At 40.7% G+C, this 60,948-nt stretch overlaps 1 protein-coding gene across 6 annotated transcripts; it reads left to right on the forward strand.

Moving 5' to 3' along the window:
* Nucleotides 1–30,985: 30,985 nt before the first annotated feature.
* On the forward strand, nt 30,986–57,703 carry LOC118976376 (zinc finger protein 420). Of its 6 annotated transcripts, XM_037030840.1 has the most exons (6): nt 30,986–31,303; nt 32,730–32,781; nt 36,699–36,787; nt 40,779–40,905; nt 54,559–55,034; nt 55,203–57,703. In XM_037030840.1, the coding sequence occupies exons 3-6, from the start codon at nt 36,779–36,781 to the stop codon at nt 56,472–56,474; spliced, it is 1,884 nt and encodes a 627-aa protein (XP_036886735.1). In that variant the 5' UTR covers nt 30,986–31,303; nt 32,730–32,781; nt 36,699–36,778; the 3' UTR covers nt 56,475–57,703. The 6 variants fall into 6 exon arrangements, with proteins under 6 accessions (XP_036886735.1, XP_036886731.1, XP_036886732.1 ...); XM_037030836.1 differs by having other exon boundaries at nt 54,559–57,703; XM_037030837.1 differs by having other exon boundaries at nt 32,733–32,781; nt 54,559–57,703.
* Nucleotides 57,704–60,948: the final 3,245 nt, after the last annotated feature.

The following is a 60,948-nucleotide window of genomic DNA, read 5'->3' on the forward strand; positions in this document are numbered from 1 at the left end:
GCAGCCTATGCCTTCCCTGCTGAGGGCTGGCTTGTCCCAGCCCCACTACCAGGTCCCCGGGGTCCAGCAGGGGCTGAGGAAGAAGCCCAGAGCCCCTTCTAGGTGAGAAACCTGGGCAGGGCAGCCTCTTTCTCACACAGGAGACAGCTGAGGCTGCCGGGGAATGGCATTAGGGCTCAGCTAAGGGCACTGGGTCCCATCCGGCCTATGCAGCTCTGTGGCCACATCAGAGCTCTGCTCCTTCCCACATTCTTCCAGATGACCAGCAGGGCCTCTTTTCAAGGCAGTGTGTTATTACAAAGTGGTTAGAATTGTCATTAAAAAACTTCTCCTAACAGGAATCTAAACAACAAAACGAACAAGCAAGCAAACTGTAACCAAAGACACTGAAATGCAGAACGTGGTGATGGGTCCAGAGGGGAGAGGGGAGGGAATCACAGGGGAGAAGGGGAGGGACTCACATGAACAAGTATAAAGGACACATGGACAATAACTAAGGTGGGGGGCGGAGATGGGAGGGAGGTGGGGATCACTGGGGGGCGGGCGCAGGTCTGGGAATAGAGGAAAGAAAACTGTACTTGAACAAGAGTTAAATAAATTTTTTAAAAAAACTTCTCAATAAAGTGTGTAGTGTTTTATTCCCATGAGTGGGGCCAATTCAGTGATAATACGTTACACATCAACTTGACCATAACGTGACTTCTCCAACATACATACGTGTCCTCAGAAATTACAATAAATGTGTTATATGTGGGGAATGGGAATTCAGTTACACTAGGATGAAAAAATACTCAAATTAGGCTTCTGGCCAAGATGGAGGTGTAGGTAGGTACATCTTGTCTCCTCACACAACCAAAAGGAATACAAAAACAAATTTAAAATGAAACATGACCAGAACTGCAGGAAAACTGCACTGTATGGAAATCTGACAACCAAGGAGTGAAAGAAGAAACATTCATCCAGACGAGTATGAGGGGCTGAGATGGGAAGCCGGGCGTGGGGCGGAAGGAATGGCTCCTAGGCAGTCATTTTAAGGTATTTTGAAAACAATGTGCAGTGATTTGTTCCTTCATTCCTTAGAGATTTCAGCACTATAATGAGCAGTCGTGTCACAGGTGGGCACAGGTAACCAGGTTCTTGGTGATCACGGACAAAGATTTGAACCAAACACACAGAGTTTATAGCATAAAGAGAGAGAGCAGATTTGTTAAGCGGCAGTACACTCCACAGAACATGGAGTGGGCCAACTCTGAGCAGAGATTTACCTGAGGGGCTGGAGGGATTCTGTTTGCATAGGGAAGTTCCTTTCTGGCTAGTTTTGGTGGGCTTTTATTGAGCATGTACAAGAAGCTGTACTACTTCACGTCAACTGGAGGTCCAGCATCTACTTGTAGCAACAGTGGAGAACTTGTAATGGGCCACAGAGATCACTAGTTAGCAAGATGTCATCAATGTAACAGAACAGGTGCACTTCTGTGGAATGGAACAGGGGGTGGCCCCTTAGCCAGGTCGTCTGCCACAAGCCTGTGACAGATGGGAGGGCTGTGCAAGTACCCTGGAGGGAGTACTGTAAAGGTCTATTGTCAGCCCTCTCAGGTGAAGGCAAACCTATCTTGACATTCCAGAGCAACGATAATGGAGAAAAAGGCATTTACTAGATCAGCAACAAAGTGTTAAGTTCCCAGTTCATTAGTTAACCAGCCCATCAGGTTACCACAGAGGGGACCACTGCATGAATTGGAGGAACAGCCTCATTGAGCTCCTGGTAATCTGGCTTATCATTCTCCCTGTGCCATCTGGCTTCCTCAGCGACCACACGAGGCCGTTAAAGGGACTGTGAGCAGCCCTAATTGTCCCCACCATTTCCAACTCTCCTCAGTTACCACAATTTCCTCATGTCCTCTGGGCAACTGATGTTATTTCACCCCTGTTACCTGTCCTGGGCATGGCAACCCTATGGGAAGATGCTCCCCTCGGAATGGCTGTTACCTCTCCAACCCTCAGGTCAAACCCCTCTGTGGTTGTGTGTACCCACAGCCTTTGGAGCACATCAGTAGCCAGGAGATGCTCAGGAATGGGGGCAACATGAACAGCGTCCTCGAAGTGGGGCAAATGCTTCCTGCCCAGAGCCAGCCTTACAGCCTGCACCCTCACACTCTGTCCTCCGTCACGCTGAGTAGAGGTCACAGGCCCTGGAAAGCACTCAGGGGGTCCATGTAGGAGGGTACATTCAGCTCCTGTCCACTAGGGCCAAAACCTGCGGGACATTTGTAGGGGACCAATGGCTAGCCAGTTCAACATGTGGCGTCCGGTGCCTGGCCTTTCCCTGTAGATGGGTTCCTCAGCCTGCCCCCTGTTCAAACGTCCAGAGGATATCTGCTCTCTCTTCTCAGGAGGTTGACACAGAGAGGTGTCTTCTGGCCACACTGGGTGGGCGTCTCACTTCACGTCCCCAGTCTTCTTCCTCACCACCTTCTTCTTCTGGGGCTGCAGGGAGTGTGGGTCAGCTCACAGCTGCTTCCAGAGCTCTCACAGGTTGGAGTTTGGGTTCCTATCAATCTTAGTCCCATCTACTCCCGCCCCTTAAGGACCTGACCACATCTGCGTTCTGCTCACCCACGTGGGAGTGCCGTTTTGACCGAGAAACAGAGGGACTTCAAGATACTGCTGAGCTGCTTTGTGCTGGCAGCAAGACTGCTTCACCCAGACTCGCCATAACCGTGGTGACATCATTAATACGACAGTGGACAGACGGGGCTAAGATTGCCGGGAGCGATATGAGAGAGGCAGGAGGAGCGTGCTGCTGGAGACACCCTGCATCCCTGCTGTGACAATCCATTATCAGGGCCCTGGGTATGGGGTTGAACACAGCCTGACGCATGCCCAACTCCTGCAAGATTTGCACTAAGTCCTCAAAGGACAGCCACTTGCTCACAGTGTCTGGCACAGCTTCCGCATTTGCCCAGACTGTAGGAACAGCTGCCATGACCCACTGCACTAGCAAATGTGAGCCCCGCACCCTCAGGTACCGCCCGCTAGTCTGCAGCCCTTGGAGCAGAGACGGTCGAGTCATGACGGAAGCTAACTTGTCCTTCTCATTACCAGTGCACGTGATGCTGTCCGCCCCTACATCCCACAGGGTTGAAAGCCGCAGTGCTCAGGGCTCCCCGGGTCGCTGGTGAAGCTGATGCGTGAGATCGACCAGTTAGGCCTGTGTGTAAGGATGATGGGTGGTGTGTTCTCCTATCTGAGCAGGACCAGTCGTATCTCCCTTGGGCGCCAGGGGCTGCGGGGACTACATTTTCTGTAACGCCCCTGAGTGGGCCTTCTGGGAACGTGGTTCCTCATTGCTGTCCTTTTCCGCTTCCCACACCTCCACTATGTGCCGAGGTCCAGCCGCAGCCCATCTAAGGGTCCTCAGGTGAGAGTAGTGAACTACACAGCTCAAAGGCAGGTGAAGCACTGTTCCGTTTATTGCAAGTACAAGCTGATTTTTTATATTTTCATTTTTGGCATAGGTTAACATTTACAGGTGTACAGCATGATCAGTTAAGCAGAAAAAATCAATACAAAGATAACCCGGAAAATATGAAAGTTCCCATAGTTTCAGTTATGATAAACAAAAGTTACTTTGACCAGGAAAACCATTAATCAGACAATTTGAAATAGTTCTATGCATACAGTTTAAATGTCTTATTGTTTATTAAAGTTCTCAGAAATTGTCATTGGCAACAGGTACGCTAGACCAAGCAGAGGTTAGGAAATACACTATAAGCCTTTGTAATATCTAACTTAACTATCTATCTTACTGTCTAAAATGTTTTTTGTATACTGAGGACTCTGACTCCTTGGTAGTTGTTTCTAAGTGCTTAGTTTGTAATAGCTAACCAGCTTCTTCTGTTTTTATGCCTGTCTAATTCTAATTGATATATATTCCTATTCAAGGTAAAGGAGGGGCTGTTACTCCAACAAGTCTTTGACAAACAGGGACTATTTTCTAAAGGGGTTTTTGCTATTCTATGAGGCAGTTCTGTGGGAATACATATTTTTCCCTGAACTGTTCTTTCTTGGGTGGCTTTCACAGGAACAAATAAGTAAAGTACGATGCCTTAATTCAGCCAGGGTGATATTGCTTAGGACTTGAGCCAACTGTTGTTTTTTCTCTGAGAGTGGTCATCAATTCTAGGAGATTCCAAATTATCAGAAGTGTAAAGGTTAGAATACTAAGAAACAGTAAGAATAAAAGCAACACTATATATCCATTAATGCCACATCCGTCCTGCTGGAAAACGCTTCTGTGAAGCCGTCATCTCCAAGTCATGACTGTGTCAACCAACATGGCTAGAAAATGCTTCTGTGAAGCCTTTGTCCCCAAGCGGTGACTGTGTCAGCCGACCTGGTTAGCACTGGACGCGGCAACTATGGCGGCTTGTCACTGCTCCGCGGCTCGGAGCTCTTCCTCTTGGTGCTGATTCTGGCTTCCAGGGCTTCTCCTCTCCCTCGAGTTCACAATGCAGCACTTTGCTGCATGGCAAAGTGCACTCTCCGTCTCAGCTTGCAAAGTTGAAAGAAACACCCAGCCCATGGTCGCATAGCCACGCGGACACTGGGCTTTTCCTGGCCCTCCAGGATCACCTGCAGGGCCTTCTCTGTTGTCTGGTCATCCCCTGGGTGGGGTCCATGATGCCAGGAGGTGACCCGCCGCCCATCAGGCCCCCCTCCGGGGAGCCTGCTACTGGCTGCTTCAGGTTCATGCCACACGGCAAGAACTCCTGCTACCACCTGACAGCTCCAGTTGTCTGGCAGCCTTTCAAGGCCAGGGAGGTTCCCTTGGGATGTGGGCGGGTGGAAGAAAGTGTGTGGAGCTGTGGGAATGCCATGCATGCCTTTATTCCCTGGTGGGGTGATCCACACACAACTCAAGCCATGTGTCACACAGGGAGAAGCCCCATGTCCCTTAAATACTAAATGTATGCAAAGCCAGCAGGGTGCCAAAACCTTATGTAACACGGCGTGATTTTTGCACGTTGGCCCAACAAGGTTATGGGAATATCATTTATTGGACTCAGTTTCAAGGCTGTGGGAACCCTGCTTATCTTAGTTACCCAGACATCGGGGTGAGGGAGCCACACTGACTCCCTTTATCCTCCAGTACTGTTAGTGTGGTCAGTGACACAGGCAGTGAAAGAATTCCCAAAGGGAAAAAAGTGTAGAGAATAGTTTTTATTCACCCCCCAAGGAAAGAGGAGGAGGTCATGGTGTGGAGATGGACTCCAGCACTGAAGGGTGGGAGCTTTGAGCTTCTGTTGGATTGTAATTGGATTAAGGAAGGGTGGGAGGTTGCTGTTGTGTGGCCCCTGGGCTGTTGCGGCCTTGTAGCCTGGAGGCTGCACTTTGTTCCAATGGTATCTTCCACCTGTGGCTGTAAGGAGAGGTCAGTTCTGTTCTCACTTTCAAGTCCTGGGGACCTCAACTCAGAAGAGTAAAATGGCATTCATGTTTAACAAGGTCGTAGGCCTGCTAGGTAAATACTGTACCCATAGCAAAGGGTGTTGACTTTATCCTTCACTTCCCCCTCTTGTTTTAGAATGGATTTATTCCTTTTTTCCCTAAGATTTCATTTATTTGTTTTTTAGAGAGAGGGGAAGGGAAGAAGAGAGAGAAACATCAATGTGTGGTTGCTTCTTACGCCCCCTACTGGCGACCTGGCCTGCAACCCAGGCATGTGCCATCACTAGAAATCAAACTGGTAACCCTTTGGTTCACTGGCCCATGCTCAATCCACTAAGCTACACCAGCCAAGGCTAAAATGGATTTGTTCTTAATGAACTGGCCCAGTTCTGCTGCTGGGGAATATGGTCAGAGGTCTCTTCTTTTGTAACTACTTCAGGCAGGCTAGGGATATAGAGCTGTCCCTGACTGTGGTTCCAGGTATGGGTCATTGGGGAGAAGAGGATGGAATTGGACACTCCAGCCAAGAGCAAGAGCCATGGCTGGAGGCCATTTGTGGTGGGACTCTTTGAGAGCCTGAGGCTCTGTTGAATGAAGGATATGAGATATTTGAGGAGACATGGACTAAAAACAAGAATAAAAAATAGGCTGCTATAGGTCCTAGGAAGGGAAGTAGAACACAAGACCAGATATAGGCTTTAAAATCCCCCAAAGAGAGAGGCAGAACAGTAGGTGAATTCTGCATGGCTGACACTGCATCAGGAGTTCCCAATAATTCCAAGTCAAAGGATGGAAGAAAAAAAGGAAACATGAGCTCGGGAGGAAACTAGGACTTTTGTGGGTGACAACTGGACAGTGTGATTTCCAGTGAAACACAATTTCCCCTCCTAAAATCATCCTCATTTTATTACAGGGACTGCTGGAGTCCAGTTTCAGTTTGGCCTGATTATTCACATAACACAACAAGCATAGTAATTGATCATTGCAGGCTCTTTCCAATTTGCTTTGCTGGAATTTTACAAGGAACTTCAGATTGAGCTTCAGTCAGTCTCTCAGGGCCAAGAAGCCAAGCCACACAGCTGCCCTTTGGGTTTGCCTGAAATACCTACTAGTTTGAGTGGATTCCTCAAGTCCTTGACATTCCTCCAAATGTCTTGAGGTTCTTTCCCTGCCATCTTTCAGGAAAGCACCCTTCATTCCTTACCTGGAAAGACTGCCATGAATCATGTGACCAAGCAAGGCACCAGGTCATTTCTCCAAGGGGCTCTTATTGGCTTCGAAAGTCAACCTTAATTCCTCTTAAGGCTTTCTGGTGACATCCAGACATGACTCTTGATTATAACGTTCCAGAGATAAAGCCGTATTTGGAAACTGGTGCTATTATAGAAAGAACAGATTCTTATTGGTTTTACCCAAACAGTCTTTAAGGGTTGCCAAATTCTGGAGGCATCACGTAGGGGGAAAAATACAAATGTTTCAATATTGCTCATGAGGTATAATTTACAGATTGGTTTAGGGACAGAGCTAACAGTACACAAGGTGACTGACTGGAAGTGTGCACGGAGCACAGAAACAGTGTGTGAATTTCCAGTGTGTGAGTTACCAAGACCCAGAGTCCTGCTTGATGTCCTCGCAGGAAACCACCTGTTTGGGCTTGTCCACTGTCATTTATAGGACACGTGTTACACGTGTTCCTGTGTGCACTGGATTTTAAATCTCTGAACGTTCTTTGGTGGGGTAGTTTGAAATTTCCAGAAAATCTATTTTAATACAAATATATGTATACCAATAAAATAGTTATTATTATTCTCTTTGGCCACGTGTCTTGTGTTATTTTGCACATATTACATTGCCTAATAAGTTGAAAAACTTCTTTTTTTGTGAGGAAAGAACAAATTTTTGAGGTATTTCAGGGGCCCATCGGAATAACTGAGTCATTTCTCAGTTTTTGAAATTTAAACTTTGGGAAAGGTGTCATATTTAACCAAAAGATTACACATAAACTTTCTGTAAAACAACACATTTTGGGTAATAATCCAAAGGCATTAATCAAAGTTAAAACTGGTTTTAATATGAAGTATTTTGTCCAAACTACAGGATCCTGTATAATTTATAGTAGTATTTAATTTCCTGTTTTAATTTTTTTACTTTTCGTTGTTGTCCAAGAACCGTTGTCTCCATTTTCACCCCTCCATGCCCTCTGTCCTACTCATCCTCTCCGTCCTCCCTTGAACCTACCTCCCGGGGCTTTGTCCGTGTGTCCTTCATACATGTTCCCTGATGGCCCTTCCCCTGTCGTCCCCTATCGTCCCTCTCCCTCATCCTCTCTGCTTTAGACCAATAAAACATTACCCCCTACTTATGCCACCCGGAGGCAGAAAGGCACAACATGTAACACAGAGACAAATGTATATCACATAAAGACAGCACACATGAAGACCGAAGACATAAAGACGTACACACATACTTTGAATAACTCATTTTTGTGGAGAAAGTATAAAATTTATTTTATTTGCTTTTGACTGGGAAAGGGACGGAAGGTCCCAAATGCAAAGCCAGGAGTGTTGAAACTCTCAACCAAAGCTTTAAGGCTGTTAATGAGTGGTGGGAGGAGTCTCGCCTCCCAGGAGTTTAGCAGCAGGGAAGAGCCTGGGAGCGGCTGCTTTGGCCCCTGAAAAGTCGGAAACCTGGTATCAGAAACATAGTGAATGAAGAGTAGCCCGTGAACCGGCGAGGACACTGCTCCTCGCGATGTGGCGAAGGCAGAGGCGGAAAGAAAGCCTAGAAAGCTCGAATCTGCACGCTGGTGAAAAGCCCCCAAGCAGAGGAGCTGCAGCCACAGCCCTCCACGATTGTAGTGAGCGATTGGGGGGTGGGGGGAGTGGGAGCGGGTGGGGGAGAAACTGAGTTCCCTGAGGGCCTGCCCAGTAATAACACAGAGAATAAATCACAGCAGCCTGTGGCGCCCGGGGGATCCCCTTCCTTCTCCTGCCCCACACAGACAAGGAGGACAGTGCGGAAAGCGACCAGGCGCGGGGACCGCAGCCCGGGAAGCTCTGCGCCCAGCGCGCGGAGGAGGAGAGGTGGGGTCCCCGGGGCCGAATGGCCCGCGCTGCTGCGCCTGCTGCCCAGGCCTCACGGGCGGAGAGGGGCGCTGTGGGGCGTTCCAGGACCGGCTGCCGCAGTGAGGGCGACGGCGCTCGGCCTGCGGGTGGCCGGACTCCTGGCGCAGGCGACGGTTCCCGCTCCGTGCGCGCGGCGTTGGACAGCGTGGAGCTCTGGTTCCTGGTGGCCGACGTGAGCGGACCTGGGACTCCGGATGCGGGCTCTAACCCCACACCTGGCCATGCTGTTGATTTAGCCCATGGCCTTGACACCATGGGCGCCGCTAGAGCTGGTGGTGCGATCGACCGGGAGGCCTCGAGAAAGCAGGCTGGAGCTGGCACAGGATGGCGAATCGGGCACCGGCGCCCGGAAAGCGCGGGCAGGGAGCGGCCGCCACAGCGAAGCGGGCGGTGCAGGAGCGCGGAGGCGCAGAGCCCTTGTCGCAGAAAAGGCGGCAGCGGGCGGGAAGCCTTCGGCTACTTGGCTCCTACACGTTTGCAATTTAGGGGTGGATAGAATCATGTGCACTGTTCCCTGCTGCTCCCTCAAGTGGAGCCTGCGCCCAGTTCCTTCTGCATCCCCCCTGCAGGGGACCGCTGCTCCGGAGGAGGGGCCAGAGGGCCAACGCAGGGCGGACTCCGCAGTGGAGCCGCGGACGCAGCAGCACTGCAGCCGTAGTTGCAGGGGAACCCGTGGCCCATCAGCGTGGCCCCAGAAAAAGGCGGGCACGGCGGCGAGGCGACCCAAGGGGTTGCAGCGGCGGCGGTGCCAGCAGCCAGCGCCCACATGGGCGGCCCCAGCTGGGTGAATGCAGGAGACGTGCTAGACGCAGGTGGCGCGAGCCTGAACGCGCTGGCAGAAAAGGCAGCGTAGCCGCGGGAGAAGCCGGAGCCTGCGGCGAGTGCAGGTCTCCAGGCACCGGTCCTGCTTGTGCAAGCTCCTGGTGCCCGCACACCGGTGTCTGGAGCAGACCTAAATTATCCGTCAAAAACCTGAGGGCGGGACCCGAAAAGGCTCGTCCTGTGTGTTTCTTAAAGGGCCATATGGCAACCTCCCAAGAAGAGGGAGGAAATATCCTTTGAAAATTTAAATAGGGAAAGGGGCCAAGAAACCCATCTACAGGGTACGGGCGGGGACTAGAAGGGGGACTGTCCCCCATGAGTATACTGTTTAGGTGTTCCCCATTCCTGAGTGTATCCCGGGTCCCTTGTGGGGACCTGTTAAGGCTCTTTGCGGTGATATGCTGAGCATCCCCCCTGTTCAGTTGCCATCCCCATGGAGGGTGATGGCAGTTAAGCAGACACTGTCTGGCTTACTACTAGAATAGGTCTGGGTAGCCAGTGAACAGAACCGTGTGCTTCTGGCTCGTGGCAGCAAACGAAGCACTGCCCCTGACTGTTTGCACAGATAGTTGGGTGGTGTACCAAGGGCTAACTGTATGGCATGCAAATAAACACGCGGTTATGCATAGCACATTACTGTGTAATATATCCTGCGAGCTGCAGCTGCCACCCCTATGCCGAGGGGTTGGACAAAACGCTCATGGACTGTGCTCCAGAATCTAAATGAGAGGAGTCGGACGGGATCCCGGCCCAGCCTGGGTAGAAGCGCTGCCCCACGGGACTGCTGCTCCATTCAGCCGCAGGTGCAGACTAAGGGTGCTTTGCTGAGACAGGGCACGGGAAAACAGGGACATACTGTCTTGCCTGCACCTGAGGGTCTGGAGTGAGAGCAAACAGCCACTTGGACATGGCCTTGGAGAGTAAAAGCCCTCCCTCCTGCCCCCACCCCCACCCCCACCCACACATTGGGTGGCCGTTGTTNAGAATCTAAATGAGAGGAGGCGGACGGGGGCCCCGCCCAGCCTGGGTGGAAGCGCTGCCCCACGGGACTGCTGCTCCATTCAGCTGCAGGTGCAGACTAAGGGTGCTTTGCTGAGACAGGGCACGGGAAAACAGGGACATACTGTCTTGCCTGCACCTGAGGGTCTGGAGTGAGAGCAAACAGCCACTTGGACATGGCCTTGGAGAGTAAAAGCCCTCCCTCCTGCCCCCACCCCCACCCCCACCCACACATTGGGTGGCCGTTGTTGCCCCTTAGAGAAAAACCTGCAAACAGTGCCCTGGGTGACTGAGACATGGCCCCCAGATATACCTGGGTCAGCAGAACACCAAATGCTTCGTCATGGCACCTTTGTGATAACCCTTTGGCCCATATGCTTCTGTCTTATGCTTCCATCCCAGCCCACCCCCCCCAGTGCTCCCCTCCTCCCTCCCATTTCCACCCTCCACCTTAGTTATTGTCCATGTGTCCTTTATACTTGTTCATGTGAATCCTTCCCCTTTTCCCCTGTGATTCTCTCCACTCTCCCCTCTGGTCCTTGTCAGCCTGTTCTGTATTTCAGTGTCTTCAGTCATATTTTGCTTGCTTCTTTGTTTTGTTGTTTAGATTCCTGTTAAAGGTGAGATCACATGGTATTTGTCTTTCACCGCCTAGTTTATTTCACTAAGCATAATGCTTTCCAGTTCCATCCATGCTGTTGCAAAGGGTAGGAGCTCCTTCTTTCTTCCTGCTGCATAGAATTCCATTGTGTAAATGTACCATAGTTTTTTTTATCCATTCATTTATCGATGGGCATCTAGGTTGCTTCCAACTCTTGGCTATTGTAAATTGTGCTGTTATGAACATTGGGGTGCATAGGTTCTTTTGGATTGGTGTTTCAGGGTTATTAGGATATACTCCTAGCAGTGGGATTGCTGGGTCAAAAGGCATGTTCATTTTTAGTTTTCTTAGAAAATTCCGTATTGTTTTTCATAGTGGTTGTACCAGTCTGCAATTCCACCAACAGTGCACTAGGGTCCCCTTTTCCCCACAACACCTCCAACATTTGTTGTTTGTTTCTTTGTTTATGATAGCCATTGTGACTGTTGTAAGGTGGTATCTCATTGTGGTTTTAATTTGCATCTCTCTGATAGCTAGTGATATCAAGCATCTTTTCATGTGTCTCTGGATCCTCTGTATGTCCTCCTTGGAGAAATGTCTGTTCAGGTCCTTTGCCCATTTTTTAATTGGGTTGCTTGTCTTCTTAGAGTGGAGTCGAGTAAGTTCTTTGTATATTTTGGAGACTTAACCTTTGTCTGAGGTATCATTAGCAAATATGTTTTCCCAAACAGTTGGTTCTCTTTTTTTCTTAATGCTATCTTCTTTAGCTGTGCAGAAGCTTTTTATTTTGATGAGATAAAATATGTTTTATGAGATGCCATTTGTTTATTCTTTCCTTTATATTCCTTGCTCTAGGGGACATATCAGTAAAAATGTTGCTGCATGAAATATCTGAGATTTCCCTGCCAATGTTCTCCTCTAGGACTTTAATGGTTTCACAGCTTATATTTAAATCTTTTATCCACCTTGAATTTATTTTGGTGTATGGTGTAAGTTGGTGCTCAAGTTTCATTTTTTTGCACATATCTGTCCAGTTCTCCCAGCACCATTTGTTGAAGAGGCTATCTTTACTACATTTTATGTTACTGCCCCTTTGTCGAATATTAATTGACTGTAGAGATTTGGGTTTATTTCTGGGCTCTCTGTTCTATTCCGTTGGTCTGTGGGCCTGTTTTTATGCCAGTACCAGGCTGTTTTGATTACAGTGGCCTTGTAATACAGTTTGATATCAGGTATTGTGATCCCTCCTACTTTGTTCTTCTTTCTCAAAATTGTGGCTGCTATTCGGGGTCTTTTATGGTTCCATATAAATTTTTGAAGTGTTTGTTCTATGTCTGTGAAATATGTCATTGCTACTTTAATAGGTATTGCATTGAATCTGTAAATTGCTTTGGATAATATGGACATTTTGATGATGTTAATTCTTCCAATTTATGAACGCGGTATATGTTTCCATTTGTTTGTGTCCTCTTTGATTTCTTTCTTCAGTGTTGTGTGGTTTTCTGAATACAGGTCTTTTACCTCCTTGGTTAGGTTTATTTCCAGATATTTTATTTTTCTTCTTGCTATATGGGATTCTTCTTGCAAATGGGATTTTTTCTTGGTTTCTGCTTCTGCATTTTATTGTTGGTATACAAACATACTTTTGATTTCTGGATATTGACTTTGTAACCCGCCCGCTCTTTTGCCAAATTCATTTATTAGGTCGAGCAGTTTTTTGGTAGAGGCTATGGGATTTTCCAGGTACACTATCATGTCATCTGCAAATAATGACAGTTTTGTTTCCTCCTTTCCAATCTGGATGCCTTTTACTTCTTTTTCTTGCCTGATTGGTGAGGCTAAAACTTCCAATACTATATTGAATAGAAGAGGTGAAAGTGGACAACCTTGTCTTGTTCCTTATCTTACTGGAAAAGCTTTTAGTTTTTGCCCATTGAGTATGATGTTGGCTGTAGGTCTTTCATATATGGCCTTTATTATATTGAGGAATGTTCCCTCTATTCCCATTTTGCTGAGTGCCTTTATCATAAATGGATGTTGTACCTTATCAAAAGCTTTTTCTGCATCTGTTGATATGATCATGTGGTTTTTGTCTTTCCTTTTGTTTATGTGATGTATTGCATTTACTGATTTGGGAATATTGAACCATCCTTGCATCCCTGGAATGAATTCCACTTGATCATGGTGTATGATCTTTTTAATGTATTGTTGGATGCAATTTGCCAATATTTTATTGAGGATTTTAGCGTCTATGTTCATCAGCGATATTGGCCTGAGATTTTCTTTCTTTGTTGTGTCTCTATCTGGTTTTGGAATTAGGATGATGCTGGCTTCATAAAAAGAGTTTGGGAGTTTTCCATCATTTTGGATTTTTTGGAGTGGTCTGTGAAGAATAGGGGTTAGGTCTTCCTTAAAAGCTTTGTAGAATTCTCCTGTGAAACCATCTGGTCCAGGGCTTTTGTGTGATGGGAGTTGTTTGATTACTGCTTTAATTTCATCTGCTGTTATTGGTCTGTTCAGGTTTTCTGTTTCTTTTTTGTTGAGTTTTGGAAGATTATATTTTTCTAGAAATTTGTCCATTTCACCTAGGTTTTCAAATTTCCTGGCATACAGTTCTTCATAGTAATTTCTTACAATCTCTTTTATTTCTGTGGTATCAGTTGTAATCTCTCCTCTTTCATTTCTGATTGTGTTTATTTGGGTCCTCTCTCTTTTTTTCTTGATGAGCCTGCTTAAAGGCTTGTCTATTTTGTTTATCTTTTCAAAAACCCAACTTCTGGATTCATTGATACCAAAATGTAGCTTAATGCTTGCATATGGATGGGGGTTGGCATTGAAAATAACTCCTGTAAGGGTGTAAATTTATTTGGGAGGGTGATGAATAATGAATATATTTTGTTTGGAACACATTGTGAATATACTAAATCCCACTGCTTTGTATACTTAAATGTGTAAATTTTGTTGCATGTTAATTTTTTGCATGTAAATTATATCTCATAAAATCAAACATAATCTATTATCTCAATGTTGAATTCAGAAAATAGTGTAAAAATAGTTTTGATCTACTGACCATGGCCTACAAGGTGTTGAAGATACTAGTTCCAGTCTCCATTGTAGTAATAAAAGAAAGACACAATGATAATACCAATGGTAACAGCAAGAAGGCAGAATTGGGACAGATACGTTTTTAGGTCACACTTGAAGGTCTTCACATATTTGTATGGTTTCCATCCTATGTAATTTGTCATGACCACAAAGTTGTACATTTTTTATAAAGCTGATCACACTCAATATATTTCTAAGTTTTCTTATTAGTATAAATTCTGTTATGTTGCATGAGGATTAAAGTTTGGATAAGCCTTTCCATACAACTGGTTGATTTCTGTCAAAGATGTATATTCTGATATCAAGTGACATGTGAGCCCTAGTTATGAGCTTTGGCACTGTAGGGTAAGCGGAGGCAATCTGGCTTCCTCACCCAGGCCTCCGGATAGCTAAGGGGACCAGTGTCCCCACAGCCTTGGAGGCACCTGGTAACTGGTGTTCTCATAGCCTTGAGACTGGGTCTGATAAACTGTTCCCATAATATAAAGGGGGCTCACATGCACAGAATTGTGTTGTGTTATGTAATGTTCTGGCAGTTTTCCAGCTTTGTTCCCCTAACACTGAAACAGGTAGGGACTTCCTGCTGGGGGCGATGATGAGAGACATGCAAGGGAACAGGTGCCACGATGGGTGCCATGCTGGGGAGCAAGGGCTGTGACATGAGACATGCAGATAGACGCACAGCTTGCTGTGGGAGTGGCCTGCCCACCCATGAATAAAGGCATGCCAGACATCTCAATGGCTCTGTGAACACTTTTCCATCTGCACGAATACCAGGGACCTGCCTGACCTTGAAGGTTGCAACACAGCCACATACATGAGTTTTGATTGGCGTCTCTCCATAATGGAGTCTCTGATAGCAAGACTTGAACACCTGCATAAGTTTCATCTCAGTCATATTTGTAAGTCTTTCCCACTTGAATTTGTTGATCTACAAAGCTTGAGCTCTGAATAAAAACATTGCCACATAAGTTAGGTGTATAATGTTTTTATTCAGTATGTATTTTTTGATTCTCAGTTAGACTCACAAATATTCTATAATAAAAGCTTTGTCACAAACACTGCAATTGGGAAATTTCTCTTCAGTGTGGATTTTCTTACCTTTAGTAATATTGGAACTCTGTCTAAATGTTTTACCACACTCACTATATTTTAAAGTTTTTTTCTACTGTATGGATTCTCCTATGACTCCAAAGTTGAAAATGTCTGAAAAAAAGCTTTATGTAATTTCTTACATTTATAAGGGTTTTCACCAGTATGAATTTCCTGATGGTTCATAAAGCATTCATGTTCAGTAAGAGCCTTACCACACACATAACACTTGTGTGGTTTCTCTCTAGTATATGTTTTCTGATGCCTAGTAAGGTTTGCAAATTAGATCAAAGTCTAGCCACATTCATTATATTTGTAAGTTTTCTCTCCAGCACAGATTCTTGATGAAAAACTTGAATCCACTACACACTGCCACACCATTACATTTATATGGTCTCTCTCCATGGTGGACTTTCTCATGTGCAGTAAGGTGTGAGCACCGATAAAAGGCTTTGCTGCACACTCATTATGTTTGTAAGGTCTCTGTCTAGAAGGAATTGTCTCACCGTTCTGAGTATTGAGTATTTTCTAAAAGACATCCCATGGTCATTACATCTGTAAGATTTTCTCCTGGCATGTCTTCCCTTATACTGTGCAGGTAACAAAAAATATTTTTAAATTTCCCTATATTTACCAAAAATGGCTTTGATGTCAGGAGGAATATTCTGAAGGGGTGAAACCAGGAACCATGGATGACAGACTTCTCAGCGTGATTGCAGTCACTAATTCTCTCCTCACTTTAAAACATCTGCAGTTCAATAGGGTGCTCCTGCACTCTGTATCCATAATCTGTTTTTTAAACACTTTATATACTCATTTCCTGCATCTCTCAGGCTATTTTTTGGTTTTAACCAATTCCTCATAAATGGCTTGAGGTATGTAAATATTGGTATGTATTGTTTTTTGCCAAAACACTCCATTTTTGAAAAAAATAACTGAAGATTTATTATGTTGATCTTTCATTGAACTATTGCTATAGTTCAAAGTCATTCCTGAGTAGTTCTTGTGTCGTATTGCCACGCACTCCCAAACTAATGCATATTTATCCCATCTTTCTTAAGATCAAAATCCTTGGTGCCATGTGTTTGTTTTCAAAATCAATGGGTTGTATAATTCTTCTTCATTCATGTCCACTCTAGGTACATAGTTTTTATCTTTTGTTTTCCTTTTTCATTTGTCATGATATTGTATTATTTCCTCTTTGTCAATTGTTGTTTAAGTACAGTTGACTCCATTTTCACCCCACAACTCCCTGCCCCACTCCAGCCATCCCTGCCTCCCACCTTTGATCCTATCCCCCTTTGGCTTTCTCTTTGGGTCCTTTGTACATGTTCCTTGATGACTCTTTCCCCCTTTTCCCCCTTATCCGCTCCCACCACTCTCTGGTTACTGTCAGTTTCTTTTTTTTTCTTCCTAACATTTTTTAAAATTTTAATTGTTGTTCAAGTATGGTTTTCTGTACTTGTAAAAGTGCTCTTGTACTTTTACTTCCATCCCAGCTCATCCCCCAAGCCCTCCCCATCTCCCTCTTGTTCCCACCCCCCTCCTTGTTTTTGTCCGTGTGTCCTTTATACTTGTTCCTGTAAACCCTTCCCCTTTTACCCTGAAATTCCCTCCCCTCTCCCTTCTGGTCACTGTTAGCCTGTTCTCTATTTCTGTGTCTTTGGTTCTATTTTGCTTATTTGTTTGTTTTGTTGATTAGGTTCCTGTTAAAGGTGAGATCATATGGTATTTGTCTTTCATCGCCTGGCTTATTTTGCTTAGCATAATGCTTTTCACTTTGTTCTTTTTTAGAAAATACATTTTATTGATTATGCTATTATAGTTGTCCCATTTCTCCCACTTCATTCCCCTCCACTCTGCACACCTCTCCCACCACATTCCCCCTTTAGTTCATGTTTATGTGTCATAAGTTCTTTAGCTTCTACATTTCCCATACTATTCTTGCCCTCCCCCTATTTTCTACCTACCATCCATGCTACTTATTCTCTGTACCTTCTCCCCCTCTCTCCTCCTCCCACTCCCCTGTTGCTAACCCTCCATGTGGTCTCCATTTCTGTGGTTCTGTTCCTGTTCTAGTTGTTTGCTTAGTTTGTTTCTGTTTTTGTTTCAGGTGTGGTTGCTAATAACTATTAGTTTCCTGTCCCTTCACTGTTCATATTTTTTTATATTCTTTTTCTTAGGTAAGTTCCTTTAACATTTCATGTAATAAGGGCTTGGTGATGATGAACTTGAACTTGACCTTATCTGAGAAGCACTTTATCTGCCCTTCTATTCTAAATAAAAGCTTTTCTGGATAGAACAATCTTGGATGTAGGTTCTTGCCTCTCATGACTTGGAATACTTCTTTCCAGCCCCTTCTTGCCTGTAAGGCCTCTTTTGAGAAATCAGCTGACAGTCTGATGGGAACTCCTTTGTAAGTGACTGTCTTCTTATCTCTTGCTGCTTCTAGAATTCTCTCCTTCATTTAAATCTTGGCTAATGTAATTATGATGTGCCTGGGTGTGTTCCTCCTTGGGTCCACCTTGTTGGGACTCTCTGAGCTTCCTGGACTTCCCTGGAAGTCTCTTTCCTTTGCCAGATTGGGGAAGTTCTCCTTCATTATTTGTTCAGATAACTTTTCCACTTGTTTCTCTTCCTCTTCCCCTTCTGGTACCCCTACGATTCAGGTGTCAGAAGGTTTAAGGATGTCCTGGAGGTTCCTAAGCTTCTCCTCATTTTTTTGAATTCTTGTTTCTTCATTCCTTTCTGTTTGGTTGTTTTTCTTCCTTCTGGTCAACTCCATTGGTCTGAGTCCCAGTTTTATTTCCATCACTATTGGTTCTGTGTGAATTTTCCTTTATTTCATTTAGTGTAGCCTTCATTTTTTCATTTAATTTGTGACCAAATTCAACCAGTTCTGTGAGCATCTTGATCACCAGTGCTTTGAACTGTGCATCTGATAGGTTTGGCTATCTCTTGGTCACTTAAAAGCTTTGGGGCTTTGATTTGTTCTTCTGTTTCAGCCATAATTTTTTTGTCTGGTTGCACCTGTTATGTGTGAGGAGTGGAGCCTTAGGTGCTCACCAACTGGGGCAACTCCCCTGTCTGAGTTCAAAACACATTTAAATGTTTTGTAAAATCCCTCATGAAACCATCTGGCCCAGGACTTCTGGGTTCCGTGAGATTTCGGTTACTGCTTCAATTTCAGTCTGTTCAGGCTTTCTGCTTCTTTTTCATTTAGTTTTGGAAGATTGTATTTTTCTAGAAATCCATTGATTTCACCTAGGTTTTCAAATTTCTTGGCATATAGTTCTTCATAGTAACCTCTTACAATCCATTGTATTTCTGTGGTATCAGTTGTAATCTCTCCTCTTTCATTTCTGATTGTGTTTATTTGGGTCCTCTCTCTTCTTTTCCTGATGAGTCTGCTTAAAGGCTTGTTGATTTTGTTTATTTGAGGCTTTATTTCCTGGTGCTGGGACCCTGGGTTACATGGTCTGTCTCACTCCCCAATTTCACATGGTTTATCTGCACACAAATGTGGGACTGCCTGGTCAGCCAGCTGCCTTGCAGGCAGTGCCTTACTTCACCATCACCACCTCACTGGGTCTGCCCATTGCCACCCTGCGCCTGGGGTCTGCCAGCTTTTGCCTGCGTGGCCAGGGTCCACCTGCTGCCATCTTGCGTGCCCAGGGTGCCTTGCACGCCCGAGATGCTTTGTGCTCCCAGTGCCACCACTTTTTGTGCTGCATCTCCTCTCTGCTCAGCCACCCGACTTCGCCCTGCCTACCGGTCTGGATGAATGTGTCTATTTTAACTCCTTAGTTGCCTGATTTCCATACAATTCAATTTTTTTGTCAGTTCTGGTTGTTATTTTGTTTCTAATTTGTTGTCCTTATTTTGGTTGTGAGAGGAGGCACAGTGTGTCTATCTATGCCTCCATCTTGGCTGGAAGTCCCAGCCATTCACAGTTTTGATATAGAACATTAATAATCAACATGCATAGCTGTCACTTATATATGACTGAGTATATTTTAAGATTCATTTTTGTTCATTTAAAATTTAAAATCTTAAAAACCCAAGTTTATTGGGTGCATATCATTCCATTGCATCTGTACCACATATTACTTAATTATGTCTTTTTTCAGGATATATATTTAAAAACATCATCTCAAATATTCTCCTCAGAAAGTGGCTCATTCCAGGTCTGGGATAGGGAGTGTACAAAGTGTCCAGAATATGTTTCAAAAAGAAAGAAAGTGCTCAAAGACAAATGGGAATACAGGAGCCAGTCTGAGAGGTGAATTTCAGAAATACAAAAAATGATGATAACAGAGCTTCCAGCCAAGATGGAGGCATAGGTAGATAGTCTTTACTTCCTCCACAACCAAAAGAAGGACAGCCAATTTAAAAACAAAAATCAATCAGAACGGCCAGAAAATCGAACTGTATGAAAGTCCAACAACCAAGGACGTAAAGAAGATACATTCATCCGGACTGGTAGGAGGGTAGGGACAGGCAGCCAAGGCAGAGAGGACGTGCAGCAAGGTGGGGACTGGTGGACTCGGGTGGGGGAGGCAGTGTGTGGCTGACCAGCAGTCCCACATTTGCATGCAGAATAATTGGGAAGAACAACTGGGGAGCAGGACAGATCGTGCAACCCAGGGTTCCATCGTGGGGGAAATAAAGCCTCAAAAACTCCAGCTGTAAAAATCTGTGGGGGTTGCGGCAGTGAGAGANGGAGGGTAGGGACAGGCAGCCAAGGCAGAGAGGACGTGCAGCAAGGTGGGGACTGGTGGACTCGGGTTGGGGAGGCAGTGGGTGGCTGACCAGCAGTCCCACATTTGCATGCAGAATAATTGGGAAGAACAACTGGGGAGCAGGACGGATCGTGCAACCCAGGGTTCCATTGTGGGGGAAATAAAGCCTCAAAAACTCCAGCTGTAAAAATCTGTGGGGGTTGCGGCAGTGAGAGAACTCCCAGTCTTACAGGAGAGTCTGTTGGAGGGACACATGGGGTCCTAGAACACAAATGTTCCCACCTGGGAATTACTAGAAAGGCAGAATTTGCTTGTAGGTATCAAGAGAAGTGATGGAAAGTGGGGTGAGCCCAGCAATGGCCATTGTTCCCTCTCTGACCCCTCTCCCCCACACAGAGCCACAACACAGCAAAGCGGGTTGCCCCGCCCTGGCAAATATTTAAGGCTCTGCCCCCTTGCAACATAACAGGTGTACTAAAAGAAAGAAATGTAGCCCAAATGAAAGAACATATCAAACTCCAGAAAGAGAACTAAGTGATGAGGAGATAGCCAACATACAAGGGGGCCCCAATTAGGTTAGCTGCTGACTTCTCAATGGAAACACACCAAGCAAGAAGACAATGGCAAGAAATATTCCAAGTATTAAGAACCAGAGGCCTACAACCAAGGCTACTTTACCCAAGGCTTTACCCAAGGCTCTCAATCAAGATAGAAGGCCAAATAAAGAGCTTCCAAGACAAAAAAAAAAGGTTAAAAAAATACACCTACACCAACCCAGCTCTGCAAGAGATGCTAAAGGGACTGCTCTACGGAAAGAAAGGAAAAGAGAGAGACAGAGAGGAACACAGGAACAAAAATGGCAATGAATAAGTACTTATCAATAATAACCATAAATGTAAATGGATTAAATGCTCCAATCAAAAGTCATAGAATAGCTGAATGGATAAGAAAGCATGACGTGCACATGTGCTGCCTACAAGAGATCTACCTCAGGACAAAAGACCTACACAGATGGAAAGTGAAGAACTGGAAACAAATTTTCCAAGCAAACGAACAGGAAAAAAAAAAAGCCAGGGTAGCAATACTCATATCAGACAAAATACACTTAAAAAAAAAGGGCCATAAAGAGAAACCCAGAAGGTCACTTCATAATACTCAAGGGAAGAATCCATCAAGAAGACATAAACCTTGTAAATATATATGCACCCAACATAGGAGTGCATATATATAACCCAAATATATAACGAAAATCTTAGGGGACCTCAAGAAAGATATTGACAGCAACACAATTATAGTAGGGGATTTTAACACTCCACTGTCAAAAATGGACAGATCTGCCAAACAAAATATCAACAAAGATATTGTGGCACTGAACAATGTCCTAGATTAAATAGACTTAACTGATATATAGAGCCCTTCATCCCAAAGAAGCTAAATACACATTCTTTTCAAATGTACATGGAACATTTTCAAAGATAGACCACATGATAGGACACAAAATAAGCCTCAACAAAGTCAATAAAATTGAAATCATACCAAGCATTTCTCCAACTACAAGGGACTGAAAATAGAAACCAACCCCACGGGGCTGGTTTTTCTTTTTTCTTTTTGGAAAAAAACTAAAACACTCAAAATCATGGACATTGGATAGCATGCTATTAAACAATGAATGGGTTAAGAAAGAAATTAGGGAAGAAATCAAAAAGTTTCTGGAAACAAATGAAAATGAACTCACAACAACCCAAAACTTATGGGACACAGAGAAGGCAGTCCTGAGAGGGAAGTTCATAGCAATACAGGCTTATCTGAAAAAGATAGAAACATTTCAAACAAAAACCTAACCCTACGCCTACAAGAACTCAAGGAACAACAACAAAGATAGCCCAGAGCAAGTAGAAGAAAGGAAATAACCAAGATCGGAGCAGAATTAAATGACATAGAGACTAAAAGCAGAATTCTAAGGATCAATGAATCCAGGAGCTGGGTTTTTGAAAAGATAAACAAAATAGACAAGCCATTAAGCAGGCTCATCAAGAAAAAAAGAGGACCCAAATAAACACAATCAGAAATGAAAGAGAGATTACAACTGACACCACAGAAATACATTGTAAGAAATACAATGTAAGAAATACAATTTCTTACATTATAAGACATTACTATGAAGAATTGTACATCAAGAAATTTGAAAACCTAGGTGAAATGGACAAATTTCTAGAAAAATACAATCTTCCAAAACTCAATGAAGAAGCAGAAAGCCTGAACAGACCTAAAACAGCAGATAAAATTGAAGCAGTAATAAAAAAAAACCCCAACACACAAAAGGCCTGGACCAGATGGTTTCACAGGAGAATTCTACAAAGCATTTAAAGAAGAGGTAACTCCTGTACTTCACAAACTATTCCAAAAAACCCAAAATGATGAAAGACTCCCAAACTCTTTTTATGAAGCCAGCATCATCCTAATTCCAAAATCAGATAGAGACACAACAAAGAAAGAAAATCTCAGGCCAATATCACTGATGAACATAGACTCCACAATTCTCAAGAAAATACTGGCAAACTGCATCCAACAATAACAATACATTAAAAAGATCATACGCCATGACCAGGTGGGATTCATCCCAGGGGTGCAAGGATGGTTCAAAATTCGCAAATCAGTAAATGTAATACATCACATAAAAAAAAGCAAAGACAAAAACCACATGATCATATCAATAGATGTGGAAAAAGCTTTTGATAAGGTACAATAGCCATTTATGATAAAGGCACTCAGCAAAGTGGGAATAGAGGGAGCATTCCTCAATATAATAAAGGCCATATATGACCTACAGCCAACATCATACTCAATGGACAAAATCTAAAATCTTTTCCACTAAGATCAGGAACAAGACAAGGTTGTCCACTTTCACCACTTCTACTCAATATAGTATTGCAAGTTTTAGCCACAGTGATCAGACAGGAAAAGGAAATAAAAGGCATCCAGATTTGAAAGGAGGACACAAAACTGTCACTGTTTGCAGATGACATGATAGTGTACATGGAAAATCCTATAGACTCCACCAAAAACCTGCTCAACCTAATAAATGAATTTGGCAAAACAACGGGTTACAAAGTCAATATCCAGAAATATCCAGAAATCAAAGGCATTTTTGTATACCAACAATGAAACAGCAGAAGCAGAAATCAAGAAAAAAAATCCCATTTGATATAGCAAGAAGAAAAATAAAATATCTGGAAATAAACCTAACCAAGGAGGTAAAAGACCTGTATTCAGAAAACCACACAACACTGAAGAAAGAAATCTAGGAAGACACAAACAAATGGAAACATATACCGTGTTCATGGATTGGAAGAATTAACATAATCAAAGTGTCCATACTACCCAAAGCAATTTACACATTCAATGCAATACCTATTAAAGTACCAATGGCATATTTCACAGACATAGGACAAACACTTCAAAAATTTATATGGAACCATAAATAACCCCAAATAGCTGCAGCAATTTCAAGAAAGAAGAGCAAAGTAGGAGGGATCACAATACCTAATACCAAACTGTATTACAAGGCCAATGTAATCAAAACAGCCTGGTACTGGCATAAAAACAGGCCCATAGACCAATGGAACAGAACAGAGAGCCCAGAAATAAACCCAAATCTCTACAGTCAATTAATATTCGACAAAGGGGACAGTAACATAAAATGGAGTAAAAATAGGCTCTTCAACAAATGGTGCTGGGAGAACTGGACAGGTACGTGCAAAAAAATGAAACTTGAGCACCAACTTACACCATACACCAAAATAAATTCAAGGTGGATAAAAGATTTAAATATAAGTTGTGACACCATGAAAGTCCTAGAGGAGAACATAGGCATGAAAATCTCAGATATTTCATGCAGCAAAATTTTTACTGATATGTCTCCTAGAGCAAGGGACATAAAGGAAAGAATAAACAAATGGGATCTCATCAAAATAAAAAGCTTCTTCACCATTAAAGAAAACAGTATTAAAACATAAAAAGAACCAACTTTGTGGGAAAACATATTTGCCACGGTTTAATCTCCAAAATATACGAAGAACTTACACGACTCCACTCTAAGAAGACAAGCAACCCATGTAAAAAATGCACAAAGGGGTCTTCCAGTCAAGTTGGAGGCATAGGTGGAAACACTGTGCCTCCTTCCACAACAAAATTAAGGACAACAAAGATTTAGAAACAGAAACACAACCAGAATAGATAGAAAATTGAATTGTATTGAAGTATGACAACCATTTAACCAGACTGGTAGGAGGGCTGGAGTTAGTAGCCAGCAGAGAGGGGTCGTGGCAGGAAAAGGTGGTGGCTGCCAGACCAGGGAGCGCAGGTTGCACAGGGCTGACCACAGTAACGCATTTGTGAGCAGATAAACAAGGCAAAAACAGGCAGTGAGACAGACTGTGCAACCCAGGGCTCCAGTGACGGAAAATAAAGGATAAAAGCACCGATTGAAAAGGTGCCAGGAGAAACTCCTAGCCTCACAAGAGAATTCATTGGAGAGACCCACAGGGCCCTAGAATATACACAAGCCCACCCACCTGGGAACCAGCATCAGAAGGGCCCAATTTGCTTGTGGGAAGTGGCAAAGGGGACCGAAATCTGAGAAAGCAGAGCAAGCACCATTGTTCCCTCTCTGACCCCGCCCCCACATACAGTGTCACAACCCAGCCACTGGGTTGCCCCATCCTGGTGAACACCAGGCTCTGCCCTGCATATATAACAGGTGTGACCTGACCAAAAACTATGGCTCAAACAGAAGAACAAATCAAAGCCACAGAGTCAATACTTTTAAGCAACCAAGAGATAGCCAACCTATCAGATACACAGTTCAAAACACTGGTGATTAGGATGCTCACAGAACTGGTTGAATTTGGTCACAAATTAGATGAAAAAATGAAGGCTACTCTAAGTGAAATGAAGGGAAATGCACAGGGAACCAATAGTGATGGAAAGGAAACTGGGACTCAAATCAATGGAGTGGACCAGAAGGAAGAAAGAAACAACCAAACAGAAAAGAATGAAGAAACAAGAATTCACAAAAAAATGAGAAGAGGCTTAGGAACTTCCAGGATATCTTTAAATGTTCCAACATCTGAATATAGGGGTACCAGAAGGGGAAGAGGAACAGCCACAAGTGGAAAACTTATTTGAACAAATAATAAAGAACTTCCCCAATCTGGCAAAGGAAATCGACTTCCAGGAAATCCAGGAAGCTCAGAGAGTCCTAAAGAAGGTGGTCCCAAGGTGGAACACACCAACGCACATCATAATTACATTACCCAAGATTAAAATTAAGGAGAGAATCCTAGAAACAGCAAGAGATAAGGGGACAGTCACCTATAAAGGAGTTCCCATCAGACTGTCAGCTGATTTCTCAAAAGAGACCTTACAGGCAAGAAGGGGCTGGAAAGAAGTATTCCAAGTCATGAAAGGGAAGGACCTACATCCAAGATTGCTCTATCCAGCAAAGTTTTCATTTAGAATGGAAGGGCAGATAAAGCACTTCTCAGATAAGGTCAAATTCAAGGAGTTCATCGTCTCCAAGCCCTTATTTTATGAAATGTTAAAGGGACTCACCTAAGAAAAAGAAGATGAAAAATAGGAACAATGTGGGACAGGAAACTAACAGTTATTAACAACCATTCCTAAAACAAAAAGAAACTAAGCAAACCACTAGAACAGGAACAGAAACACAGAAATGGAGATCCTGTGGAGGGTTAGCAACAAGGAAGTGGAAGGAGGAGAAGCGGAGAGAATGTCCAGAGAATAAGTAGCATAGAGGGTTGGGAGAAAATAGACGGGGAGGCAAGAGTAGTGTGGGAAATATAGAAGCTAAAGAACTTATGACACATGGACATGAATTAAAGAGGGGAAATGGTGGGAGGGGGTGTACAAGGTGGAGGAGAATGAAGGGGGGAATGGGAGAAATGCAACAGGAGAATCAATAAAATACATTATAAAAAATAAAATAAAATAAATGGGCAAAGGACTTGAACAGACAGTTCTTCAAGGAGGACATACAGAGGATCCAGGGACACATGAAAAGATGCTGAATATCACTAGCTATCAAAGAGATGCAAATTATAACCACAATGAGATACCATTTCACACCAATCAGAGTGGCTATCATAAAGCAATAAATAATGACAAGTGTTGGAGAGGCTGTGGAGAAAAGGGAACCCTAGTGCACTGTGGGTGGGATTGCAGACTGGTGCAACCACTATGGAAAACAGTATGGAATTTCCTCAGAAAACTAAAAATGGGTCTGCCTTTTGACCCAGCAATTCCACTGCTAGGATTATATCCTAAGAACCCTGAAACACCAATCCAAAAGAACCTATGCACCCCAATGTTCATAGCAGCACAATTTACAATGGCCAAGTGTTGGAAGCAACCTAGGTGCCCATTAATAAATGAATGGATCAAAAAACTGGTATATTTACATGATGGAATACTATGCAGCAGGGAGAAAGAAGGAGCTCCTCCCCTTTGCAACAGCATGGATCTAACTGGAAAGCATTATGCTGAGTGAAATAAGCCAGGCTGTGAAAGATAAATACCATATGATCTCACCTTTACCCGCAACCTAAACAACAAAATGGATAAATAAACAGAATATAAACAAAGACATTGATATAGAGAACAGGCTGACAGTGACCTGAGGGGAGAGGGGAGGGAATTTCAGGGGAAAGGGTTTGCAGGAATGAGAATGAAGGACATATGGAGAAAAAGTAGGAGGGGGGTGGAAACAGGAGGGGGGTGGGGAACACTGGGCCAGTGGACTGGGATGAGAGTAAAAGACAGAGCACTGTACTCGAACAACAATTAAAATTAAAAATAAAATAAAAAATAAAATAAAACAGTTGCTAAATCAAATAAAAAATATTTACACGGAATTAAAAAATCACCATTGCAACCCCTAATTTAACAATTTATTTAAGCCAGGATCATCAATGGATGCTGAAATGATTAGGTAAAAGGTTTTATATACCATGACCTGAAAATATCTCCATCAGATTACTTCTTTTTTTAAAGTTATTTATTTACTCATTTATTTTTAGAGAGAGGGGAAGGAAGAGCAAAACACAGGGAGAGAAATTTCAATGTGTGGTTGCCTCTCACTTGCCCCTCACTGGGGGCCTGGCCTGCAACCCAGGCATGTGCCCTGACTCTTTGGTTCACAGGCCAGCACTCAATCCACTAAGCCACACCAGCCAGGGCATGATTACTTCTTGATTAACAATGAACAAAGGTAACTTTTACCATGGAGTAATCAGGTGCACACATTACTTGAACCAAAGTGAACAAATTTAGCATCATTAGAAATGGATCGAACCTAAATTACGTGCTTCTTGATGTGATACAGTAAGAACACACCACCACCCATACATAGTATTCCTGCCAAATACATTTGAAGTTAACCTAGTCATGACACCACAAATGAATCCAGAATATTAGACATTTTACACGATAAACATTCTAGACTCCTCAACTCTTCAAAACTGACATTATGAAACACAAGTAAGGGGAAACTCTACAACCAAGCGTGTCCAACCTTTGGCATCTCTGAGCCACCCTGGATGAAGAAGAGTTGTTTTGGGCCACACATTGAATATACAAACACTAATGAAAAGTGATAAGCAAGAAAAGGTTTTCAGTAAGTTTATGATTTTGTGTTGGACCACATTCATAGCCATTGGCCCATTGGACACCCCTGCTACATTAAAGAAACTAAAAATATGTGCCCTCTCTCCACCACCTGAGGAAACAGTGAGAAGTGGTCATTTACAAATCAGGAAGGGGCTCTCACCAAGCATCACATTTGCTTGTATCAAATCTATCTTAGAACCAAATCAATCTTGGACTTTCCAGCCTCCAGAACTGTGAGAAACAGATGTTTGTTTTTGATGGTGGTGGTTGTTGTTTTAAAAGACAAATCCATCCAATGTAATATGTGACTTTGACTTTTGGATCTTTTTTTTTTTTTAGATTTTATTTATTTATCTTTAGAGGGGAAGGGAAGGAGAGAGGGAGAGAAACATCAATGTATGGTTGCCTCTCGTGCGTTCCCTCTCGGAAACCGGGAACTGGCCTGCAACCTAGGCATGTGCCCTGACTGGGAATCGAACTGCGATCGTGTGGTTCGCAGGCCCGCGCTCAATCCACTGAGCTACACCAGCCAGGGCCTTTTGGATCATTTTTTAAAACTGACATATAGGACCTTTGGGGAACAATTGAGGCAATTTAAATATGGATTATATAGCAGATGACACTACAAATCAATGTTAAGTTTCTTACGTGTATTCAAGATATTGAGATTATATAAGAAAACCACCTTGTTCTTAGAGATGCAAATGAAAATATTTAGTGGTAAAGTACATGATGTCTGCTCATATATGTTTACACAAATGTTGAGCAAAAAACAAAAATATATAGATAGTTATAGGCAGCAATTAAGCAAATGGTGTAAAATGTTAAAAACTGGTGACTGTAAATGAGGGACATACAGAACACATCAGTTTTTAGTTTTCCTGTAGCTTTCTTTAATTGTTGTTCAGTCCTATAGTACCCATTTTCCCCCATTACTCTTCCCTGCCCTATCCAGCCCCCGCTTCCACATTCAATCCTCCCCGCCTCAACCCTATTGCCTTTGTCCATGGGTCCTTTTTCCTGTAGTTTTAAAATTTTTCAAAATAAAAACTTAGGAAAAAATAACTATAAAAATGCCAGAGTACCTCCAATACTTTCCCAGAATGCCTGACTCATATGTACTGATGTAAATTCAGTCTTTCGGAAGAAAATGAAAAGTATTTGCCAGGATCGATAAAGCCTCAAAGAAAATGATCTGGTACTGGGAAAGAGAACATACTTACCAATACTGTTCACAGGCAGCCACTACCACAAGGCGGGATCCAGTTGATGGGCTCAAAAGATAGCTAATCCTTCAAGGTTTGAAAGGTCAAAATGGGTCATAAAGACATAAATCTGCAATTGCCGGTTGATAAAAATGGCACCTGAGATCTATGAAAAACTATCACCTGAATATTCCTTTTCTCTACAGTCTTTGTAAGGGGCATGTTTTTTTTTTTAAATTTTGTCTGCTTCTACAGAGCTTAGGTCCCATGCCTCCCTTTCTTGCTCCAATATCTTAAAAGTCTCCATCTTCTTCAGAATTTTTAAAATTTAAATTAAAAAAATGAGTAATTTATTTTCCCCATAAAGAAAGAAAAAGAGATTATCAGTAATGCTTAAAGTCCCCTTTGTCACTTCTCCCTCCTCTCTTCCCACCACCAAAAATACCATTGACAAAAGTTTGGTGTGTTTCCTTCCATAAAATATATACTGTATTTTTATATTAAATATATCACAATATATACTAAGAAGTCCTCAGCCCCTGCAGTCCATATTTATAATGGGAATTAGAACCTTTTTGGGAACCTGATAAAATTGCCCATACTTTTGCTAGAAAAATTTACATTATATCTACACATACAAATATCACAAGTTTAATATACAATAAGAAGCCCATCCAAATGGGATCTGTTCATCTTAGGTTAACAATTCCTGTTTTTCACTTTTTAAACAATAGTTTCCTTTTTCTTCCGAGCTTTCATCAGAACTCTTCAAAAGCCAAGAGATGACCCAAGATCACACAAACAGATGTGTCTTCAAGTCAATGCATGCTAAGTTGAAATCAGAATTTATCACCTCTAAAATAAAATATCCCACATCTAAATCTCTCATGCATACTCTAGTCTTACTCCCCTGTGACACTTTGACCCACTCTAAGTCAGTGCAATTTGACCATCCTTATTTCCCACAGCTATACTGAATCATGCACATGGGTTCATTCACGCAACAATTCTGCTGAACTTGCTATTCTAGTCACATTACTGGGAAAAGATCGATGTATTTGGTATAGGGCCCTGCAAGCCAGAGTAAGTTTTATTAATTTTTTTCCTCCTGTTTCCACTATTCCAAGGATGGTGGAATTATAACTCTATATTCTCTATGTTGGAATTTCAAAAAGTTTGTGATTATTTATATTTTTTAAAAAGACCATGAAGTCTTAAAGTGAAAACAAGTTCAGGCTGACCAACAAAGCATATATCCTTAAGTTCCTTTCTCTTTGTGAGCCAAGATTTGCCCATCAGAAAATGAGGACAAGGGTTTGACCTGGAATTCAGGAAACCTGACTAATGCTGGCCTCTGCTAAAATTCACTCTTCTCAGGTACAAACTTACATTATTACTACATTAGTCAATGGTCTTTCAACCTTACCAAAGAATGTCCCCCTAATAGTAGAAAAGAATGGATGCCTACTTTGGCGTGGCGGGGGGCGGGGGGGGGCTGTGTCAGAGGAAAAAGCAGTTAGCCTAGAACTGGCTTTGAAATAATCTTTCTTTAAAAAAATGTTTATTTTGTAGTCTTCCCCATAACACAATGTATTTGCTCTGATAGAAAAATCATTTATGTGCCAGATAAATTGATAACCTTTTCTAGATCATCAAATTAGTGTTCACGGAATAAATAACCTAACGACCCATCATTTTTTCACAGTCATACATTGCTCTTTTGTTAGCCAAACTCCTACAGACACTCTGAAATACAGGCACAAGAAAAGCACATTTACATAAACGAACTCTCACCAGTCACGCAACCACACTCAACTGTGGTCACAAAACAAACTACAACAGCAGATGCCCTTACTCTATCAGACGATCCCACACACGAGTTGAATCACACACGTGTTAACAACCTGCCACTGCCCGGCAACATCTCGCGTTGTTTCACACTCATTCACATACTAAAGTGCCAGGAAAAGCACAAAAAGGGTCTCGTGCTAGTCGCAGCCTCCGGCAGCTCTTCGCCTGGCTCCAGCTCCTTTCCCGCACCTGCCTCGAAGGCCAGCCCCACCTTCTCCTCCCCTGGGACTACTGAAGACTCAGGGTCTCAAGCCCCGTCTGCCCCTGCTGCGCGCCCCCGACGCCTGCGCACTGCGCGCTGGAGGGCCCGCCCAGAAATCTCCGGTGCGGCCCTGGGCGCGAGTAGGTTCTGGCGCGGGGTCCAGGAGACCCCTGCTAGGTGGACTGTGTCTCCCAGCGTCTCGGCGGGCCCACTGCAGTCTCTGCCTTGGACTACATTTCCCAGAGCCACCGGGTTCCAACGCGACTTCCTTTCCGTTTGTTCGCGCGACCTGAGGGCCTCGCGTGGGGAGAGAGCTGTGCCCGTGGAGGAGCTGGGGCTAGCTCTGGTGAGGCCCGTGAAGCCGAAATCCACCTGGAACCCGAGCGCCAGACTCTGGACCCCGAACGGTACCTTCTGGCGAGGTGGGCGGAAAAGCTCGGAGGAAGCGTCGCTGGAAGTGCACGTGTGGCGGCGCCTCCTGCGGTTTCGTATTGTGCGACCAGCCTGACTGATTTTGGTGACTGTATAGGTTAGGAGGCGTGTGCGCCTGTGGTTTTGTGTTTAAGTGTTTGTGTGAATGTGAGTTATTCGTGACTATGAGGGTTTGATACTACTACTGTGACTGGGTTGCTTGTGACTGAGGTGCGCGACGGTGCTGTCGTGACAGGGTGCACTTTGAGGTACACAACCTCAATGTGACTGTATCGTGTGTTTTACTGGATTTTGCCTGAGACTTGGAGGTGTTGTAAGTGTCTCTGTGACAGTGTTCGTGTCGGCTTGTTTCTTCTATAAGGTATTTGTTTGTGTTTGACTATCTGATTGGATGACTCCGTGTGCTATGTTGGGGGGAGTGTATGTGCCTATGCCGTTTTCGTGACTGTGAAGAATGTAGAAGTGCTGCTATTAAACGGTGTTTGGGGTCATTGTGTGTTCCTGACAGGGTGGTTGTGTGTGCTTGAGTAGGGTTGTGTGTGTGCTTTGTGTGTGATTGGATTTTGTTTAAGACTAGGTGGTCTGACTGTAGTATTAGCGCGGTGAATGTGACTCTGGTAGTGTGACTAGAGAAATGTTATTGTGTTCCTTTGTGTCGTCATTATTTTATAGTCTGTGTCCTTATGAGAGTTTTATGGAGTACAGAGGTAAAATTGTTGTGGTATTAATGGGGTTCACTCCAGGATGGAATCTGCCTATGGATCATGAGACCCATCTGGCTGTGTCCGCTACTGAGGGAGGACTCGACTTCTTTCCCTTCTTGCCAGAGCGACTACCCTCCCTCTTTCCCCCATTCACACATGGTTTGTATTGATTGCTTTATGTCTGTATCCATCATTAGTTCACCCTAGGGTTGTAGTTGAAGGTTCCCTGCTGTTTTCTGGCGCCCCCCTTAAGGATATTGGATGCAGGAAGTGACAGAAAGGAAGTCAGAAATTTGAGCTCATGAATTAAGAATACATGAGTTATTTCTAAGCCACAGGCCTGGTTTTGAGATGAAAATGTTAGAGCTGATAGCACCTTCAAGAAAGACCACTTGTAAATGTAATAGGATTTTAGGAGTGGAAATGCATTTTGCAGAATGTGCTGTAAAGAGGCAAGCTGCACACTTAAGAACCTGTAACACACCCCTGTAGGGGTCTGTCTGTAGTGGTCAACTTGGCATCCAGAAGTGAATTCTAGCCCAAGACAGCTGTGATTTTCTTTCTGAAACAAAAAGTGAAGAACTGTTCTAGTCCCCTACCCCTCTCTGTTAAATGAGGGGTAGATTGGGCAGTGGGAGACAGAAGAGAGTGTGTTCTAGTTTAGAATATACCTTAAGAAAGGCCTAATAATTCAATTTACTTTTCCTGACAGTAGAGCCCAGAGGAGGAAAAAATGGCTGTTATGCATTCAAAAGCAAACCATGGTGAGTAGATGTTTCCTCTTTGTTTGCTGAACTGCTTTTGTTTGTTTCAGGACTTAGGAATCTTTGTTTGCTTTTTGAAATTTCCTAGCTAAGCCTTTGCAAATAATAGGGGAGGGGCAGTTTTCTGTAGATTGGGGGCAAGGATCATGTGCAGTTAATTGTTATAGATGCCTCCCAATAGTGGTTAAATTGAGGAAGAATGGATTTGAGATTCATAAATTTAAAAAGGATTCAATATTATGTTATTTCTTATGTAGCAATTTTTCACCATATAAATTCACCATAGGATTTTTTATTCACTGTATAAATACAGAAAACCAATCTTCCTAGAGTTTAGTAGGATTTAATCTACTAGGGATCTGTAATCAAATTAGTGTGTTTTTAAATTCACCTAAAATAACATCTCTCATATTGTTAAGCCACCCACCTGAGAGACAGAGCTAGGCTCATTTGTTTCATATTGTTTTTACTTTTAGAAATTGTTCCCTACTCTTTGATTGAATTTTATTTTGAAAGTACCTAAAATATTTACATATTTCCAAAATCTAAACTACAGAACAAGAAGAATTCAGAGAAGTCTGGTATTCATTCCTGTCCTATGAACTCTGTTTCCTTTTTCCATATATAGATAACTACCTATAATTATCTTTGCTTTATTCTTCTCTTTGTTTATGTATTTGTATGTATATGTATATATATTTTTAATGTCTCATTCTTAATTAAAAGGGAGTGTCCTATGTACGCTGTTCTGCATCTTCCTTTTTTCCCTTACACATTAATGTATCATAGAAATTATTCAAAAACAGAAATCCTCCACATTCTTTTTTATAGGGATATTTTGTGTGGGTGTGATAGTTTATTTTGCCAGTCTCCTATGGGTCGGCATTTAGATTTTTTCCCAGTATTTTGTCATTACATAATGCATCAATCAATAACTGTCTATATGGTTTCTATTTATTTAGGTTTCTTTTTGGGACAAATGTCTAGAAATAGCCTACTTTTAGTTTATTTTAATGCTTTTGACATAAATTCTACCTGAATTGCAACGCTAATAATAAAATTGGTGCATTTCCTCATTTTCTCCCCTCTTTATCTTTTTCTCCATACCCAACTTTAGAAAAAAAACTTAAGTGTTTATACTGTTAAATATTATTATTATTAGTTTTCATTTTTTTCGGGCTTAGTTAAGTCTTTTCAGACTTCTAGGCCCAGGCTGAGGAACCTGGGCTGTGACTACTCTGTTTGGCCCAGGGTGTTAGCAGGGGGCATGCATATGAGGCCCATTCTAGGCAGAGGCAGATGCTGGGCTGGAAACAGAGCTTGGGCAACTTCTTTTGGTGCTGATGGTCCAGGCCTTTTTTATTTGTTTTTTTGTTTTTTATAATAATTTTTTATTTTTCTATTATACTTGACGTACAATATAAGTCTATTTTGTCTTATATTAATACAGGCACCCAAGCTTTCTTATACTTAGTATTTGTGTGGTGTATCTTTCTCCACTATTTTACTTTCAACTTATCAGTGCCTATTTATCTAAAGTCTGTTTCTTGTAAAGAGCATATAGCGAGACTTGCTTACCTTGTTTTGACGTTGTGTCTTTATTGGAATGGTTGGACTATTAATATTTAAGGTAATTGCAGTATAGTTGAAGCCCTGTGAGGGATGAGAGCATCCATATATGTCTCTTCAGAAGAGCTTGGTGCTTTTTTGATTTTTATTATAATTTCAGTTAAATTTCTTTGTGCTTAAAATTTTCAGTTAAAAATCTGTGATGAATTTAAAAGGAATTATGATTTTTAATCTCATCTGAATTATTTTTGGTTGTTAGAATGGGCCCAATTATCTATTGCACCCTCCTAATATATAGAGGGAGTGGAATTTCTAATTAAATTCATTGAGTTTAATTGAGTTCCTATATCAATGATTCTGTGTAGGAGCAGTGACTTTTCCTAGGGAATGTTTTAGAAATATATCTGAGTGCTTTTAACTATTATAATAACTGGGTGAAGGCTTCTAGCTTTTGAAACACTAAAGTAAGACATGGATCTAGATCACAGATTAGACATCTTTTCTATAAGGGAATAAACAATAAATAATTTAGGCTTTTTGAGCCATTCAGTCATTCTTGCCACTATTCAGCTATACCACTCTAGTGTGAAAGAAGCCAAAGACTATACAAACAAAATTTGACTATAGATGACTATAGTTCCAGTAAAGCTTCATTTACAAAAATAGTGGGCCAACATCTAATCTAGATGTCCTGCAGTGCATAACAAAGAATTGTTCTATGACCTGTAAAATGAGGATCATAGCTGAGGAAAAAAATGTTTCTAATTATGAGGGTCTAGAACCTTTTACATAAAGCATTTTTGCATGATTTATTTCGAATTTCTACATTTATTTTAGCATTATTGATGGCTTTACTATTAGTTACATCTTCCAGGAATGCTAGTTTGTTTGAGAAAGATGGACTTTGTTTTATTCAGAAATTCACTGAGACTTTTTAAAACAAAAAGTTTTGGCACTAATGGCAACACTGCTTATGACATTTGACTTGTGAATACCACATCCTTATAGAAGCCTCCATTTGTAGATAATGAATTTTGTTTATTCCACAACACATATTTGTATATACACACACATACATACATATATAAATATAGCCTTTATTTCAATATGCCAAATATAAGTAAAAATATGTCAACAATACTTAGTTGAATATTCTGATCTTATAAATCTAAATTTGTTCATTTTAAGTAGTTATAAGCATTTAATTACTTATGCCTTTTACTGTAGTGGTTTGATTTCTGACAGCATGGATGGAACTGGAGAGCATTATGCTAAGTGAAATAAGCCAGGCAGTGAATAGTACTGCCTCGTGTAGCTCAGTGGATTGAGAGCAGGCCGGCAAACCAGAGGATCGCGGTTTGATTCCCAATCAGGGAACATGCCTGGGTTGCAGGCCAGTTCCCAACAGGGGACGCACGAGAGGCAACCATATGTTGGTATTTCTCTCCCTCTCTCTTTCCCTTCCCCTTTAAAGATAAATAAATAAAATCAAAAGCCAGGTGGTGAAAGACAAATACCATATGATCACACCATTAATAGGAACCTAATCAACAAAATGAACAAGCAAGTAAGGTATAGCCAAAGACATTGAAATTGAGAATAGGCTGACAATGGTCAGAAGGGAGAGGGGAGGGGATAAAGGAGGAAAAGGGTGAAGGGTTAAGCCCTGGCTGGTGTAGCTCAGTGGATTGAGTGCAGGCCTGCGAACCACATGATCGTGGTTCGATTCCCAGTCAGGGCATGCAGGCCAGTTCCCAGCAGAGGACTCACGAGAGGCAACCATACATCGATATTTCTCTCCTTCTCTCCTTCCCTTCCTCTCTAAAGATAAATAAAAAAAAGTATTCAACCATTCTCTAAAAAAAAGGGTAAAGGGTTTACAGGAATAATTATAAAGGACATATGGACAATAACAAGGAGGGTGGAAACAGGGGAGGGAGGTGGGGAGGGATGAGGTGGTGAGGAGGGGTGAGGGGAAAAGGTAGAAAACTACTTGAACAACAATTTAAAAAATAAAATTAAAATTAAAAAGTTAATATTTAAAGAAATATATATTGAAATATAATAATTGGTCATTATCTCTATTTTTGGTATAATATATAAATGGATAATTATAAGTTTTATTTCAGAAGTGATAGAGAAGATTTTGTAAATATTTTCTTTTTGAATACAGAGAGCACTGAGTTTGACAGGGGTAAGAACCACCACCTATATCCCCCCTACCTAGTGTGTATTTTGGGAATGGGAGCAAGAGACAGGAAGAGGAGGGCAACAAAGGTAATTCTAACTTAATTCTTTTGGTGCTTTGTGAAAAGCATGGTCTCATGGTTCTGTTTTCTTTGTTCCAGCACTGCCTTTTCTAGACACTGTGCTTCTCCAAGATAGGAATCCAGGAGAGGATTGACCATTTCTTATAGATCTAAAAATCATGGCTCAGGTAAATGGGGTATTTTCCTGTCCTCTTTAAATAGCCACTTTTTTTATAGAGTATGTGCATGTTTACATTCCTTATTCCTGAAACTTCTTTCCCAGCTAACCCCAGTCAGGAATGAGCTCCTCAGTTTATTACATTCTTTTAACTGATAGTGTCTCCTCTCCCTGTGTCTTTCTAATCCAACTTATATTCACATACAAAGCTATTGAAAAATCAGCTGACAGTCTTATGAGAGCTCCCTTGTAGGTAACTAACTGCTTTTCTCTTGCTGCCTCTAAGATTCTCTCTTTGTCTTTTGTTTTTTTAATATATTTTATTGATTATACCATTACAGTTGTTCTAATTCCCCCCTTCATTCCCCTCCACCCTGCACACCCCCTCCCCCACCATCCCCCCTTTAGTTTATGTCCACGTATCTCAAGTTTTTTAGATTCTATATTTCTCCTACTAATCTTGCCCTCCCCCTTATCTATTTTTTACCTACCATCTATGCTACTTATTTTCTGTACCTTCTCCCCAGCTCTTCTCCTCGCACTCCCCTGTTGCTAACCCTCCATGTGATCTTCATTTCTATGGTTCCACTCCTGATCTAGCTGTCCTCTTGGTTTGCTTTTGTTTTAGGTGTGGTTGTTAATAACTGTGAGTTTGCTGTCCTTTCACTGTTCATATTTTTCATCTTTTTCTTAGATAAGAGCCTTTAACATTTCATATAGTAAGGGCTTGATGATGAGGAACTCCTTGAATTTGATCTTATCTGGGAAACACTTTATCTGCCCTTCCATTCTAAATGAAAGCTTTGCTAGATAGAGCAATCTTGGATGTAGGTCTTTGAATTTCATGAATTGGAATACTTCTTTCCAGCCCCTTCTTGCCTGTAAGGTCTCTTGAGAAATCAGCTGACAATCTGATGGGAACTCCTTTGTAGGTGACTGTCCCCTTATCTCTTGCTGCTTCCAGGATTCTCTCCTTCATTTTAGTCTTGGCTAATGTAATGATGATGTGCCTTGGTGTGTTCCTTCTTGGGTCCAACTTCTTTGGCACTCTCTGAGCTTCCTGGATTTCCTGGAAGTCAATTTCCTTTGCCAGAATTGGGAAGTTCTTCTTTATTATTTGTTCAAATAAGTTTTCCATTTGTCGCTCTTCTTCTTCCCCTTCTGGTACCCCTATAATCCGAATGTTGGAATGTTTAAAGATATCCTGGAGGTTCCTAAGCCTTTCCTCATTTTTTTGAATTCTTGTTTCTTCATACTTTTCTGTTTGGTCATTTTTTCCTTCCTTCTGATCCACTCCCTTGATTTGAGTCCCAGTTTCCTTTCCATCACTGTTGGTTTTCTGTGCATTTCCCTTCATTTCAAGTAGTTTAGCCTTCATGTGTTCCTCTAATTTGTGACTAAAATCGACCAGTTCTGTGAGCATCCTAATCACCAGTGTTTTGAACTGTGTATCTGATAGGTTGGCTATTTCTTGGTCACTTAGAGTTATTGGCTCTGGGACTTTAAGTTCTTCTTGTGCTATATTTTGATCTGTTCGCACCAGTTGCGTATGAGGAGCGGAGCCTTAGGTGTTCACCAGGGCCGGGTGACCCAGTCACTGGGTTTTGATGCTGTATGTGGGGGTGGGGTCCAAGAGGGGCAATGGCGGGCCCCTCTGCTGCTTCCTGCTGCTATGGCCTGTGCAGTCTGTCTCACTGCTCCTTCACTGGTTTACCTGCGCATGAAAGTGTTACTGTGGTCAGCCTGCTGCCTTGCACCCTCACGGGGTCCGCCTGTTGCTACCCCACACCTGGGATCTGCCCATGGCTGCCTGTGCACCTGGGTCGGGAGATCTTTCCTGCCTGACCCCACTCTGCTTCTGGCTCCACCCCTCTTACCGGATCCAGGTGAACAGTTCGTTGTTGTCGGACTTCTGTATAGTTCAGTTTTCTGTGTTTTGGCTGTGTTTTTGTTAGTGAAACTTTGTTGACTTTAACCTTGGTTGTGAGAGGAGGCACAGTGTTTCCACCTACGTCTCAATCTTGGCGGAAGTCCCTCTCTTTGTGTTTTACCTTTGGCATTTCAATTGTGATGTGTCTTGGTGTGGGCCTCTTTGGATTCATCTTCTCTGGGACTCTTCTGTGCTTCCTGGACTTGTGTGTCTTTTTTGTCCTTTCTACCAGGTTAGGGAAGTTTTTAGTCATTGTTTTTTCAAGTAGGTTTTCAATCCCTTGCTCTCTCTTTTCTCCTTGTATGCCTATGGTACAAATGTTGGTATGCTTGATGTTATCCCAGAGGTCCCTTAAACTATCCTCAATTTTTGGATTATTTTTAGCTACTCTAATTGGGTATTTTCTGCTATCTTGTCTTCCAAATTGCTAATTTGACCCTCAGCTTCATTTAACCTGCTATTGATTTCTTCTAGTATATTCCTCATTTCAGTCATTGTATTCTTCATTTCTAACTGGTTGTTTTTTATGGATTCTGTATTTTTTAGGCTGTTGAATTTCTCACTAAGTTCCTTGAGCGTCCTATAACTGGTTTTGAACTGTGTATCTGGTAGTTTGATTTCCTTTATTTCATTTAGTTCTGTTTCTAGAGATTTCTCCTTTTCTTTCAGTTGGGACATGTTTATTTTTCTACCCATTTTGGCTGCCTCTCTGTGTTTGTTTCTATGTAGGTCTATGTAGGTATAGTAGGTCTACTATACCTCCCAGTCTTGGTAGGATAACCTTATGTTGGAGGGGCCCTGTTGCATCCGGTGAAGCAGCCTTTCCTGTCACTTGAGCTGGGCACTCCATGTATGCCCGCTGTGTGGGCTGTGTGCACCCTTCTATTGTACTTGAGCTTGGATTGCTATTGATACATCAGTGGGAATGGTTCACTGGGAAGTGGAGGAACTGCAGTGCCAAGGTTGACCCCACGGTGCAGAACTAACTTCAGTGAGGTTCTGGTGCCCTCCAAGTCTGCCCCTTGAGTGTGTTGCTTGTAGAGTTGGTTGGGTGGTACTTCGGTATAGTCTGAAGATGGCCACTGTGGGGTGTGGGCTCTGGGGCCTTCTGGATGGTATAGACCAAGATCAGCTACCTGTGTCTTTTCAGGGACCACCTGGAGAAACTGCAAAGTGATCTGCAGTTGGCTGCCATTTGGCTTGTGCTTGGAGGTCCAGGAAAAGCCAAGTTGTAGACAATTATAGCTACTGCTAGTGCCAGGTCTGGGCCCACTTAGAAGAGATACGTGGCATTCAGAGGCCAGATGGTGCTCGTTTGGGGTTGTGAACCTTTGAGAGAATTTAGGAAAGTACAGCATGAGCCAAGACAGGCCATTTGTATGGAAAAGCCAGTGAAAGCAGCTTGGGTAGCCCTGCAATTTGGGTGAAATAGGGGTCTCAGGGACTCTTATTTCTTTTTTTTAAAAAATATTTTATTATTTATTTATCTTCAGAGGGGAAAGGAAGGAGAGAGGAAGGAAACATCAATGTATGGTTGCTTCTCATGCATCCCCTGCAGGGAACTGGCCCCTGCTGGAAACTGGCCTGCAACCCAAGCATGTGCCCTGACTGGGAATCGAACCCCGATCGTTTGGTTTGCAGGCCCGCGCTCAATCCACTGAGCTACACCAGCCAGGGCTTATTTCTTAAATAGTGAATAAGACAGGGGAACTTTCATTTATTGGGAATGTGTGATGTGCAAGACACATACTATACAAGGCACTTCTGTCTTCTATTAATTTTTATTGGAATATTGTATTTTAAAATTAATTTTATTTTATTAACTTTATTAATTCCCAGACTCTGTGTGTAATGAGATGACCTAGATTCAGGAAATGTGTACAGCAACAGGATAAAAAGGCATATGTTGTCACTTCAGAAGTACCGATTTTTGTAGTGTCTTGTCTGTGTCAGAGGCTTCTTAGCATGTTTGCTCTGTTATCTCCATGGTTAAGAGCTCCCCATCATCTCCCCCTCCATTGAAAGTACATTTTTTTCATTTCCACTACTAGTATTATGTTTGTTGTTTCAGAGATTGGTGATGTTCAGGGATGTTGTCATTGACTTCTCTCAAGAAGAGTGGGAATGCCTGGACTTTGCTCAAAGGCATTTGTACAGAGATGTGATGTTGGAGAACTATAGTAACTTGATGTCACTAGGTAAGGATATCTACTTTGTAGTATTTTAGGTTCTCTTTTTGGAATGGCTGCATTAACTGATGTTATTTCAAGGTTGTTTTTTTTTGTTTTGTTTTGTTTTAAGATTTTATTTATTTATCTTCAGAGGGGAAGGGAAGGAGAGAAGGAGAGAAATATCAATGTCTGGTTGCTTCTTGTGAGTCCTCTGCTGGGAACTGGCCTGCAACCCAGGCATATGCCCTGACTGGGAATCGAACCTCAATCATGTGGTTCACAGGCCCGCACTCAATCCACTGAGCTACACCAGCCAGGGCTCAAGGTTGTTTTTAAGTAATTAACTGAATTTCTTCTCAAAGTAATGATTTTAAATTACTGGGAGTAGACATAGTTTCTCCATAAGGCACATTATCTTGTCCACCCTTCATATATAATTACTTATCTTCCTATCTTCTTTGATGGTCAAGGGGCTAGGTTTTAACTCTGGGACATTTATAATATTGTAAGAAAAGGCAGACTATGCATTGTTAACATTTAGGTCTGCTAAAAGAGCTCACATTTTAAAAAAATAGATAAAGGGGGCACTTAGGCTGTTTCTAGCACTTTTGAGTTGGTGTTTCCAGATTCTTAGGGTATAATCCTAGCAGTGGGATCACTGGATTAAAAGGCAGTTCCATCTTTAGTTTTTTGAGAAAACTCCATACTGTTTTCCACAGTGGCTGCAGCAGTCTGCATTCCCACCAACAGTGCATGCGGGTTCCCTTTTCTCCACATCCTTGCTGGCACTCGTTGTTTGTTGATTTGTTTATGATGGCCATTCTTACTGGTGTGAAGTGGTATCTCATTGTGGTTTTATTTGCATCTCTCTGATGGCTAGTGATGTTGAGCATCCTTTCATATGTCTATATGACCACTGTATGTCCTCCTTGGAGAAGTGGCTGTTCAAGTCCTTTGCCCATTTTATAATTGGGTTGTTCTGTCTTCCTGGTGTTGAGTCATATGAGTTCTTTATATATTTTGGAGACTAAACCCTTGTCTAAGGTATATTGGCAAATATACTTTCCTATATAGTTGGTTCCCTTTTCATTTTGATGATGTTTTCTTTAGCCATGCAGAAGCTTTTTAATTTGATATAGTCCCATAAATGAGTAAATCAAAAACTGTGGTACATTTACACAATGGAATACTACACAGCAGAAAGAATGAAGCACTCTTACCCTTTGTGAAAGCATGGATGGAACTGGAGAGTATTATGCAAAGTGAAATAAGCCAGGTGGCAAAAGACAAATACCATATGATCTTACCTGTAAATGGAACCTAGTGAACAAATGAAACAAATGAGTGAAATAGAACCAGAGACATGGGAATAAGGAACAAACTGACAGTGACCAGTTTGGAGAGAGGGATAACAAGTGAAAGAAGGGGAAAGGTCTAGTTAAGGAACATGTGTAAAGGATCCATAATAATGGACAACAGGGATGGGACAAACTGAGGGAGCAGGCAGTGGGTGGGGCAGGGGAGAGCAATGGGGAAAAATTGGACTTCTGCAAAGATGGAGGTGTAGGTGGAAACACTGTGCCTCCTCTCACAAACAAGTTTAAAGTCAACAAAGTTGCAGTAACAAAAACACAGAAAATTGAACTATATGGAAGTCTGAAAACAATGAACCATTCAACCAGACTGGTAAGAGGGGCGGAGCCAGCAGCAGAGCAGGGTTGGGCAGGAAAGATCTCCTGACCCAGGTGCACAGGCAGCCATGGGCAGATCCCAGGTGTGGCACGGCAACAGGCAGAACCAGGGTGGGGGTGCAAGGCAGCAGGTTGACCACAGGCACACATTCAAGCACAGATAAACCAACAAAAGAGCGAGCAGCGAGACAGACTGCACAGGCCCCAGTGGTGGGAAGCAGCAGAGGAGACTGCCTTTGCCCCTCTCTGACCCTGCCCCCACATACAGCATCACAACCCAGCGACTGGGTCACCCAGCCCTGGTGAACACCTAAGGCTCCGTCCCTCACACATAACAGATGTAAACAGACCAAAATATGGCTCAGGAACAGCTCAAAGCCCCAGAGCCTATAATTCTAAGTGACCAAGAAATAGCCAACCTATCAGATGCACAGTTCAAAACACTAGTCATCAGGATGCTCACAGAACTGGTCGATTTTAGTCACAAATTAGAGGAACACATGAAGGCTAAACTAATTGAAATGAAGGAAAATGCACAGGAAACCAATAGTGATGGAAAGGAAACTGGAACTCCAATCAAGGGAGTGGACCAGAAGGAAGAAAAAAATGACCAAATGGAAAAATATGAAGAAACAAGAGTTCTCAGGCTAGCACTCAATCCACTGAGCCACACCAGCCAGAGCTCTTTCTGATTTTAAATCGACCCACCCCACCATAGGTGTGGATCCTCTGTTTTGAATCTCTGCCCCTCCTATGAGCCTCAGCTTGGCTTTCTCTTTATAATTTTAGTTATATGAATTCTGCCCAAGTAATCAGGTGGTTCTCATTGATGGTTGTTCTGTAATTTAGTTGTAATTTGATATGATCATGGGAGGAGGGAGCATGGTTTACTAATTTTGCCATCTTGACCAGCAGTCTTTAGGTTTATAGCTTTACAATATGACATCTGTATATTCTGATAAACGCTCAGGAAGTGAAGTCAGGTTTTTTGCAGTTACCATGTTTTGACCCTGTTTACAATCTTTATTCTCCTCCCATCCCTCTTCCCCCCAGGTTATCACCATTCTGTTATCTGTGTATATGAGGTTTTTTTTTATTTGTTGCTTTTCTATATATTCCAGATATGAGTGAAATCATATGGTTATTGTTCATTTACATCTGACTTATTTCACATAGCATAATACTTTCAAGATCCATTCATATTATCACAAATAGTAATATTTAATTTTTTCTTATAGTTAAGTAGTATTCTCTTTGATATATGTACCATATCTTCTTTATGCATTCATCCAGTGAAAGACACTTAGGTTTTTTTCCCCATTTTTTAAAACTGTATTTTTAGTTTTTTTATTGTCATTCAAGTACAGTTTTCTCCCTTTTCTCCCTACCTCTCCCCACCCCTCCCCACCACCCCAGCTCTCCCCACCTCTTTCCCTTGTTTCCACCCCACCTTGTTATTGTCCATGTAGCCTTTACAATTGTTCCTGTCAACCCTTCACCCTAATTATCCCCTCCTCTCTCCCCTCTGGTCACTGTCAGCCTGTTGTCATTTTCAATGTCTTTGGTTATATTTTGCTTGCTCGTCCATTTTGTTGATTAGGTTCCTGTTAAAGGTGAGATCGTGTGGTATTTGTCTTTTACTGCCTGGTTTATTTCACTTAGCATAATGCTCTCAAGTTCTATCCATGCCGTTGCAAAGGGTAGGAGCTCCTTTCTTTCTGCTGTATAGAATTTCATTGTGTAAATGTACCATAGTTTTTTGATCCATTCATTTACTGATGGGCAGTTAGGTTGCTTCTAGCACTTGGCTATTGTAAATTGGCTGCTATGAACATTGGGGTGCATAGGTTCTTTTGGATTGGTGTTTTATGATTCTTAGTGTATAATTGTAGCAGTGGAATTGCTGGGTCAAAAGGCAGTTCCATTTTTAGTTTTCTGAGGAAATACCGTTCTGTTTTCCACAATGGCAGCACTAGTCTGCATTCCCACCAACAGTGCACTAGGGTTCCCTTTTTCTCCACATTCTCTCCAACACTTGTTTGTTGCTTTTTTGATGATGGCCATTCTGACCAGTGTGAAGTGGTATCTCATTGTGGTTTTAATTTGCATCTCTCTGATGGCTAGTGATATTGAGCATCATTTCATGTTTCTGGGGCCTCTGTATGTCCTCCTTGGAGAAGTGTTTGTTCAGGTCTTTTGCCCATTTTTAAATTGGGTTGTTTGTCTTCCTGGAGAGGTGTCATGTGAGTTCTTTATATATTTTGGGGATGAAAGCCTTGTCTGAGGTATCATTGGCAAATATGTTTTTCCATAAGGTTGGTTCTCTTTTCATTTTAATGCTGTTTTCTTTTGCTGTGCAGAAGCTTTATATTTTGATGAGGCTCCATTTGTTTATTTTTTCCTTTATGTCTCTTGCTCTCGGGGACATATCAGTGAAAATATTCTGTGTGGAATATCTGAGATTTTCCTGCCTGTGTTTTCCTCTACAACTTCTATGGTGTCATGACTTATACTTAAGTCTTTTATCCACCTTGAATTTATTTTTGTGTATGGTGTAAGTTGGTGATGCAGTTTCATTTTTTTGCATGTAGCTGTCAAGATGTCCCAACACCATTTGTTGAAGAGACTGTTATTATTCCATTTTATGCTGCTGCCCTCTTTGTTGAACATTAACTGACCAGAGAGACTTGGATTTATTTCTGGGCTCTCTATTCAGTTTCTTTGGTGTATGTGTCTGTTCTTATGCCGGTACGAGACTGTTTTGATTACAGTGGCCTCATTATACAGTTTGATATCAGGTATTGTGATCCCTTCTACTTTGTTCTTTCTCAAAATTGCTGCAGCTATTTGTGGTCGTTTATGGTTCCATATAAGTTTTTGAAGTGCTTGTTCCATATCTGTGAAATAGGACATTGTTATCTTAATGGGGATTGCATTGAATCAATGAATTTCTTTGGGTACTACGGACATTTTGATGATGTTAAATCTTCAGATCCATGAATGTGATACAAGCTTCTGTTTGTTTGTGTCTTCCTTAATTTCTTTCTTTAGTGTTGCATAGTTTTCTGATTACAAGTCTTTTACCTCCTTAGTTAGGTTATTTGTAGGTGCTACATTTTTCTTGTTGCTATATATCAAATGAATTTTTTTCTGATTTCTGTTTCTGATATTTTATTGTTGGTGTACAAAAATGCCTTTGATTTCTGAATATTGACTTTTAATCCTGCTGTTTTGCCAAATTCACTTATTAGGTCGAGAAGTTTTCTAATGGAGTCTATAGGATTTTCTGTGTACACTATCAATGGCAATTTTGCTTCCTCCTACCCAATTTGGATGCCTTTTCTTTTTCTTGTGTGATTGCTCTAGCTAGGACTTCTAATACTATGTTGAACAGGGGTGGTGAAAGCGGACATCGTTGTCTTGTTCCTGATCTTAGTGTGAAAGCTCTAAGTTTTTGACCAGTATGATGTTGAATGTAGGTCTCTCATATATGACCTTTATTAGGTTGAGCAATGCTCTCTCTATTCCCACTTTAAGTGTTTTTATCATAAATGCATGCTATGTCTTATCAAATGCTTTTCCCACATCTATGGATATGTTCCTGTGATTTTTGTCTTTGCTTTTGTTTATGTGATGTATTATGTTTATTGATTTGTGAATAGTGTGCCATCCTTGCATCCCTGGGATGAATCCCATTGGATCATGATGTGTGATCTTTTTAGTGTATTGCTAGATGTGGTTTGCCAATATTTTGTCAAGGATTTTAGCGTCTATGTTCTTCATCGGCAATGTTGGCCTGAGGTTTTCTTTCTTTGTTGTGTCTTTGTCAGGTTTTGGGATTAGGAGGATGCTGGCTTCATAAAAAGAGTTTGCAAGTCTTGAATCTTCTTCGATATGTTGGAATAGTTTGTGAAGGATAGGGGTTAGCTCTTCCTTAAATGCTTAGTAAAAAGCTCTTGTGAAACTGTCCCATTCAGGCTTTTCTGTGTGGGGAGTTTTTTGATTATTATTTTGATTTCATCTGCTGTTATCAGTGTATTCAGGCTTTCTGCTTTTTCTTCATTCAGTTTTGGAAGATTGTATTTTTCTAGAAATTTGTCCATTTCACCTAGGTTTTCAAATTTCTTGGCATATAGTTCTTCATAGTAATTTTTTACAATCCTTTGTATTTCTGTGGCGTCAGTTGTAATCTCTCCTCTGTCATTTCTGATTGTGTTTATTTGTGTCCTCTCTCTTCTTGATGAACCTGCTTAAAGGCTTGTCAATTTTGTATATTTTTTCAGAGAACCAGCTCCTGGATTTATTGATCCTTAGAATTGGGCTTTTAGTCTGTCAGTTAATTCTGCTCCGATCTTGGTTATTTCCTTCCTTCTACTTGCTGTGGGCTGTCTTTGTTGTTTTCTCCCTAGTTCTTGTAGACGTAGGGTTAGGTTGTTTGAAATGTTTCTATCTTCTTTAGGTAGGCCTGTATTTCTATGAACTTCCCTCTCAGGACTGCCTCTACTATGTCCCATAAGGGACATAAGGTTTAGATTGTTGTGAGTTCATTTTCATTAGTTTCCAGAAATTTTTTTATTTTTTCCTTGATGTCATTATTAACCCATTCATTGTTTAATAGCATGCTATTCAGTCTCCATGAGTTTGATATTTTTGAGTTTTTTCTTGAAGTTGGTTTCTAGCTTTAGTCCCTTGTGGTGAGAGAAAATATTTCTTATGATTTCAATTTTCTTGATTTTGTTGAGGCTTGTTTTGTGCCCTATCGTGTGATCTATCTTTTAAAATGTTCCTGGTGAACTACTATAAAGGACACATGGAGAAAACCAAGGGGTAGGTGGAAGCAAGGGAGGGAGGTGGGTTTTGCTGTGATGTGGGGGATTGGTGGGAGGAAAATGCAGACAACTGTAATTGAACAATAAAATAATTTTAAAAAAGAAAATGTTCTATGTGTATTTGAAAAGAATGTGTATTTTGCTTCTTTGGGTTGAAAGGTTCTATATATATCAATTAAGTCCATTTCATCTAGGATATTGTTTAATGCCACAGTATCTTTGTTGATATTTTGTTTGGAAGATCTATCCATTTTTGACAGTGGGGTGTTAAAATCCCTTACTATAGTTACATTGCTGTCAACATCTTTCTTGACGTCTTCCAAGATTTTCTTTATGTATTTGGTGGTCCTATGTTGGATGCATGTATTTACAATGTTTATGTCTTCTTGATGGATTCTTCTATTAAGTGACCTAATTATGAAGTGACCTTCTAGGTCTCTTTTTATCGTCCTTGTTTTGAAGTCTCTTTTGTATGATATGAGTATTGCATTTATGTTCATCAGTGATACTGGCATGCAGTTTATTTTTGTATGTATGGTTGTTGTCTGGTTTTGGTATAAGGGTACTGTTGGCCTTGTAAAATGTTTTAGGAAGTATTCCCTCTTCAAATTTTTGAAAGATATTAGAAAGGATTATTAAGTGTTCTTTGAGTTTGATAGGATTCACCAGTAAAGCCATATGGTCCTTGACTTTGGGTTTCGAGGGAGGTTTTTGATTACTGTTTCAGTTTCCTTGCTAGTGGTTGATCTATTTAGGTTTTCACATTCTTCATGATTCAGTCTCAGGAGGTTGTGCATTTCTAAGAATTTGTCACTTCTTTGAGGTTGTGGAATTTGGTGGTGTGTAGCCTTTCATAGTATTCTTGTGTGGTCCTTTGTATTTCAGTGGTGTTTGTTGTAACTTATCTATCATTTCCAATTTTTTGTTTCTGGTAGAAGAACTCTCTTGTAATGCAGGTCTTATGGTGGCAAATTCTCTCAGCTTTTGCTTGTCTGGGAAATCTTTTATTTCTCCTTCATGTGTAAAGGATGACTTTGCTGGATATATTATGTTTTCCTGATGGTTTCTCTTTAAGAGAGAATTGCAGTATTTTGAATATTTCTTTTCATTCTCTCTGACTTGCAATGTTGGAAATAGAAAATTGGATGATAGTCTAATGGACTTTCCTTGGTAAGTTACAGTCTTTCTTCCCCTGGCTACTTTGAGAATTCTTTGTCATTAATTTCTGACAATTTGAATAAAATGTGTCTTGGAGAAGGACCTTTTGTGTTGATATAATTAGGTGGTCTGTTAGCTTCCCTTATTTTAAAGTCCAGTACTTTCCATGAGCTTGGGAATTTCTCTTTAATATTGTTTTTTGGAGTAAGCTCTCTGTTCCCTTCTCCCTCTCTTTTCTTCTTGTACCCATTATTCTTATATTGTTCTTTTAATGCAGTCAGATAGTTGTCATAGAGTTTTTAAAACTCTTTGTCTCTCTTCTTCCTTGGTCATTTATAGGTTCCCATCTTTGAGCTTGCTAATTCTCACTTCTTGTTTTTTCTATTTCTAATGCTCTCTCATGTATTCCTCATCTTATTTATTGATTTATTTAGCTCCAGAATTTGTTTCTTTTTTGTAGTTTTAGTATCTTTGGTAAAGTACTCTTTTGTTTATTAATTGTATTCCTGAGCTCATCGAACAGCTTTTCTGAGTTTTGTATCTCACTGAGTTTCTTCATAGCTGCCATCTTGAATTATCTGTCATTTAAATCACATTCTTCCATGGCTGAGTTTGATTACTGAAGACTTTTAGTTTTGTTTTTGATTCTCCAGATTACTTTGGTGTTTCGTGGTGTTTAGTGGATTGTGTCTGTGCCTGCACATCTGAAGTAGTTTAAATATTGTTTTACTCTGTATATTTTAGCAGGTTGATAGGTAGGGTACTTTCTCTTGTTTTCCAGTAGATGGTGCTATAGCACAGATTTGTTTTCTACTATCACCTGTACTTTTTGCACTTCTCAGATTATGGTGAAGTGAGATTGCTTTAGTTAAGGAAAATGCCATGTAACCACCAGTTTGGTGGGAGTCCCCTCTTTTACAGGTTTGCCTCGGGTACAGGACACCATTATGTGGAAGAATGTGGTGAATGGTAGAGAACTGGTTTTGTGAGCTCACAGCACTACTTCCTTTTTAATAACGGCCACTGACCCCACTGTGTTTTTGGAGATGTCTGCACCGCCTATAGTGGCTCTGCCAGGACTGGTTGTAGTGGTTCTGCCACGACTGTCTTGTCCTTCCTGCCGTTCCACCTCCTCTCAATGTGCCCATGTTCAGAGGTACTGATATGTGGATCTTTCCAGTGTGTGAGTTTGTTGAGCAGGGGATCCTTTGTTAGGCTATAATTGTCTGATTTGTAAATTTAAGGAGAGTAACAAAGGAGTCTCCTCACTCAGCCATGATGCTGCTATCTGTCTTCTTTGCTACTTTTTACAACACAACCTTTCAAAAGCATTTATCATGCTCCCTACCTTCAAGTCTTTCTCCATGCTCTCTTAAGTCTGCTTTAGTCATAACTTGCTCCCGTTATTCCACAAAAACTATTTTATGAAGGTCATTAATAACCTTTGTTAAATTAGAAATCACCATCTTACTTTCTCTTCTACTATTTGACACAATTGATCATTCCTCACAACAAAAATATTTCACTTGGCTTCTGAAATTCCACACTTTTCTAATTTTTCTCTTTCTTTAATGGCTGGTCCTTCTTTGTCTCCTTTGCAGTTTCTTCTCATCTATCTGACCTCTAAATTTTGAAGTGCCTCAGGGCTCAATCCTCAAACTTCCTTTTTCTTTCCTTCTTTTCTTATCTGTATCCAAAGACTCCCTCAACCTCATCAAATCCCATAGCTTTAAATGTCATCTATATGTTGCTGACTTCCAAATTTACATATCTAATCCAAATATTTTTCAGAACTCTGTATTTGTACATATACCTGTCTACTCAACATCTTTTTTATATCAAATAATTCAAAACCAAACTCTTGATACTCTCTCCTGAATCTGCCTCTCTGGAAGCAGCACATTCATGGCTCTAGGTGTTCAGGTAAAACACTTGATTTCCTCGACTTCTTTTTGTCGTATTACATATTCAATCCAGTGATATCTCACATCTGACTTTCTCCACCTCTTTCTCCATAATCATCTTGTCTGAGCCATGTGGATTATTTCTGTAGCCTCCTAACTTCTATCTACCCAGCTTTTGTACTTTCCCATTATCTGTTATCTTAATTTTAATGAAAATCTGAATGATTCATTTTTAAACAAAAATCAAATCTTGTCATGCTGCTTTTTGTAACCCTCTAATGGCTTCTCATCTCAGAGTAAAAGTCATTTTTTTAATGGCCAAAAGTAAGATTTCTCTTGTCATTTATCTTTGAGACCAGAGGATTTTTTTTCATTCATGTAAACTCTAGGCCCAATTTTGTGAAGTTTTTTTTTCTTAATCCCTGACCGATTGTTGGTTCAAAGACTTGTCTCTTGGATTTTTTAAAAAAAATTATTGTACTTTTTCTATCACCATTTAACCCCTTTATACCCCCATCCCCCTGAAATCAACACACTGTTATATGTGCTCATGAGTCCCTTTTTCCTTCTTGCTCAATCTCTTCACCCCCTAACCTCCCCTGCCCCAATAGTTCTCATCCTGCTCTCTATGAGTCTGTCTCTATTTTGCTTGTTATTTCAGTTTGTTCATCAGATTTCACTTATATGATTCATATAAATGAATCATACTGTATTGCCTTTCTCTGACTGGCTTATTTCACTTTTTTAGATCATTTAAGGCAAGCAATTGAAGACTTTAAATGTTCTGAGGTTAGCTATGGTTTTATTTATTTTTCTTTTTTAAATTATATTTTATTGATTATGTTACTACAGTTGTCCTGATTTTTTCCTCCTTTACCTTGCACTCCCCACGCCCTCAGGAAATCCCCCCACCATTGTTCATGTTCATTGGTCATGTGTGTAAGTTCTTTGGCTACTCCATTTCGTTTCCTGTACTTTACGTCCCCATGGCTATTCTGTGACTACTTATTTGCACTTCTTAATCCCCTCACCTCCTCACCCATTCCCCCACACCTCCCTCCCACCTGGAAACCATCAAAACACTCTCTGTATCCATGATTCTGTCTGTTTTCTTCTTGTTTGCTTAGTTTGTTCTTTAGATTTAGATTAGTTTGTTGATACATATGTGTTTTTTGCCATTTTTTGTTTTAAATCATGTTTATAATTTTAGTTTTTGATTCTTATTGTGAATCTTTCTTTTAAGCTTTGCATATTTTAGAATGTTGTTTGTCATGTTTTATTCACCATTTATTGGTATTCTTCAGGAAATCTGATGCACTATCTACATATAAAGTGTATCCACTGTCACAGTCATAATATGCAACAGTTCCAGGACACTCTCAAATCCCTTCATTGCTGTCCTTTTGTTGTCAACTCCTCCCCCGTCATCCGCCTATGAAAAATTGACATATTTTCTATCTCTATTCTTTTGTCTTTTTCAGAATGCCATGTAAGCGGAGTCAAAATATATATTCTTGGGGTCTGGTATTTTTTCATTTAATAAACTATATTTAAGATTTATCCATATTGTTGTATGAATCAATCCTTTGTTTCTGTTTATTGCTGAATGATGTTCCATTGTATGGAAATACCAAAGTTTGTTGATTCGTTCACCTTTTGAGTAACATCTGGGTTTTTACTTCTTCATATTGTGAATAAAGCTGCTGTTATATTTGTTGTGTAGATGTTTGGACATGAGTATAAATACCTCTGATTATGACTGCTAGATTATATATGAAGTGTGTGGTTAACTTTATATAAAAAAACCCTACCAAACTGTTTTTCATCGTGGGTGCAGTTTTTCATTCCCATTAGCAGTGTCTGAGACTTTTTGTTCTTTTTTTTTTATATTTCCACCCAACATCTTCTTTTTTAACATAAAATTTCTCAAACTTTATTACTCTAGACTCCTTCTATTACAAATCAATAATTCCTTTTTTGTTTTCTCCTTCATCCCAAACATTATATAAGATTACAGAAATTTTCTTTATGTCTTTGACCTCTATCAGTGCCTCAGAAATTATAAAGATATTCTTCTTGGATGAGCAAATAAATTGGCCTTTGATAAGAAAGTAAATAGAATATATGAGACAGGGTGTAAAGAAACAAAAGAGACTGTGAAGTAATGATAAATAAACGAAAGCAACTTGCTATCTTGGTTGAAAAGAATAGGGAGAACTAAAGAAGATAAACAAAGCTAGTATCTAAGAAGCATTATGCAAGAGGGAAAGCAATTGGTAAGGTATTATACTTTCTTTTTTCATTTTACTTTAGATTTACTATGGATGTAGTTTTATTTCCCTTTGTTAAGAGGTATTGAGGAAATCACAAATGAACAGTTTCTAATTAATTTACCATGAGGGTGAGGAGACATTTACTGCAAAAAGACAACACAAGAGTATGTAGGAGTAATAGACTATTGGGTATCATTACTGTGGTGGTAGGTACATGACTTCAGCCCTTATAGGACTGTTTCTTTTATGTGTTTTTCTCTTGTTTTTAATTATTTTTGTACCTTCACATAGTTATTTGTTGAGTGCTATTCAGTATAAATAACAATTACGAAATTATTTAGGAGACTTGGATGATTTCATACATCTTCAGTGAAGATTTAGGTTTGCTTATGGCAAGCAATTTTGAATTATTTTAATCCAAATTTCTGGGTTTGAGATCATTCAAATATGATTTAACTCTGTCCAGAGAGGTCTACTGTTTCTCCCTTGTTTTTCATGGTAGCCCTGAGAGTTCCCATCCCAATGTATGGAGAATTAATGTTGGGCCCCATGCTACAGTTATTGTTGCCCAAGCTCTATGAAATAAATGGCTTAAAATACTGCCTAGTTTCTCCACTTCTCAGTTGCCTTTTCCAGATTGTAAACTTCCCTCAGGGGACAAGTAGCCACCAAACGTTTAGTTTTTTTCTCTGAGTTTTCATATTTTTCAACTTGTAGCCTGTTAATTCTTTATTTCAATATTAACCTTTTAATGCTTTCAAATGCCTTATATAGTTTGTCTAATTTGTGTAATTACTCTCATCCAGAAGGTTAGTCTAAATTACTTAGCCTTCTGTTACCAGAAATGGGTGTGTAAGATTCAGGAACTTATATTTAAATTGAACCTGAAGGATGAGAGTAATTTTGTATAGAGTATCTCATACAGAGCAATTCAAAAATGTGGAACCAGCTCTACCTAGTTGTAAGTTCAGATTGGATGTGTGACTTTTTTGGAGTTAAAAGAAATCAAGTATGTTTGGAAAATGGCAAAGGAGAAAAGATTCATGGGAAAATCAGATACATGAGTAGTGACCAGACTGTGAGGGGCTTTGAAGGGCTTTATCAAAGTCATGAAAACCATTTGGATTTTATTTTAAATTTAATTTGAAAGTCATTTAAAAGTTCTAGTCAGAGATAGCAAATCACAATCTGAATCTGAATCAGAATCAGTTGGCGGACTATATTAAAACTAAAGATTTCCATGATCTTTTTCTGATTCACTAAATTCAGATCCAGTTAGTCTGGTGTGTTATCTGGGTATCTTTAATTTTAACAGACTTCCCAGGTGATTTTGGTTTCCACCAAAGTTTGAGACCCACTGACTTAAAAAAAGATTTCTTAATCTCTCTCCTTATCTTCTCAGTAGATTTTTCATTATTCTCTTATCTCTTATTACATCTCTTATTATCTCATCTCTTTTTTACATGTTAGTATATGAGGTCATTCTTAGCTAATGTTTTTTTCAAATTCTAGGTAGCAACATATTACTGCAACATGAGATTAGTGAATTTTGATTATGCATGTGTATGTGAGAGAGAGAGAGAAAACTAGAATTGAAAGCACGGTAGGTATTGCTTTATGAAACTATAAATGTTGCAGACTATGATGTGAAAAGTAACTAGTATTACTATAGGTCATAGTAAGCAATATTTTATAAACATAATGTAGGCCATATATTTTTCATGGGTATAATTTCCCTATATGTATTTTTCCTATGTAGACCTTTTCACTATTGAAGTTCTACTTCTGAAATGACAACCAACATTTATTATTTTTTATCTTTCAGATTTGCCTTCAAGGTGTGCAAATAAATACTTATCTCCAAGAAAGGACACTTATGAAACAGAATTATCCCAATGGGAAATGAGTAACAGGCTTGAAAACTATGATCTTAAGGAATCAAGTTCTAGAGATTATTTGAAAGTCAGAGGCACATTGGAAAATCAAAAGGAATATTTCAGTGAAGTAATGATCATATATGAAAAAATGTCCATTTTCAATCAGCATACTTACTTATCTCAATATCCCACATGTCATTTTGAGAAACCCTATAAATGTAAGGAATGTGGGAAGGCCTTTAGACGAGCTTCCCACTTAACTCAACATCAGAGTACTCATACAGGTGAAAAACCCTATGAATGTAAGCAGTGTGGGAAGGCCTTTAGTCGTGATTCACAGCTCAGTCTTCATCAGAGACTTCATACTGGCGAGAAACCCTATGCATGCAAGGAATGTGGGAAAGCCTTTACTCAGAGCTCACAACTTATTTTACATTATAGAATTCATACTGGTGAAAAACCGTACAAGTGTGAACAATGTGGGAAGGCCTTTATTCGTAGTTCACAACTAACCCGACATCAAAAAGTCCATACTGGTGAGAAACCTTATGAATGTAAAGAATGTGGGAAGGCCTTTACTCAGAACTCACAACTTACTCTACACCAGAGACTTCATACTGGCGAAAAACTCTATGAATGTAAAGAATGTAGTAAGGTCTTTACTCAACTTTCACAGCTTATTCTGCATAAGAGAATTCATACTGGTGAAAAACCCTATCAATGTAAGGAATGTGGGAAAGCTTTTATTTGTGGCTCACAGCTTTCTCAACATCAGAAAATTCATAATGGGGAAAAGCCATATGAATGTAAAGAATGTGGGAAGGCCTTTATTCGTGGCTCATTACTTATGCAACATCAGAGGATTCATACTGGTGAAAAGCCCTACAAATGTGAACAGTGTGGGAAGGCCTTTATCCGTGGTTCACAACTGACTCAACACCAGAGAATTCATACCAATGAGAAGCCCTATGAATGTAAGGAATGTGGAAAGACCTTTAGTCATGGTTCACAACTTACACAACATCAGAGAATTCATACTGGTGAAAAACCCTATCAATGTAAAGAATGTGGAAAAGCCTTCAATAGAGGCTCACTCCTTACCCGGCATCAGAGGATTCATACTGGTGAGAAACCCTATGAATGTAAAGAATGTGGAAAGACCTTTAGTCGTGGCTCAGAACTTACTCAACATGAGAGAATTCACACTGGTGAGAAACCCTATGAATGCAAGGAATGTGGAAAGTCCTTTATTCGTGGCTCACAGCTTACTCAACATCACAGAATTCACACTGGTGAGAAACCTTATGAATGTAAAGAATGTAGAATGGCCTTTACTCAGAGTTCACATCTTTCTCAACATCAAAGACTTCATACAGGAGAGAAACCCTATGTATGCAACGAATGTGGGAAGGCCTTTGCTCGTGGCTTACTGCTTATACAGCATCAGAGAATTCATACAGGTGAGAAACCTTATCAGTGTAAGGAATGTGGGAAGGCCTTTATCCGTGGTTCACAGCTTACTCAACATCAGCGAATTCACACTGGAGAAAAACCCTATGAATGCAAGGAATGTGGGAAGGCTTTTAGTCATGGTTCTCAACTTACTTTACATCAAAGAATCCATACTGGTGAGAAGCCCTATGAATGCAAAGAATGTAGAAAAGCCTTTACTCAGAGCTCACATCTTTCTCGACATCAGAGAATTCACACTGGTGAGAAACCATATCAGTGTAAGGAATGTGGGAAGGCCTTTACTCGTGGCTCACAACTAACTCAACATCAGAGAATTCATATCAGTGAGAAATCTTTTAAATATAAGGAAAGTGGGATAGACTTTACTCATGGTTCACAAGTTTATATATGAATTTTTTGATTCTTTGTGATTAATACAGGCAGACTTCTGTGGTCATTAATCCATTATTATCAAAGAATTCTTAAAATTTGAATATGGGGGACTTGCTTCATAAAGCTCAGCATCATTGAATTTATGTAGGGAAAGATAATGATAATGTAATCCATGTAGAAAAATCTATCATTACTGAAAACCAATTAAACTTTAGCAAATTTTAGTAGACAACAATTTGTTAGTATAGTAAATATAGGAGGGACTTTAGCCATAGCACATCTTGACTATCAGTTGCTTTCCTTCATAACATTGATAATTAACCTCCACTTTTGTTTAATCATTTGTAAGAAAATATACCTTCCTTACCAGATTCTTGAAAGTATTGTGTGAGTTATTACATGTACAGCTTTTAGAACAGTGCCTTAAATATAGCATATCACAAATATTACCTGTCATTATAGTGTTAGATAGTTTGCATGAGAGGAGACTTATAAGTATAATGAATATTGAAAAATCTTTCATTTAACACTTAACCTCAATTATTTGAGTGTATGCTGTAATAAATGTGAGAAAGCTTTCATTCAGAGTTCATCCAATATACTATAAAAGGAAGTTCATACTATACAAAAAAGCACTGTAGATTCAACCAGCGGATAGTTGAAGAGGTGTTAAGTGAATTGTAACAAAGTCCCCAAACTCATAATTTCTACTGTTTCTTACCACAATTTAAGAATATTATTTAGAAATGAAAAAAAAATGGATAACCAAAATAAATCTTTATACTTGGAACTTTTTTAAAACTTAGATTTACAGCTTTTGATTAAACTAAAAATGAAAACTGACATTACAGACTATTTTGCAATGAAGAAATGACTCTGTGTCAGAGACTGCTGTTTTTCTGTCCAAAATCCATTTTCCTTCTTTAGTAACAGAATTCTTGGTTGAAAACCTGTGTCAGATTCCATTGCAAATCAACAAAGTGGAAGTGATATTTGTGTGAGTATGACATTTAAGAAATCTTTGTTTTTCCCCTCTACTTCATTTTTACCCCTTTGTTTACAATGTAGACATTTAATTTGCAGCTCTGGCAGTTTTATGGGAATTCTGAGAGTGGTATTAAGGATGGTGGAGCAGAAGCACAGAACAAATATACACCTCTGCCAATTTAATGGAACAGCCATAACAACTCTGGTCTTCTTGCTTCCTGTATTTCTTTATATAAAAATGAAAATAAACTTACTTGTTGATGCAGTTGCCATTTTCTTATTAAGGTTATAAAATTTTGTAACTGGATGTGGAGTGCTTTGGGCAAAGAAATCTCAAATGTGTCATTGCCTTAGGGGTATGGAACAAGAATCTACCTATCTCAGACTAGAAAACTGAAGATTGTTTTTATACACAGACATTTGGTCAGACTCCTACTCTCTCACAAGGCATATCTTGTGTCAATCAAGACTGTTATGTTAGAAGAAATGATGGGAGTGATTCAGAATGCTTCTTGTTTCATTTGGTAATGTTTTGTGAAAAACTCAAAGAAGGGTTAACTAAAAGGACTGCTAACAGATTTAAAACAATACTGTTTTAAGAGATACAGGTGCTTAATCCAGGTTGATGGTAAATTTCAGAACCTTGATCCTTTTTGTATTCTAAAGCCACACTAATTGTCTTTAAGCGAAACCACTTAACAGTGATTTAAAGTGTCACCCTAAACAAGAAATGAGACCATTGCCCATCCTTGCAAAGGCAGTGAGTCTTAGCAAAAAAAAAAAAAAAAAAATCGCTTCCCCCAAACCTACTGTTATTATTACATGTTTGCTGGATTTTAGACTCTTAGGTGTTTGGGATATATCAATGAGCAATTCTAGCAAGAGGTGATAGAACAATACATTGTAGAGTATGTTAGAACATGTTATGGGAGAAAATTCAAGAGAAGTTGAGGGAGATGTGACATTTTAGGCTGCTACAAGAAATAGAATGATCAGGGTAAACCATGGAGAAGGAAAGATCTGAGTCAGGATTAGAAGGGATGAAGGAATAAATCAGTGGTTATCTAAGGGAAGAGCATTCCAGACAGAGAAAAGGCCCTATAATGAGACAATGGTAGTGTATTTGAGCAACATCACTGAAGCTATTGTAAAGGTCTGTGCTAGTCGGTGATTGATAAAGGAGGTCAGAGAAATGATGACCACATCCTGTAGTTACTGTAAGCATTTTATATTTCATTGAAGTAAATGTGCAGCTATTGGAGAGTGTTGAGTAGAGGACATGATCTTCCATATTGCTATTGTGTTTAAAAACACAAATAAAACCTAAGTGGCAATGAGCAGAAGGCTATGGCATTAATTCAGATAAATGATGGTAGTGGCTCAGACCAGAGTGGTAACAAAGGTGAGAAGTGGTTGGAGTCTACAGATACGTGGTAGCTATGATGGAGCAAGCAGTATTTGTGTAGGGGGTAGATGTCAGGTGTGAGGAAAATGCCCAGAGTGAGTTTGACCCAAAAGTTCAGGTATCGAGTAACTGGAAAGATGTTGCTCTCATCAGCTGAGGTGGGGAAAGCTGCAGTTCCATCAGGTTTGTAGGGAAGATTGGAAGTTCAATTCTGCACATCCTGGGTTTGACATGTCTTTTAGACACAAAATCACAATATTGAGTAAGTACTTGGATGATCTAGCTTGTACAGTCAAACCTTGGTTCTTGAATTTCTCTCATCTTGAACAGTTCGGTTCTCAACGAAGTTGTTCGTGGGGAAAAAATGTCAGCTTTTGAACACAACTTTGGTTCTTGACCCAACAACTGTTTCATGCTGATACCTGTGGGAAAATGATTCTGTTTTTTTAAAAATTGCTTCTCAAACTGTATTCTGAAACAAATTAAATTTGAGAACCAAGGTTCCACTGTACTATTTACTATAGAGATTATATTAATTTGGTAGTTATTACCTTTACTTATTTAAAATTATGGGGCAGACTATCATCATTAAGGACCTGAATATAGAGAGAGAAAGGACTGACCCCACCCCCCTTAAGAGTTCAAGGATGATAAACAGCAAAGGAGAATTAGTGAAATGGAAGAAAACCCAACAGTGTAGTGTTACAGAAGCCAAATGAAAGTGAGGCAAAGGAAGGATGATCAGTGGTATCAGATACCATTTGCAGATTCTCTAATAGGCTTTTGAAATGGCTATTGGGTTTAGCAATATGGATGCTATTGTTGACCTTGAGAAAAGCAAGGACATTTTTCTTTGTTTTGGAGTAAAAGCCAGATAAGAGAATGAAAACTAATGACTGTGAGTATAGAGACAACTTCTTGGAGGCATTTTGCTGCTAAAGGGAGAGATATGTTAATAATTTGGAGCAATAGGAATAGAAGTATGGTGTAAGGATTGGAGAATAGTGATTCTGTATGCTGAATAATCCAGTAGAGTGGGGAAATTATTCCAGACACAGAAGGAAGAATCACTGGAGCAATGACCTCATGCAGGTTAGATTTAACAGATAAAGTATTAGCTTTAGATGATACGGAAAAGTAATTTCTAATAATAGGATAACAGAATATGTGGTGCAGATGCTGAGAAATGGGTACATGAACTGGAAGAAATCTTGGAAAGTGGTCTCTTGATTCCTTCAGTGCTTTCATGAAGTATTAAGCAAAGATATTCCTGAAGGTGAATTTATAAAGGTGAAATCTGTAGGGGTTGAGAGGATTGGGGTTTTAAAGGAAAGATATGAAATAGTCATTAAAGTGATTATTGATTTATTTAAAATTATTATATTTTTTCCATTACCATTTACCCCCCATACCCTCTTTCACCTCCATACCATCCCTTCCCCCACAGTCACCAGTTTCTTTTTAAAAAATATTTTATCTTTTTCCTTATTTTATTTATTTATTTTTTATTTTTTATTTTTTTAAAGATCTTATTTATTTATCTTTAGATGGGAAGGGAAGGAGAGAGGGAGAGAAGTATCAATGTATGGTTGCCTCTTGTGGGCCCCCTGCTGGGAACTGGCCTGTAACCCAGGCATGTGCCCTGACTGGGAATCAAACTGCGATCGTCTGGTTCGCAGGCCTGTTCCTGTTCCTGTTCAAAGGTGCGCTCAATCCACTGAGCTACACCAGCCAGGGCTATTTTATTTTTTTACAGTGTAAATCTCTTTGGTAAACTCTCATTTAGTTCTTTGAATTTGTTTCTGAGTTCATGAAACTGCCTATCTGTGTTTTCTTGCATCTCACTGAGTTCTTCCAAAACTGCAACTTGAATTCTCTGGCATTAAATCACATATTCCCATGCCTTTATGTTTGCTTTCTGGAGATTTTCCATTTTCTTTCTGAGCTGCCCTGCTACCTTGGTTACTCATGGTATTTGATGGATTCCTTCCCTGTCTAGGCATCTATGTATGAGTGGCACTTCTCAGATTGATACAAAGAAGTAGTTTCTGAAAAAATACTTGTTTCTATTTTCCAGTAAGTGGCCCCGAATCATAGGATT

This window comes from Sturnira hondurensis, unplaced genomic scaffold, assembly GCF_014824575.4.
Source record: "Sturnira hondurensis isolate 20B ecotype Veracruz unplaced genomic scaffold, ASM1482457v3 Scaffold0020884, whole genome shotgun sequence".
NCBI classification, from domain to species: Eukaryota; Metazoa; Chordata; class Mammalia; order Chiroptera; family Phyllostomidae; genus Sturnira; species Sturnira hondurensis.

Bases quoted from the DNA above. Each gene is read 5' to 3' on its own strand.
- LOC118976376 (XM_037030836.1), top strand. The intron at 40,906-54,558 runs GTAAGGATATCT...TTTATCTTTCAG, and splicing joins TAGTAACTTGATGTCACTAG to ATTTGCCTTCAAGGTGTGCA.